Here is a 72089-nt window from a genome sequence, read left to right on the forward strand (position 1 = left end):
CGAGAATTTAAATTTTAAATACACGTCGCATTCGGAGCGGGACAGATAGCGGGCGGGCGCGGTGGCGTTAGTATTACCTACCTACCTACCTACCTACCCGCTATTCAAAAGATGAGCCCGCTGCTGCACGGTAGCGAACTCTCGGACTCTCTGTCTCTCATCCACAGAGAGATCGGGAGACATAAATCTCGCGGCGCGCTTAAAATATGTTGCAAGGTGAGGCGATTTTTTTTCCACGACCGGGATATAGTAGCCAACCAGCGACGGAGTCGTCGCTCCCGGAGAGTCATCGGTGCTGCATCCGATCTGTGACAATAAAATAGATAGCTGCCGGTTATTTGTGATCTACCCTATATGAGGTCCGCTCTTCATCCGTTTATACAGAGCTAACAAGATGTTTCACGGATCACCGTATAGTGGCGAGGGATCGGACACACTTTGGAGGTCTCTTGGACGGATTTCAACTCGCTCGGACTCTGATGAGCGAGGCAGACTGGAACTCCGCATACATTAAACGTTACATTTCGATGTTCTCTTGGACCGCGCAGCGGGAACCATGGAAAAGTCGCGTTTCTGCTTCTTAACGTGTCGTTTTGCGGCGAAGGTTGCTGTCTTAGTATTCAGACGCTCGGTAGATTGCTAATGTAGATAAAAACGGCTAACGATTGCCGTGTGTGACTCGGTTATTGAAATATTAATATTCATACTTTTGTTTTCTTCGCTTGAACGTCAATTCAAAAACAGATTTAAGAATTTTTATGTGTTGTAGACACAAAAACATCTTTTAAATTAAATTAAAGAATTATTATATTCTATAAAAAAAAAATGAGAGAAAAATATATAAAATGCAAGTGTTTTTGAAGACACGCTTCTGATCGTTGCTGAAGTGCTAACAAATTGGTCGATCGTTCTTCGCTATTGTACGGCTCGGGACGCTTGAGAAAAAATTACATCCTTTCATGGCGAAAGAGGTGACTGCTTTTTTGTTGAACGAAGAGGATGCGTCGCGTCATCGTTTGTCAGCGATCTGGCGAAGAAGCGGCCGTTCGTCGAGTGGTTGCGGACGCTAATGTTGTTTTCGGCGCTACCGTGTAATCGTCGCCGGCCATTGTCGCGTTCACGAAATGTGTTTTCCGGCCACGCCGAGGGTCAAGGGTGTTCTCGATGTATAAAGAGGAGATGGAGGCGGCCGTTGGTAAGTCGAGTGGATCCGAAAACACTCGCGCCTCAGCCTTGCGTTGGAGCGAGAGCGGCTTCTCGAGTGGCTGCCGCAATGAAAACACTAATTCGGAACCCCTCGACTATCCCGACGGCCTCCTTGGAATCATCCTGAATAAGATTAGGCGATTCGACTCTGCAACACGAGCGTCGTGGTAGGCGGTAAGAGCGGTGGAGAAATTAATCCGTTGGACGAAAAATGATGGCAGTCGTTCTGGAAAAACTTGCTTGATGTATTCAACATGACGGGTATTTATGTTTCGTGTCTTTTTTTTTTTTCAGAAACGTTGGAGAGAATTGAACAAAAAAGAATTTCCGATGTGCAGTGAATGCACGAGTGCATGCAAAAAGAATATGTATTTAATGTAAATAAGATACGTATTTACAATTAATGCAAATCATTACTTTTAGCGTGCTGTAAGGCAAATATATAGTTTTTGTCACTTTTAATTTTTTAAATATTTTATATTTTGAGATATATCGAAATTTTTTATCTCTCCTTTTCTTATTTAGATTTTAAACAATCAATAATATTTTATATCTTTTCAAAAAAGTTTTTTAAGAACATTTTTTATTTTGTCTTTTGGCAAATAATTTTTAAATAAAGTGTGACGCGCTTGATGGTAACGAAAGCGATGATTGTCCAAGCGAAAACACTAATACGACTGACAATGAGTGGAAGCACATAAGCGTGGCCGTTGAAACCTCGTGAAAAAGAATGGTCGAATTCGTCGTTCTTAAGAACGGGAGGAATCCGTTCAGGCATGATTTGTGTCTCGAGAATGGCCGAGAGGAGCAAAACGACTTCCTCTCGGAGGCCCGGCGAGGTCGTTTTAAAAGGGTTGCCAACGCGAGTAACGTAGGTGTGTGCCGGATCGTAACAAAACGCTCGTGATGTCCGACAAATCTCTTCGAGGAAATTATCGAGCGAAAGTTTCGTTTCGGGTGTAAATATGAAACAGGAATGAATTTTGTGAAGAAGGCTTGACAGCGGAGCGTCGGATTTGACGGCGAGCGATTTGACGTCGGTCGACTTGGGGACGTTGGAGCGTGTCGTTTACTAATTTTAGAACTCGAACAGTGACGCAACATGAATATTCATTTCTGTTTCTTGCCTCTCGACGACAGCTATTATAACCACTTAGGCCTATAATCGAAACGTTCCGACATGTTTGCTTCTAAATACGGAAAGAATGAATAACAGAAAATTTACCTAGAAGTGAAATAGCAGAATAACTTTGAGACTATTTCCCGATTCACATATAGGTTTTTTTTCTTTGAAGATTATCACTTTTATTAAAATTAGTGTTTTATTTACATGGTTTTTGGAATATTCTAATATTTTATCGTCTATAAACGTTTATTATAGCTACACAGTATATAACTACAGTTTCTTTATATGTCTTCCGTGCGACTCAACTCAACTCGCAAATTGAATCGAGGGCAAGCTGCAGTTCCGAAGCCGCGTTTAATCCGTTTGTCTTCCTATCGGATCGCGAAGCGTCGCAATTTCTGATACGTTACGTGGCGGCGCGTACGTGATGGTTCACCCGGTATGCAAGCAATAATTCTGGCGTTATATCACCTATCGGCCTAAGTATTAGGCGGCGGCCGATATAATAACGTATCTAAGGCGAAATGGGAGGTTACAGAGACGCCGCGGGAACCCACGTTATTACATGCTATTGGGAACTAATTTGAATCAATTTACTTTAGGTGGCCTCTCAGCGCGTTTTCTTAACTCGGGCCGCGCGTTTAGCGCGGACGTGCTGGCGGTACCGCGATCCGCTTCAAAGGCCGGCCCGCAAATCGACCTGTAAATCGTGACGCGCGAGAAAGTCGCCGGCATCCGGATGCGCGGAAAAATAAAAGAAAAGTCTCACTGAATGTGTATGCATATACTGTGTCGCTATGTGTATGGATTACGCACGAGAGAAGAAAAGTGAGTTACTGAAATTAAATCTTTTGTATCTGTGTACAAAGTAAATTAAATATTTCTTAATATTAACTTTTATTGATTTTAAAGATAAGCGCGAGTGTGTTTACAATTCCAATGCTAAATATAACAATTAAAGAATTTTAATCTCGTAAAATACTTTTGAAATAGAGAGAATTTAAAAATTTAAATTTACTTTCTATAAGTTTACATTACTGCAATTGTCTGACAAGATCTAAATTTCTACTCAGACATAGAATTTAATTCTCGATTTAAAATTGCTGTAAATTTCATTTATATAAGGGGTGACTACGATCGGAACAATCGTAAGATAGCGCGCGCTTAGGAGCGTGCTTCAGGAACGAATGGAGTGGACGGAGCATCATAAAGTCTCGATTCTGCACGCTCGTCGATCCGAACTCTAATCCATGGATTAGAGCGACGCTGTGTGTGCTCGAGAAAAAAATCGCGATTTCATTAAATTCGTTACGACTGTCCCTTCGTATACTCTCTCCCACCAAATCGTAAATCCCACGATCGGGAGATTTACTGCCGTTAAATTGGGTTTTCTATTGCGTCACTCGACTTATCGCGCGCTCACCCGGTATGCATCTATCGATATGCACACGACCGAGTTCTGTCCTTTCATATAATTTATCAGAGATATATCTCGGCAAGTACGATAAAAGTATCAGACACTTTTCAAATGGTGTGATATATCTCTGGCATTTTGCAATTTTTAAAATAACACCCTCTTAAGATCTCGAATCTCGACATAAATATTTTAGATTTCCTCATTTATCATTGAATCTTCAAATTTAGAAAATATTCAATTCTCATATCACTTACGGGTTCTCAATCTTCAAGTACTAAAATATTTCATTCTAAATTCAAATTTTGAATTTATTGCATTTTTCACTGTGAAATATGTAATTTTGAGATTTTTTTTTTAGTTCTTTGAGTGCATTTCAAAATGTTACTTTGTATACTTCTGATGGTTATACAAAAAAGTAGGGTACGTTTTGTAGAATGTAATACGATCTTAAAATACAATCAAGCGATCTGGGATGCGTCAAGGGGTGCGCGCGTGCGAGAGTTGCCCTTCGTTCACAGTTAAATTTTCTACGGAGATTGGGATCAGGAACAAATTCACCCCTCTTGTGAACTCTACAATCGTAAATCACGGATTAAACGGACGCGTGTAATTCGCAGCAGTTTTAACCGTAAACAGTTTAATCTCAGCCGCGAGTTTAAATCAACCACGTCAAAACAAGAGATTCTTCACGCTTCTTTTTAAACCCCCCGCTGTAGAAAGATATGCTCTTCACATAACATAAGCTGCGAGATCTGTGTTAAGAATCTTCTATACGAAAAGAAACTCTTATTTTTTTTTTACAAAAGAATTTTCAATTTTTTCTACAGAATAAGTACATTTACCTGAAAAATTTGTACTTTTCAAAAGTCGATTATAGTTTTTATTTCACAATTTTGTTAACCAATATGTATCAGCAGATTTTGATTTTTTTTCTCCGATTGCTCTTTACTTGTATCCATTGGTTTCGTTATCCTCAGTATGATCGTTCATATTGTCGTAAACTTCGCGAAATTGAGCCACGTGTTTCGCGCTTGACAGAGCGCGTCTTGGAACGTGGCGCGCAATCGCGAAGATCGTCGAAGAAACAGCCGTTTTACTTCGGCCACACTTCAATTTCGATACGTCGACGCGATTTGCTCGCGAGTAAAAAAAGCGTCTCGTGGCCTCGTTGAGGGCTTTAAGGGCACGGAATAAAATTGACGAAATTTTTATGGCATGCGTCACCTGGCGCGGAGTCGGAGCCATCTACAAGCGGTCGGATATGTCTCATAAAGTAACTCGTAAGTTTATTACGATCGTTATTAGGCCGATACAAAATACTCCGGCCATTTATTGGCGCGATATTGGATCCGATATTGCCACCGCGGAAACATGTTCTCTACCATATGACAGTTTGAGAACACCACGAGTCGCGATAACGTTGCGGAATCTTGAAAATAGTGTCATAAACTCTTATTTGCAATTTTGAATATATCTCTGTGCACGTGAGTTGCACTTATTGCACTCTCTCTTTTTAATTATCTTCTAATACATTAAACTAATATAAAAAATATATTTGAATGATACACATAAATAATAATACATGTGTGTGTGTGTATTTATTTTAATTAAATTGGAATTTTAACTTTAAAATATTACTGCTAAAAGAATATTGTCGCGTAAGATATTTGTTCAGGATACGCCGCGGGCCAAGCATGTTCGCTGTCTTCCGAGGACAAAGGGCGGTTCTAAGTACAGGGTAAGGGTAGCCTCGCCTTTCCCATAAAGGCGTGCGCCAACCATTTCGTATGCCGCACAACATGACAACATGCTGCGTTATCAGAATTATTGCTCACCCCGCGTTTCTAACCAATACCGGGCTAATGCGGCGCGTTAACATTCGTGGGGTGCGCCTCGGGCTCGCATCCCCACAAGCTGTGGCCGGACTATATCGCCATGCTGCCGCCTTAAGGCCCATTCGCACTTACGACACTGTAACTACTGTGACATTTAAATTTTTCTGAATTTCTTCTCATTTATACGTTTATTAGTTGTAATCGCATTACACAAAACTAAGGGCTTCTAGAATTTTTACATGATACGTTAAAATAGAACTTGAATAAGATAATATGTTTGTGTATTTTGATAAAGTAAGTTGTTTAATAGAAATATTTTATCTTTTGATCAAGTTCTCTCTCTTTCTTCTCTTCTAAACGATCATTTATTAATAAAAATAAACGGCGACGTTTTTCTATGGCACTTACATCGCAAGTGTGAATTGAGCTTTACTCTATTCCACGTACCTTTTGGTATGTTTCGTGTTCTCGTTTCTCTCTGCATATTGCCTCTCCGTGCACATACACATATGTCGCCGAATATCCCACGATATACCGGATATTCCGCGACGCGGGTGAAAAGGGATGTCAGGTTTAAGAAGGAGGTGGTCTGAGTAGCTTTCTCGCGCGCAGTCCTTTCAATTTATTATTCCACCGGCTAGATTCATATGCCATTCTAAAGTATACATCTTTGACTTTCCGAATCTGTTTTTCATGATATTTGAATTATGAAATGCACGAAGTCGTCAGATTTCACGATTTTATTTTTTACTTGTTGAAAAATAAGTTTCTTTACACATGTCTCACAAACTTTTGAAATTTACAATTTTGACATTTATCTATCTTCTGTTAAAATGGTTTAACAATTTCAGAAATGTTATTATACTTTGGTGTTTTAATTCGGGATTATACTTCAAACACATCTTGAATTTTCAATCCATTTGCCGACATCGCTTCTTGCTCAGCGAAACTCTTCGAGTACATCAGAGGGCTCGTTCAGCTATTATCATCATCCACCTCTTATACCGTCCGCCCTCTCGCTCCTTGGACGATCGTAAACGCGGCGCATCGCTTCGGGCCCTCCTCTGGAAATTTCCCCACGGGTGTATTCCGGCCACAAAAGCGCGCCGCTTTATTTATACCGGTGGCCTACATCGCGCACCTAAATTTGCATAAAAATTTCATACACCATTCTGCAGGTGCAGTCACTTAGCCCGGCAATTTCAGATCAAAGTCGGCGTAGCCTCTCGGAAACCGTAACGCGCCTTTTACCCCCCTCGAATAAGACGCTCTTAAACAACTTCCCTTCGGTGGAAAGCCGCGGAGTTATTTCGCGGGGCACCGTAAAAATTTGTAAGGATACTTTTCCGGAAAAGCGGCACGTCAGGACGCAGGACGATCCCCTGCAGGACGCTCCTCCAGGTTGCCATAAACGTTATGGAGAACGGCTGACAATAAATTAGGTACATCGCGGAGTCGACCTCCGAGTCTCTTTTAGCTTAATCGATCCTCTCGCGACCATCAGACTTTCTTTTCTTTCTCTTCCTTACGATAATGACTGCCAGCGATTCTGATAAGATTCTCGACGAGGGTGCGGATCCCTCCCTAGCTTTAATTTTACTTTCTCTTTTAATCCTACGTGATGCGGAACGCTTTTTTCTTACAACTGGCATTATCTACGTCATTATTCTGACGTAACGAATTTCTGTTTATTGACGTTATGAACCTTTGAACTAAAATATTTTGCTATCAAAATATAATCTTTTATTTTATCTCCTTCGGCGGTTCACATTATAATTAAATTACAGTAGAGACAGCTTCAATCACGTTCTTCCATCAGGATGACAAGTTTTGATCTACTCTGACAAGAAGAAAACGAAGGACTCAGTCGCGTACTCGTTCGTTTTCAACGGTCGATCATTAAACCCGTAAAAAGATCGAGGATCCGCCCACCTACCGACCCGACACACCGGCTCATAGAGCATCGGTACCAATTACTATACCCGACGACCATTAAGCTCACGTACATACGTACGTATGTACACACCATGCGACCGCGCAATGGCGTAGTCCGCGTATTTTCTGTAGAATATTCTCGCGGAATTGAAAAAGCAGACGCGTGTCTTTATAGTAACGTAAATAATTTTGAGATAGTTGAAGTATAATTGAACGTCTAGACGCGTTTGACTGATTGCGATTGATAATCGCAAATAGGGCTATTGTTAAAATCTAATAATCGACAGATTATATAATGTAACTTTTGGTCAGGATTGGGTCAATATAATATATTTATAAAGACTGAGAGAGATATCGTATAAGAAGAATATCGATAGAATTCGAGACTTTATTAGATGTCCAGACAGATAAGATTAATGATTAAGGTTGCAAATGACAAATTTCGCAACTATCTTAGACTCTTTACTGTCAAACAATTTCAGTTAGGGGTATTGCAAGGATAAAATTAGAAGATATAATTAAAAAGAAAGCGCAAGATATAAAACAAAATTATTCTTGCAGATCTAACTGATTTGCGGAATCAAAAAGTATTCTATTAAAAAATCGACAAAATTACACGTTTAAAGCAAAACCTTTTTTCAAATTTCTTTCGGTTTGCGTACAATATTTCAGTATTATTTTACGGAGGGTAATGCAAAAAAGCGTTTAAGTCGAAATACCGTTTACTATTGAAGTCAACGAGTCGAATGTTTGAAACAGAAAATAAAACGCGAAGGAATCTTAAAAATAACCGTCTTTCAAGAGTTGCGAATTATTCCGGCGCCAGTGGTTAAGCCAACACACAAACGGCCGACGTGTTTCACGTGCAAATCCGCGCGTGTATATACATGTGTATACGGGTGCATGCGCTGCGATATTCCCTCACGTGGGTGTAAAGTTTTGTATGCATGTGTCGGCTGCGGCTGTTCGCTCTCGCGCAGCAAGAGAGAAGGCAAGAAGGTAGCAGCTCTCTCGTAGCCCAGGAAACCTATCCCGGCTCCCTCTCTTCGACGCCATCGCGCGCCATACGACTTTCGCTTCACCGCCCTGTAATCATCGCGAGTCAGTGGCGGCGGCCGCTAATTATGTTTCATAACACTTCTTACCCCCACTCTTATATCCACTTCCTTAAGGGCAGCTCGTCATTTATTTACATCATATTCATCCCGGGGGATAACGCTCCTTCGGACCTTGGTTCTCTTTCTCTTTTCCCTCTTTCTCTATTTCTCTTCTCTCCGCTCTTTCTTTCGTCCATCGTTCTCTTTGCTTGTCCGCGCCGAAACCGGGACAAAAAGCGACCAATTTCGTAGCGAAATAATACGCGGAACGCAGCGCGAGATTACTCAGCCAACGAGATTCGAAAAACTCGCTCGTCGCTGTCGGTGTGCATATGTATCTCGGAAAAACGACGCGGCTTCTCCTTCACTCTTCGTGATGGAATTTTGATTGTGAGAGCGCTATTCTGATCTAAATTTGATAATAATAACGAATATTGTGAAAAAAATTGTTAAAAAGAAATATAAACGATTACCGGTAAACTTAAAAAAAAAAAAAATAATTGAATTGACGGTAGAAACGTTTACACGTGAATGTTCTTGTGCGGTTTTTATCGGACAGTTAATTAACTGAAACGATAGTAAATTCGCTAATAAAGAAGCTTTGTGCAAAAAGTTTGGGAAGTTTGGTAGCTGGAAGGACTTAGGCAACCGCGATTTGATGAATGTTCGTGCTCTTCTGGATTGATATCGGAATTACCTTGAAGGCTCTGAGTGCCAACTGCTATCTTTTCGTTTCTTTCGGCTCTTTCCTTCTTTTCTTCCCGCCTATCCTTCCCTACAGTCTTCCATCCCTCGAGAATCTTCGAACAGACGCGCTATATACCCGGCAAATTGGTGGCACTTCTGCGGTCGGGCGATTAAGTGGTTTCAAGCGCTAAGAAAATTGGCAAGGTGGAGAACGAATCAGCTTTTAATTAAGCCGCTGTCTTTTCGAGATGGTCGCCATGACGACCGAGGGGGCAACGAGGCGTGCGTCTGTCTGCCGACACAAAGAAAATCAAATTACACTCAAATCTCGGTACAACGAGCCTCAAAATAGCGAACAAACAGAAGAAATTGTCTCTCACTATTATGTGCCACAATCAAAAAAGTATTCTCGAATCTACAAAGTTATGAATGTTCGACTTGTTGATCCGCGCGTAAATTGTTCTATACTTGATTTCTTAAAATAGTTTTTATATTTTTATTATTGAACTCTATTTTCGAATTTTATATATTTTTTCAAAAAATCTCTTATTGTTTAGAATTAGCTTTTTCACTGTCACATTGGACACTTGCATTATTGATTTCACGAGAGTGATCACTAGAATTCGTCATCTGATAACAAAGATATATTCACATTGGCCATGTCACATTACCACCTTCTCCTTTATATATTTTCGTCTGTTTGCAGCAAAGTCGGCAGCCGTCAAAGGTTTCGTTGTTTGGCACGTTGCGAGCCGTCACGTGATCTTGTTTGGTTCTCAGTCCCGACTCCGATCGTTGTTCTCTCGTTTTGTGATATTAAATATCGCGCTACGACTGCCACGTGGTCGGCGTTATAAGCCGACATAAACGGGTACGACTGCGCTCGCCAAAACCGCAAGCCTAACCGAGCTACTTTCGGAGTCGTCCGAGTTTCGTTGTACAACAGATGTCAATCATGCTTGGAGGATATGGACAATGGTCCTTTGTCACGACACGTTCTCTCTCTCTCTCTTTGCTTCTCTTTTAAGAAATTGCTTTACAATCCTTAAACGCGCTATTTTACTGATTGCTGTCATTTTCAACTCAACTGAACTGATTTTACATCAGTAATTTTTACAAGATATTTTGTATCGAGAATCATAAGAAATATAAGATCTAATATATTGCTAATCTTATTACTTAACAGTTTTTATTCATTTTTTTCCTTATAAAATTTAAAAAAATAACTTTTTACTTCAAGCAAATTTATTGAAATGTGAAACTTTTTTTATTTTAGTTACGAAAAATGTGCATAAAAGCGTACGCAATTAAAATAAGAAAAGGTCATATTATTTCGCCGCGAAAATTCTCGATTAGCAAAGTATTTCACTGAAAAGCCAATGTTTTTTGCGAAGGTGATGTGTTATCTTGAGAGATAATATTGCGAAGATATACTCGCAAAACCGTGGTTACTTTGTGCGTCACGGTTGATGAGAATAAAAATGGTAAGGAAAGGTAAAGAGTACTTACCTTAATGACACGGACGGTACTTAATAGCACCATCATTATTACCGTGCGAGCATCGCCGTCCTTATCGCGCACTGATATTTCTAAAATACACCTTAAAAGAAAAGCATCAACCGCTCGTAGTTGCCAAGACAGTTGACATTTTGTTTAAGTTTATTTCGTGCTTATTAACGAAGTAAATAAAAAAAATTTTGCATTTGGAGAATACATAACATCAAATTAACATTTGTTCGCGCATAACGTATAGTGGGTGATTTCTTTGAAAGTCTATTACAATCGGCGCGTCTACCGCAGCGTTATAAGATCGACGTGATGCATTTTTTATCAGACTCAGTGGTCGTGACTCTCATCGATCGGATTCGTACGGGGTTCGAAATGCACGGACAGGCTCGTAACAGAGGACGAGAGAGCAAAGTAGCAACGAAAGACGGGAATAAGTGCCGCGTAACCGCGCAGCGATTTGTCCGGATCAGCGTCAGAGCTAAGCAGATTACATGGGCTTCCCCAAACGAAGCAGCAACCCCGTCGATTGCCCGTGGCAATCCCGAAAGTTCATTGGGAAGTTCATCGGCGGATGAGCCGAGAGAAAGAAACGCCTATCCTTGTGTGATTGACCGATTTGAGACACTTTTTATTGACAGGACCTCCTGTTAAGAGATTAGTACTTTGACGTGATCGAATCGCTTTCGAATCTTTTGTTCGAGATCGCGTAATCAATAAACACTTGTGTGTTTGTGTGTAGATATACGATATAATATGTATAATTATACACATATATAAGTATATATACAATTTAATAAAATCATTCTCTCTCTCTCTCTCTCTCTCTCTCTTTTGCGTAAATTAATAAATTTTTATTAAAATTTACAAACTCGTACATAGTGGAACGGATTATTCTTATTCTTAAGTATCAATTCTTCAGAATTAGCGATAAAGATTGACTTATTGATAACTCGTTAAATAAAACTGTTTTATTCAATTCAATTGAAAAAATAAAATATTAATCCATCACGTCAAAGTGTGTAATAATTATAACATAGGTAAGATGTTCATTTCTTAAATAATATAATCTATGATATTTTTGATCTAAATATACAGCCTAAGTATACCGAACACAGTCTAGATGTCTAAACCCACAATTTTTTTTCTTTCGGCTGTAGATAATAAAGTCCGAGGAAATCAAAGTGTACATATGATCTGTTCATGTTTAAACGTCAGGCAGACAATTGCATACTCAAAATTACACGAGATTTTTATACAGTCTACAGCAGAGACACGTTTTATACGCACGAATATAATACCGTCGTGTATGTAGATTAATGTTTCGCGAGTCTACATATCGTATCTAGACGTGTAGCGCGATTTATATTCGCACGAACATGCCGTGAAACGAGCAATTATTGTTATAGCCATTTTGTGCTGCACCGATTAATACCGCGTTTCACGATCATATCGATCTCGCAAAATTGATTCGCGCTCAGCAATCGTCGTTAGGAAATAACTTTTCGCTATTATACGATCTGCTGAGTCCTCGCTTGATTTATGCGCCACTCATTTATTTTACATGTATATGTGCAATTTTGAGCAATTTCTACATCTACGTACGACATATTAAGATTTTTGCCATTTTTTTAAACACATCACATATTTTATTCTTCAATCTAAGTATGTTATATACCAAAATAAATTAACACATTTGTTATTTCTTAAATATTCTCTCGAGGAAAAACTCGAGGATATTGTAAACTGAATTTTCACTATCCAATCGTCGACAAGATTTACCGCTTGCTTATGGCATCGTGCCGAGGTCGAGGAGGATCTTTTTTATTCTTTGCATGAGCGTTGAAGATACATAAAGTCACAAAGGTCGTGTCGAGCCACGTCTGTTCCGACGCGGTTCTTTGAAGTGGTTTTCGCTGGTCTACGAGTATTAAACGGGTTCACCTGATCGTAATGCAGGCAATAACCGTCGTTGTGGTGGCGGTAGATTATTCCGGACGAAAAAGCCGCGTGGCGGTGGGCGGAAGAGCCGAACGACCGGAAGCGGCGCGGTACATTCTCTTTGATACAAGCCGAGGCGTAACTTTTTAGAAGCTCGCAAGACGCCGCGTTTATGCACCCGGCCTACATGGTAGCGTAAACGTTTGACGGACAAGCGTACATGAAATTATAACTTGCCGAAAAGTTAGACGCGCGCGTGAGAATATAGTATAAACATACAAAAATATACGAAAGAAAAGAAATTTGTAGGTAACAATGTTTTTGTGAATTTTTATGAATAATTTTACAAGCTCATCAATTTAAAATGACGACCCCGATTACAGGCGTTAATCGCCGATGCAAAGAAAATACAGTAGTTGCGTCACGAAAGGCTGGGAATTACGTGAATAATTAATTAAAGTCCAATCTTGATCATGGCGCGGATCGCGTTTGGCGGACGTAAAAGTACATACCTCGCATGTAATATGTAATTAGTTAACCGCTCACGTCGTTACCATCGCTAATTGACACCGGTCGCGCGTTTGCCTCTCGGAGGCATCTCTAATTACCGGCGTTCGCGAAGATCGGATCGCGGAATCGGCGTGGCAGGCTTTGGTTTGCGTCGATTTGACCCGGCACGTGTTCCATAGCATGGCATACTAAGTATGCTAATTGCGAGTCGAGTAACGCTATATTCTTTGTTGCGGTTTGGCAATAATTAAATCGAAAGACTTTGTTAAAGAAAACATGGCGTAGAGTGTGGTCTCTCTACTGTGTGCTAAACAGAAAACGAATCCTATTGCGTTTAATTACATTCGCAATTTTACTTTAATTTATATTTGACGTTTAAATTTGGAGAAATTTAGTCGAATTAATTTAAAAGTATATACAAATAATGGGATACATATATTTTTTTATATAATTAATTAGTGTTAATCTTTCTGTAAAGTTTATTCAATTTAATTGTCAATAAAAGTCTAATATTCATAGAAACTTTTATTGTCAGATTGTTAACAAACAGTTTTAAAGTTTTATTCTCGCGCTTTTGCGTGCAATAAAATTAGCAATTCTCCCGTCCGCCGTGTGCGTTGAATCGATTAATTGAATTAACTCGATCGGGCCACAGACGTGACCGCGCGCGTGAATTGAGCGCAGTTTTGCCGAAAGTCAGGCCCGATAACACGATAACCGAGAGCGCTTCCGGAACGCAAACGGGGATAAATGCGGGGATCGATATCCGATCGCGCGCATAAATATATCGCGCCGCCGAATCGCGTCACGCCTCGATTAACTGTTTCGCACACGGCTCGCAATTTGTGCGCGAACGATTACGCTTACCACCCGCGGGATAATAATACAACGCGCCGCGCGAATCGCGAGATTTTCAACCCTCCCTCTCTTTTACTGCAGCGGCGTTGTCGGTAACGACAACAACACGGCGGCATTGCGCGATGTTTCTCAACGCGATATATGCTGCGCTGTGTAATTACGATAATCCGCTGATGATATAATTTACGAGGCCGCATCGCTACCCGCGCGTTTATCACACGAGCAAGAGGGAGAGGGGGAGGGTAATTTCCTGCTTTATTATAATAATATCCGGGGTAATATGCCTTCTCCTGCGTGCCGAAACCTTTTTATTTTTGAACACGCCGCTTCTCTTCGTTAACCGCCTCGTATCGTCATAGCGCGACGTTAATTATTTCGCGCACTCGTCGCGATCAGCGTTCTCGCACCGTTTTCTTTTTACCGATTCTATTATTGTAACTAATAATTCACTCGCAATAGGAAGAAATGCAATCGCGTTGCTTTTTGTGTAAGAATTCAGCGAATTTAGAGAGTTGCTTTTTTTTTTTTATAGAAATCCGAACCAGTTAAAGTGAGACTTATCTCCAGCAAAATGCTGGCGTTCGAAACGACTCGCGAGATATTCGACGAAATAATATCTCGGAGAGAAAAAGAGAAAGAGAAAAAAAGGAGAGAGAGAGAGAGAAAGAGAGAGAGAAAAAGAAAGAGAAAGAGACGAAAAAGCGCCGGTGATGCAGGGTAAGCGGACTTCAACCCCCATTCATCTTCAACGCTCGTTCCGGCCGAGGATAACGCTATTTCGACCGTAATACTTCTGTCGGAGAATCGCCCAGCGGAAAAAGTAGTTCGGTATTGCAGCTGCTGGCGCACGCGTACTTTCCGGTTCCTCGACAAATGGCAATAACGATGATAATAGCTCGCCGAATCGTAAAGAAACGGAATAAAAGAAGATTTTGAGGATTTTCTCGTTGATTTAGACGTAAATCCTCCATGGATCAACGGTTCAAAGATCAGCAAAAATTTTATTTCTAATAATCGACTTCCTTCTCTTATATACAAATAGAATATAAAAATTAATACACTGATTATTGCGAAATTTTCAAGTGCAGTGCGACATTTACGAGAAAAAATATTCATAAATATTGAAAGGCGTCGATCAGATCAAGCGAGAAAGATTCGAAAGATAGAAAATATGAAAAGACGGGATCGAGAGAATAATAAGAGCGTGATCAGCGAAGTGTAGCATATCCGCGATAGTAGACGTTGACGGGATTTCCCAGAGAAATGTACGACGATGTACTCCCACGCCCCCTCTCGACAGCGAACGAACCTAGCCAAACCCAACCAACACCCACCCGCCCAGCCAGCAGCAAGCTAACCACCCACCTGCGTTAGCCGCGGCCGTCGCTGACTCTGACGCCGCCACCGACACTGCCGCCGTCGCTCGGCCGTGTTTAAAGCTCCGCCAGTAAAACAATAAATTGCGCTCGAGAGAACAGCAAAGTGTAAGAGAGAGATCGAACAGGAGAACGAACAGAGAGAGCGCAAAGGAGGAAGAGAGACGAGAATCGTAGCGTATACTAGCGCGGAGGAAAGCGGTTTCTGTCAGCAATTGCCCCCCTCTCGTAAGAAAAAATGGCAGCTGCCGTGGCTGGATGGCGCGTACGAGACCATAATACCACCCTACTTCGATCCCGTGTACGTGTGGACGTCGAGCGCGCGAGCGCGACAGGCGGAGCGGGGTGGGCAGGCAGATCTGGGAGGGGTGGCAGGAGAGGAGGGCAAAAGGAAGTAGGCGTGAGGAGGAAGGGACAAGGACGCGCAGGAGAAAAGAAGAGGATAAACGGCGTGAAAAAAGCTCCGATGTGCGACGAAGAGGGACAACTGGCTCTGAGCAGAGACAACTACAATGACGACGACGATGATGACGAAGACGACGAGGACGAGGACGACGACGGCGACGACCACCACCGGCTGACCGGGAGAAACTCCTCCTGTGGACGTGCGAGCAATGTTTGTATGTATCGTCGGCTCCCGGTTGGCAGTTTCGGTCTGACATAGACGCGAGAGAGACAAACGCAGAAGGTGAGAGAAAGAACAGCTGCGGTAATAATGTTCGGCCGAACCTCGAAGTGAGGGAATACGCGGGCGGAGCTGGGTGCTGATTCCGTAGGAGGAGCGTGTGGTTGAACCGCCTACCGACACCCGTGGATGCTCGGCCCGATATCCTATCCTCTCGCTCTCACTCATGTTCCACCGTTCCTCTGGCTCGTCTATGTTGCCGAGCCCGAAGCCCGAGATCGCGTGGGGGATGGGGGCCGAAACGAAGAGGCGACCGGCGGTGGCGCGGGTCAGTCTGTCGGGCAACCGGTCGGTTGGTTGTACCTTGGCACTACCCGCGCTGCGTTCCGTTCGTGCGACCCAAACGATACATCAAGCGACTCACCTTTTCGCGCGCGAAGACAGTAAAGCAACTGTATTTCCGCGCGCCTTCAAGTTTGTTGAGTGTCTATTCGATGTGTCTATTCGATCATTTTTTGGCGAGTGTTCGCAACCTTAATTAATAACCCTGATGATCAAACGTCAGAAATAGCCAATTTAATTTATTTTAGTGTTGTGCTCCATATATATCACGTTGCACACTTTAACAAGACCCAATTTAGTTTCGATTGTCCGACTATGTTCTATTGGTCACGTGACACACACGGTCGACCAATCCGTTTGAAGAACTCCGCTTGAATTCGTTTACACGCGCACGTGAGCGCACGCACACAGCCTTGTTCTCTCGTGTACGCATGTTGACGACGAAAAATCGAAGTTGACTCTCGCGAACGGTGGCGAGAATGCACATGTTGTTTTATAGGTACTGGCATATCCGGGTTAAAGACCGGTATTGTTTTCTGGACAACGATTATCAATATCAGGATCATTTATATTTTTGCAACGCACGACGTCTGTAGCGACGTGACGACAAAGAAAAGCTCTCGATCGGTTTCGAGACTCGCCTCGACTAGTTGTTCTTCAATAGAATCCACGTGGCCCAGGAAGAAGCAGCGAACGAGGTGATGTTGCTGGAGTCGCGAGGCCTCGCCGGTCGGAAGAGAAACGGACTGACACTGACCTCGTTCGGCGGCAGTGGCGGTGGCGGTGGCGGAGGTGGTGGCGGTGGTGCCGGAGGAGCCGGCAGCGAGGAGGACGACGAGGAATCTCGACATCACCTCTACCTGGGCAGAAAGATGCAAAGCGACGGCACCGCCGCCCCTGCGGTGCCACCGGGACTGTCGGGATGTGCTGGCGATGACGGCGACGAGAGCTCGAGCCCGTCGCCGAACAGCAGTCTTCTCAATAATATCAATAATAACTGTAACTCGAATCGACAATGCGCGACCGACTTTAGCATCGCCGCGATTATGGCGCGTGATTCGCGTCAACAGCAGATGCAACAACAACAACAACAACAACAGCAGCAACCACAAGCACAGCAACATGTTCACAGACATCCGCAGCAGCAGGCCGTCGGCGGTGGCAAGTTGCATCAGCATGGTGAGTAAAGAAACTTTCTAAAAAAATCTTAACAATCCAGACAATGCTTGTCTAAAGACGAAACGTCATCCTTGAGTCTCTCTTTCTTTTTTATGCTGTATATTTCTTTTGTATTATTTTATATTATGTTTTCATTTATATAGATATGTATATATTCAATGGAGATGATATCAGTATTCTCTTAAATTTCGTGTATATTTTATTATGTCTTTCGTTTAATTAATTAAACAGCTTGATTGTCTTATTTTGATTTACGAGACGCCTAACAAAATATGAGTCAGTAACTCTTCATGTAAAATGAAACGAGCAATTTGTTCTTTCAGTATCCAACATGTATTAAATATTATCACGCACGTTACAATTTTAGCGTCGTTTGTTCTAAATTCGATCTCATTTGTTTCTCTGACAATGTTGTAGTTTGGTACTATAAATTCACGTCGTTCTCTTGGCTCGCAAGGACAGTAGCGTAATTGACATTTTACGTCAGTTGTATCAACGGTCAATTACCTGCTTATTATGTTGCTTCAACTCTATCTTATTGCTAGAAAGTGCTTTAAAGAGAAATGCAGATCATTAGACAAAGCTTCCCCGAAAATTTGAACATCAAAAATCAAAATCTCAAAATGTGTATTATATGTAATTAATTTTAATATTTATTTTTTTAGCGCAAATTGTTTTACACGTGTTCTAAACATTAATATGCGCAATCATTTTCTCAATTATCTATCAATTCATCGCATTTTGTGACAGTTGTGAAATTTCGTTTCTCTACTTTGGTCACATTGTTTTTCTAAAATACTTCGGTACTCATTAATAGCGATCTGCAATAGCTTCGTTACACTATTATCTTTATTGTTATCGTTTTTCTCGTGAGCGCTTCATTGTCGCGCTCCAGTATGATATTGCGCGAGTCATAATTCTCTTCATGTGCGGCGCACCTCTTGCCGTGGCACATTAACTCGAAGAAAAATCGCTCACCCCTTTCGGTACGGCCATCCATAACGTTTAATGCGGCTATTTCCGACGAAAATGGAGCGGCCAGTCTATCGCGCGCGATTCTTGCGTCCTCCCATCTTCGTGTTCGTCGTCATGGCACATTATTTTTATTGTCCCGTTAAAAACTTGCCAATTATTTTTTGGTCATTAACGATCACCGCGCGTTTTGATACTTTGATATTGTATATAAATATATTGTATATTAAATATATATATATATATATATATTTAATATTCAAACTGTCGCTATATACGTATATCAACACACGCGATCAAAGTTTTTGAACAGATGATTCGTAGACTACTCCTTGAAAAAAAAAAAAAAATGAATTAAACGTGTATCAATGTCGAGAAACAAAATTACAAGTTTCTTCGACGAGGCGTGAATTGCGCGGGAAGTTTCTCAGTCTTGACGTTTTCCTCGCGATTAAATATTAATTCCGGAAGCTGCTCTCGATGACGCACGTCGAAACTTGGACTATAATTATCTGTCCGCCGTCGATTGTCAACTGTGTAAAGCTCCCTATTTCACTCGATGTTATCGCAAAAATTTTAACATGAATAATATCGCGCCGATAGCATCTCTTTGAAATGCCACATCAATAATTAGCGCGAAATCGATGATAAAATAATTATGTAACAATTGTTGCGATACACTGTTTTTCTACGTGTTACGCATACACTCTTTATATTAAAATATACATTTATAAATTCATCAATTTCCATAAACACTATAATATTACATCATTAAGTTATTACCGATAGAAAAAAATTTACGAGAATTTACAATTTGAAACAATTAACCGCAATATAATAAATACAACAGAAATTATCACTTTCAAAAAAAAATTGCTTTACTACTTTATTATGTGCTCGAGGTACATCTGCCGGTATTCGCGTAGGATATTTGCTTATTAAAAAAGATATTCCCGCAATGAAAAAAGGGTTTTGAGGCGCGACGAACTCGCCGTTGCGTTTTAATTCACGCATTTGCCGATGTAAAAATGTCGACGAAGAAAATTACAAGCTGGCACGGCGCTCTAATGAGGCCCTCTAATATAGAAATTGTTCCGAACTGTCATTATCGAGATAAATGGTCGACCAAGTCCTCAGCGCGGTACTGGGAACGAAAGAGAATCGTTTTTGCGGAGAAACGGAATAATGACCCGTCACTTTCGTTTCTTTTAACGACCGAAAAAGGCGTCCAAAGCGAGAATTTGCTTAAGGAAGTCACTCTTCGTAATCTTTGTCGCACACATTTGGATAGTTCTATCTCGTAAATTGAGGATAAATCGATTTAACATAATATACATATTAGAATTATTCAATATACACAGCAATTACTACATAGTAAGCAGATTATTATCATTATTTAAAAAAAATGTACATTATGTGTAATTGTACACTATATTTTGAAAGAATTTAATAGGTATTTAAAATAAATTTTTCTCTCGCTCTCTTTCTTTTGTATAAAACCAGGATTATAAAAACCGAAAGAATATAAAATACATATACTATATGTGCGTACAAGCTTCGAATATGATTTTTAAATTAAAGATAAGAAAAGTTGTTTCATATAACAGTTATAGTGAGATTTTTTTTTCTCAGCAGTTCTGCTTTCTATATGTACCTCCAGCACATGTTACCTTATCGAAATGATCGATTCAGAAATGTGAGCAAAGTATACGTTTCTATTCTAACAATTTGTATTCACACGTATTTGTTGGCTTTTACATCGCGATAGTTGAATGATAATCTCGACACAGTTTTGTCCGTAATTTACTATAGAAATAGACTTCATTGGGTATTGATCAAGAAAACTCAAGCGAGATTTATCACTGCGATAAGGAAACGTTGCATTATTCAGGAGCACATGTCGCGCTTAATTGAAAATGTTATATGTCACGCGCGTATTTTACTTAGAATCACAAATTTCGATTAACCGCGGCCAGCGTCGAGATTTGAGCGGATCCATTAAACGAAACGGCGAGTGAAACAACTCGTGCTTCGAGCTCGATGCTTGACGCTGACTATCATAAATTGTTACCGTCACGCTAATGAATTATTTAACGCTCGTCTCACGCCTGTAAGATCCGAGTCGTGACTAGAAACGCTCAAATTTAGGTTTATCAATACTCAATCTTCAGAGAGTGATCCTATTCACTATGCGTATCAGTCAATAATAGAGAATAATCTAAGAAAAATACATATAATACATATTTATGTTATGTATAAAAACAATACATTCTTAAAGGTGAAGAAACTGATAAAACAAACAGATAAAGCAAACAACATACCGAGGTTATAAACGAAAGAAAATTGTTACTACGACATTTTGAATACTTTATCGTCAAACATGCGTGTTTGAGTATACTAATTACTGTAATATAAATAATTATATAACACTGCTAAAAACAATTACTTTTTAATATTGTCTACTTGCGGCAAAATGTTTAGAGAAAAATGTTTCGTGCTATTCATTACGAAGCATTAGAGATTTGATAATAAATTATCCTATTCGTCTCGTTGGTACGGTAATGGCTACCGGAAGGACATAATTGACACCTTGACGGTGTCTAGTAAAATACACAGCTGTAATTATGGGCCCAGCGCTGAGAGGTGAGGCCCGAAAAACCCGCTCTCAGACGTGTATGCTCTCGGTCCTGCCAGGTGAGGTGTCCCTATCGGAATTCTGGAAACGACCGTGGCTCTCCAAGCTCAGCCAGACGTCCGAACGAGACTCGATGGTGTTCGGTTTCATCATCGCGTATCTTGGACGCCCGCGGCGAATAATCGCCCACGAAGATCCTATGCGGCGCGAAATTTACGGTCGGACTCGCTGCAATTCACCCACGGAAACGGGCCGCCATTCCCAAATAAACTCCGGCAAACGGCGGCATGAATCGGGCACTTTCCGCGCGCGCGCACACACACAGACACACATGTACACGCACGCACGCACGCACGCACTTACATATGCACGTGCGAGTGAGTAAAGTAAATCCGTGATCCCGCGAAATTTGTCATAACGCAAAATCTTGTCGAAAACTTTTCTGTACCGCAATCAATTTTCATTGAACAAAAGTCGAACAAAATGGACTTTGACAAGTAAAGTTTTTAAACGCACAAAAAGTTGTTAAAAACACAAAAGAATCTTAGGCAACAAATACTCTAGTTCAATTGTTAACATATTGTGATTGTAAATTCTGTCCTAAGTTATCGACTACAATTTAACACAAACGTCTCTTTCCTATTGTAAGAGACTATACTCTGGACACATTTCCCGTGTCAAATTCATACTTTAAAACATAGATGAAACCATGTGGGAATAAATTTGTAAAATATATGTTTGCAATTATTCACAATCAATCGAACTCACCAGTCACTGTAAATTTTGTGAGAAACAATGTAACGTGTCATTCCTAGACAAGACTTGTGGAGCATGGCTGTATATTGTCATGCAAATCTACGGTGTTGAACCTTGACGCCACATTTGTTCGTCGACGATTTCCTTCGCACCTTGATTCTCTTCCGTTCGGGCGAGAAATTTAAATAAGATATTAAAACGAGAAAAGAGAAAGAGAGTGTCACGCTGCGTCATCGAACGACGAAATCGACGGCCGTTAGGCGAGATTTATTTTTACTATCGGCCGTCGAGCACACATTTGCGTTAAATTCGACGTGTTACGCTGTTACCAAAGGTAAACCGGTATTCACACCGGACATAACTTGAAAATTAAGCGTGGCGCGCTATCGGACGCGCTTAACATTGTTATCTCAGCATGTTCGAAGTTTGTTTGAGTTTGCTCGAGGTCGACGAGTGCGCGATACAAACCGAGAGGCCGGCGGCAAATAATCACCGAATTCAGATCTGGGACGTCGCCATACTTTTTCCGTTGTTGTTGAGAAACCGCGTACGGATGGTATATTCAGAAGCGAATTTATAGTTGCGAACGTCCTTGGGGCAGTCGCAATGCGGCGGCCATGATAATCGAGTAAATCGTAAGACGCAGATCTGGGAGTTTTTTCGAATAATTATTCGCGAAAACAAAACAATCTGATGAGAACACAAGTACAAATTATTTCTCATATCCGGCTCTAAAAAATAAAAATACAATATTAATTAACGTGTCGAACGCGCTGCTAAAAGTAGAGATGAGAAACTACAAGAATGAGTATTCCGCGAAAGATTTTAATAAAACTGACGTTGTCGAGTTTCTTCGAATCGATTTTGTCGACGATCGCGAATAACGCTCGCGGAACCAGAAAGACCCGATTTGAGTAATCGCAGGTCCTCAAGCCCTCTCTTTCCTCCCGGTCTTTTATTTTTTCACGTGCAGGTGCCTTGCGAATTCTCGATTGAAACTCAGCGGGTTCGCGAACGACGCGAACAAAGCGAGTCCAGGCAGCGCGTTAATTCCCAAACCGTCCCCGAGGACCCCAGGATACGCGGGAATAAACGGTAGCTCGTTTTCGCGAGCCGGTCGCGCGCTGCGACTCGGCAAAATAAAAAAAAAAAGCTTCACGGGGAACATATTGGGTTTCGTCGGAGTGTCAACCGTAATAAATAGCCAATGACTTAGTTAACCGGCAAGCTACTTTGCCGAGCGCGAAGTTACGGCCGGTCGTATTGGTCGGGTTGAGCGGAGAACAGGTGGCAGGGCAAATTGTTGTGAAATAAAAATGTTGTTAAAGAAAGAACAAAGATACATTGATATATATTTTGAGATCTGAAAAATCAACAAAATTAATGCATAAATATTTAAAATTGTTGTTTTAAATATATGTTTTTAATTCTATTTTTCAAATATATTTTTTATTATCATATTTCTGAATTGTAATCAATTTTTTAAAGTTCTCACGCTATTCTTAATTGTATATAGATATTTTGATGAAGCGACAAATAACAAAGAGAGAGTTTACATATTTACTAATTAATTAATTCTTTACCATTTTAGATCTATTTGTTAACCGTAGTTTAAGATGTAAAAAGACAAGATGTTGACTGCTACAAAAAACGCATACCATGTATCTAGTTTCATCTTTATCAGTCTTTTATTCATGTTGTCCCACTTTCGACGCCGTGGTTTACTCACCTTGTCCACGATGTTGGACACTTAAACGATCGTTGACACGGACGAGTATCGGTTTCGATGACACTCACAATCAGAGGCACTCCTTTCGTTCGGGGTGTGGGTAACATTGATTCTATAATTCCGGTTGTTTATATACTTTTATTTCGTGGTGGTCCCAACAATCTGCTTCTCCTTGTTGACGTCAACGCACATTTCATTGTATAAGATTTACACTTATCTCATTGCAAACTGTCATGGATACGTTCGATCTTTGTCCGAGCTATATTTCAATTTAAATGTGAAACGTGAACAGAATAATCTCGCAGTTATATTTTTTTCGCGTACAAAATGCCGTGCAAATGTCGTGGAAATGTCGCGAAACGATTCTCAATCAACAGCTACGCGAGATACTTTTGATATTTCTTAATCTCTGATCACTGTTATATATTGTAGCTTGGCCAAGAATTGAAAATTATTTTGTAAGATGTATGAATATGTGCAAGGCGTGTTAGGTTCTTCGCATAATCATTCTCAAACAACATCCGTGTAAAATAATTATGTAAATAAGTAAAATAACGATACAGACGTTTTCCAAAAATAGATTATCAAGAGTTTCGAAAGCATATATAAAACTATACAGCTCGTATTGTGTTCAGTTTGTTAGAAAAAAAAAGTTTGCAATTGATATTACACTTATTACAGACGTTTACGCAGTGATGGACGAGCGACAACGTTGTTCTCGAGAGGCGAAACGCAACGTAAGAACGCGCTTATTAGAGAGGCGTGGATGGAGCTCGAGATTACATTCGCATTCCTACGTTCCGATAGTTTTGCAAATTGCCGGTAATGACAGACAATCGGTCGATTTTCCAGGCTACGGAAACCGTTTGTGGAAAGCACCGGCGAGCATTGAACGATATGCTTCGTTCGGTCACGATTACATACCGCGGTTTTTATTCGAATAAAACTGATCGGTTTGTGCGCTCGAAAATCATAGAGTACTTTTTTTTTTTTTTATCTTTGATACTGTGCTTGTTGTAATAAAGAGAGTCTATGAATTATTTAAAAGATAAAAGAAATGGGAGTGATATAACGTAATCGGATTTGTGTCATATAGCGATCTTCGTGGCGTGGATAAATAAGGACGAACAAATACAAAAACAAAACAAATAGACAAACAAATAACGCACAATTTTATGAAAATTTGCAAATGGGAGTGCCAACTTCGCACAGTTTTCTGACACACGTGATATATACGCGCGATGCTCGAATTGACTCGACGATTGCGACAAACAATCCGCGGAAAGGAGCGGTTCAATTTTATAATAGCGAGAGGCGGGCAGGAAGAGAAAACGAAGGAATTGTCGAAGTCATCGTCACTTCGTTACTTCTGTCAAGAGCGCGGCGCAGCGTACAAATGACAGTGGTTGAAATACGAGGCGCGAACGACATTTGTTAGCGCCTTCCTGCCATGCTGACGCTCGTTTCGCGCTGATATCGAGAAGATATACGTGCATAAATGCGCGAGAGGAATACAGCGTGTTTCTCAATCGCGTTTCCTTTTGTGTTTTCACGTTGGCGGCTTCGTTCGCCTCGACTGACGGCGTTTTATCTATTGACCATTGTCAATTTCCATATTTAAAGCAAAGAAGTTTCGTAACCGCGGTCGAATATTTCAAGCAGATCGTCAAAGATAAAATACAGATTGTATATAATTTAAAAAAGTCTGAATTCAAAGTCCTTTCTCTCTCTCTCTCTCTCTCTCTCTCTCTCTCTCTCTCTCTTTTATGAAAGTTTTTATAAGATTTGTATTTTTATATACAAAGCACTCTCAAGAATTTTATAATTACTTTATATATACTTTGATGATTAATGTAATGACTGATATAATGGGACTATAGTGGGAATTATTTAAATAATATAATAGGCTGAATGGAAAAGCAATTTTATTTGCTACAATAGATTTTTTTTTTTATAGTAGCTCCATTGTAGTTATTTGCATTGACTCTATTCTTTTCGCAAAATCGTTTAGCGAGCGAAGTGAGATGTCGAATCGCGTCGAATGGCGTAATCAATTTTTTGTGTACCTATATCCTCGGACGCAAAAGAAGAACCATCATCTTTGGCGAACCGGGAAAGAAACGCACCGCGTCACGCTCAGATTAATTTACGTTTCACGAAACAAACAAGGTGCCGGTTTTAATTACCCGTCGACAGATTGATTGATCGATCCGAAGACGTTTCGCCTATCGCGATCAGATGCGGCGCGTCAATACCCGATTTACCTCGTTGCACAGAGCAGAACGCGCCACACTTCCGCAACTGTCCTTGTTCTGCACGCGCGGCGTGGCGCGCGATATGCAACGCCTGGCTAATTTACTTTTCATTAATGACGAATCGATGAGTCGGCGTAATTCTTCCCCAATAATATCTAGCAGATCGTTTTTAATTTATTTTTCGCTATCTTAATTAGATATTTAGACCCGGAGATGAGAAAAAGGTCCCACAGGACTGTTTCGCGTTATTAGAGCGGACGACCCGTTAACGCGGACGCTAAATTAAAACCGTGCGACTCGGAAGGTTGTCATGTTACACGGACTCATAAGATGTTAAACGCGCGTTTCTGTCAACCGCGAGAATATTTCGGATTTTCGGTGACGATCATAATTCATTCGCGAACGTCGCGTTCGCTCGTAAACTTGTTTTAGCGAGAGCAGACGTCGACTTCCGTTGGGAGGTATTTACAATCATTTGTTCTGTTAAACGCTGCATTGGTGATTCCTAATTGCATTAATTTATATTTCTCGGCGATAAAATCGATTCTTAAAATATCTTGTAGAATTTTAATAATAAATTTTTTAATATTTTTTAATATATTTAATATTTTAATTTTTGAATATATCCTGCGACATTTCTGGCTGAATCATTAATTTACAGTCAGCATAATTTACAAAGTCACAGTTTACAAAGCAGCGTGTGTTGACGCTGCTCAAAGTGAAGACATCAATTTGGCGATTCTAATGAATTCGTTCGCGCGAGTTTGCGCGTCGCTCGACTCGCGATTGTCGAGCTGTTCAAACGGGACGGCGTTTGTTCTCTTCGTAGAGAGCGGAGCCTCGTAGATCGTCCGCGTGCACCGGCCGCTTCACGATCCGTTTCAATCTGTCCCGCGAGCGCTTTGATCCGCGTTGGCCCGCTCGCTCGCTCGCAACCGTAACTCATTCTACGTGCCGCAAAGACGGGCGAGACTTGTCAGACGAGAGTCGGCCAGTTTCAGTCGCCGCAGCGCGGCTCGTCATCCGTTTCGTCAGTCGTTTAACACGGCCGTAGATCGTGTCGAATAAAAATACGCGGATGACGGACCACACATCGCGAGAAATTCTCGCTCGCGCACTTGTTTCTCTCTAATTACGCGAGCCGCCAGCTGCAACGATATCTCTCGCTCCGGTGAGAGCAATTTTCTTGCCGATTTGAACATCTACCTTGAGTACTACGTCGTCTCGGTGAATTATTCAGGTATCAGGCAGTTTGTAACTTTTTTTAAAATTGATCTTTGGTTTCTTATCTTAATTTTTTTTTTATATATAAGTATAAAATTCTATCAAAAAAAAAAAAAAAAAGTAAAACTGTCGTGTAGAGAAAATGACTGAGATAGATTGACACGTGGAAATTGACAGCTTCGCGACGTATTGAACCGTCACGTCGCCTACGGTGCGTCACTTTTATATAACGCGCGGTTTACGCCGGTCGCTTATTAGGTACTTGTGTCGGCGATGTCTCGAAAAACCCGCGGGTTCGCGTACATATGTTTGCGATCGACGTGACGCAGCAGGTATACCGTCTGATGGCGGGGCTCTTATCGCGTCAAGACGCGCGACCCTCGCTGGCAACTTAATCACGGATATCCGAGAGGACGCCGATTCTCTCTTTCCCTTCGTTGTCGTTCCTCTCCGTAATTAAGCGAAGAAACATATTCGATTTCCAGACCACGCGATGTTCTCGGGAAGTAATGTGTCGCGATGCACGTCGCGTCGTCGGTGATTATCGTTTCTAAACTACGAGTGACGCGTGCACGCGATATTGTCTGAACTATTCTTGATGTTTCTAATAAATCATTAATTCCGGCATCGCACAATGTTACTAAAAAACAAATTAATTCAATTAATTGATAATATTATGAGTAAATTGATAATATTATTAATATTTCTGATAAGACATTCTAGATTTCTTATTAATTTCTGATAAAAAAATCTGATAAGAAGAGAAACAAAAAGAAAAGATTAGAGAGAGAGAGAGAGAGAGAAAGAATTTTAAAAAATGATCTTTATTTACTTGTACCCTATAATTAAAATGAACAAAAGATTAAAATCGAAACACTATACGATTCTGAAGAATAACCTTACGTAAAAGGAAAAATTCCGCGCGAAAACATCTTCACGTTACCGCAGGTGTAACTATAATTCCGGCTACGCCCATCGCGTTGTATTAATGAAGCGATATTGATCGGCCGTTTCGGGATTTATATACTCGATCTCGCGACCGTTAAATAACTTCTTCGCGGAGTGTTAAACGCCGCGCGCGCGCGCAACTCGGCTCTCGGTGCAGGTGTATAGGCCTCTCTCTCGCCGGGTAATAATCGCCGATAAATCGGCGTATCGGTGCCGACGGTAATTAATTATTGCTTTGTGGTTATCGAGCCCTCTCCACGGTGAAAACGACGAGTTGCGTGCGGATAATCCCCGTCGACGAAGATCCTCCTATATTGAAAGGTTCGCAGCCGCGAGAGAGCTCAGAGCGCAACGTAAATACAGAGCTCGGCGACCACAAGGGACTCTCCGCTGCGTTTTACGGCTAAAAGCCGGCCGACGAATGAAGATTACTGTTATTGCAAGTGGTAATTCGTACCTAATATTCCGCTATACGCTGCGGCCGCCGAGTAGTTTACTATTGCGCAAACAGTCGCGCCCGATATCTCGGATCAAACTCCCCTTAACCTCCGCCAAAGCAGTTCAGTTGTCAAAACGAGCAAAATGAAATTAGAGTAAAGTGTTGGTTATTATTAAAAAATTAGAACTAAATAAAAGATATAAAACTATATAAAATATTTGAAAAATGCATTTAGAATATTATCTATATTTATGTATATTGAAACGTTTTGTTGCGTATTTATTGCTGATTTAAATTGAGATTTTATTTCGCCAATGCAAAAAAAAAAACCGGATTCACGGTGCTCGTGAGCGGAGGAACAAATAGCCGCATTTACCGCGAAATGTGTGTGTGCGTGGTGTAAATGCGAGGTGAAGTAACGATCGAATGACGTGATGCTAATTTACATATCGAGTTGGACGATAATTCGTGACACGTATTTGCCGGTAATCGTTTTTGATCAATAATATCGCACGTCTTTCGAGCTTTGCGGGAATTCTTTTCTCATCTCTTTTAGTCGTAATTAAATGCAAAATGATTGATTCCGTCGATTACGGCACAACGGTCATACACGCCGGCGAGCGACATAATGAGCGCGCCTGGAAAAAAGGATAATTATCCACTTACGACGGAGCTTGCTTTAGTTTAGCGTTATTAGCATGATGTCGGCCGTAAGGAGCGGCGGTTCGTGAAATTATAACCTCCCGTAACTTAAGGTAAACCAAGAGACTTTACTTACCACCGCGTTACTTCCTCGTTTGTGCGCGCGTATCAGTTAAGCTCCGCAAAAGATTAAAAATGTCGCAGCGGATCTGCTTCAATCAGATTTTCATTTCAAGCTCGTGGAATTATAATATCGAACAACAACACAATATCAAAATCAGTACGGCGTTATTAGAAGCGGAGAAAACAAGCAAATCCAGTGAAATTAAAAATATCATAAAGTTAATCAAAGAATTTTAGTTTCCAATTGTCTCGCGTCACTTGTAGCAGTGGCGCTACAAGTTCGTTGCTTTTGTTTTTTTTTTTTTTTTTTTGCGTTCTCGTTTCCGGTAAGAGAAAAATACACGGTAATGCGCGGTGATCAACCGTGGATTCTTGCTGAGAGAAAACCGGGAAAACGAAGTCGTATAAACACCGACGCCGGATTTCGCCTTATGTCGAATGGACAATTAATTTCTCGCGCGCGGCATCAACGCGCGAAATTGATAGCCGGCACCTGACATACCGGCCAAGTCGGTACTTCGTAACTGCCCATTACGAAGTTTATTACGGTTTCCTCGAGTACAACAGCGCGGCGGCTCTTATATCTATGGAAACGCGCGAAGGCGCACGTGGTAAATATGTGCCCGCGAATTACGCCCAGGAGAAGAGACCTGTTAAAATGGCGATTTCTCTCTCTCTCCCGTTAGATGTATAAATAAGTCTGATCTCAGTTCCGCAAGCAGAGGTTGCCCTTATCGGAACGTTGGGTTTGAAAAATTGCGTCTGAATTCAACAAAGAACACATACATCGCAATATACTTTCACATGACGACTAACGTGGCAGATAAATCGCGAGTTTACTCGTATCGTAAAACCATCAAGATAAATAATAATCACTTTAGCTATATAACTTTTCATTTAAATTATCTTCATTCATTTTTTTTTTTTTTTTTTTTTTCATCTCTCTTTACGATTAGTTTTATCTCAACAACGCGGATAAAAGTCATTCAAACGAAATTGAGTCTGTGATTCTCACGTCAACAATTACAACACGTTGAAAAGTTAATCTTGATGGGACGCGTAATCAACGTTCCGCTAGAAATTCGCGTGTATCTCGAAGTGGAAAGCTCGTCTTCCTGCGGTCGAGCCGCGCGTCGTGGCGTAAGAATTAATCACCGCTGACGGCAATATGTCGGCTTTATCAGCCGATTACTTTTCTCTTGCGTCATTAAAATCGGAAGTAATCTGCGTAATATAATTGTAAGGCCAGGCGTGTTTCCCCGCGCCTGTGTGTATACGCGTTCGCGTTCGCGTTTATTTATAATCGGCCGCGATGCCGAACCGTCGGAAAGAACGCGCGCTTATCGCGCAGCCGTCATTTATTTCGCTGACGATATATTATCATCGATAACTGGATACCTATAACCACCGTCAAATGGATTACGCTTAGATTTACGTTGCAACGTGATTGAACGCCGTAGAATTGTACACAACATTACATTACATCGGTGCGCATGTAACCGAGACATTTACGCTTATAAACGCGAGAGATTAGCGCAAATCTACGCGAAATAAAACGCCTCAATGCCGCGGTGTCTTCGAGTTAATTCGAGGCATTAATCAAGTGAGTCATTCTAATCAACTGTAAGTTTCTCAAAACCTTTACATCTCTGTTATCACATCTTTCAACTGCTTTTGACACATTCGCGATACTATCTCGCTTCCGCACTTTACACAGTAAAAATCATTCGATCCTATCTCGATGTGATTAAAAACAAAAACGTATACACAGAGTTTTTAATACATTAACTTTTAATGAATAAAGAAAAGATACGTCGCATGCGTATCGTTAATTAAATGTTTAATATGGATTAATGTAAGGTTTTATTATCTTTCGAGACGGTAGAGTTCAGGGAAAAAAGCATTACTTTGATATATCGATCGGCATTTTTAACTTCTTAACATTCATTTAATTTACGATTAAAATCTTCATTTCGACGAAACACTCCCTTCGTTACGTACCGCTAATAGAGTCGTCGAATGTAAGCGGTAAATAATTGCGCGTCACGAAAACGATTTTTCATTAACGTCTATGCATACGTAAACAGCGAACTTCTTTCGCGCAAAAAATCGCGAAACTTTTCGCGCGAGGTTGACGATGCACGTAGAACGCGGCGCGGCGTAAAAGCGCTTACGGGAAAAGATATTAATCGATGCCGAGGCCTGTCGTACGTAATTTAGAATCGAGTTATCGCAATGCGTCCGCGTCGGCTCCTTCGGACAAAATTAATAACAATTTGCGGTAATGGGAGGCCTCCCGTAAATTACGAATCGACGAGCGAACGTTGTTTTTAAATTTCGCTCGCCGCGCGCAACCGCGCGGCGAAAGTGCGACGCGACTCTCGCAAGAGGAGAGAATATCATCGTCGTGCGAAACACAGCGGCGAGATATACCTGTAATTGAACGACTCTTAAATATTCATCAGGCGCGGTTCATTCACGTTTAACTTTCGTTCGCTGATGTCGCTATTTTAGTAGCTGCGGCTTGAATGGATAAAAACGAGCGTCAATGACACGGGCGATGATAAATGTCGGTTCTTAAGCTCGACTGTCTCTTCTCTCGAGGTGAAGTTTTACTACGCGTTCCGCCAATTTTTATATCGCATTTCGTGCCGGAAGCGGTTTCCCTTTCGTGATCGTTTCCGCTCGAAACGGCGACGCGCTGATGACGGAATAAAAAAGCACGGCGCTGCAAGGTGGCTAATAACTCATAGTAAAGACATAGCGACGAATAATATTCTTCAGAATAATTTAGTATCAACGTATCGCGGCGAGAGTTTTAAATGTTAATCAATATCAAAAGAGACGCACAAGTGTTGTTGCAATTGCAAAAATTGTGATTTTGCAGAAAGGGAAGCCAGCGGTTCTGGGGTCGCTCGCGGTGCACCGCCGATTCCCGAGACGATCAATGCGGAGGACGAGCCGGAAACGGACGACACCGGCAGCACGAGCGGCAACACCGTCTCGCCGGTAGTGAATCCTCTGCTCCAGGAACGCTCAAACTGCGAGGAACTTAGACACGTAGTCTGTCACCTGGAGACCAAAGATCTGTGGGACAAATTCAACGAGCTCGGCACGGAGATGATCATCACAAAGACCGGCAGGTGAGTCAAACATGTTTCGAGTTATCGATTTCCGCTGTTTGAGAGGAATGATCGATGTCCAGATTGATCTACGCTGATTTCGTTATCACAGATAAAACCGGAGTCACTCCGGAGATATTCGGTTCGATAAATTTCACTTTTTCAACCACACGAATGGTGATTGCTGGATTTTTCACTCGACGATGTTTTAAAATTTATTAATTATTACTGATGTGTTATAAATCATATCTTGTTTATATACACACGTAATATGCATCGCGTATCGTGATTTGTCACTTGTTAAGCCTGTGTTTCCAGTTTGCGATACAATTTTTATCGTTTTCTTTCGAGATAATATCAAAGTGGGTAGATAGGTGTTGCGCGCATGTTTCGCAATCAATCGAAAGATTGCCTTGTGGAAACAATTCCAGTCTTGTTCCTTGGGGGACAGCGCTATCCCCGAGTCAGCCAGCTGACGTCCGGAGAATTCCCTCGGGACGTTGTACCACTAATGCATTGTAGGCCGGGTTTCTCTTGGACAACGTCGAGGCGATTGACTCTTTCTCATTACTCGCGGCCGCTCGCCCTTTCGTTCCGAAACCGCCACCGTCGCCCCGGGGCGATGTCGCTGCAAACTCAATCACGTCCTGCCATGGGTCACGACACGGCACCCACGAAAATTCCCTTAGGGGACACCGACGATAACAACGGGCTAAGGTTAGGGCGCGAGAGGTGTCGTTACTCTGAGCAAGCTGTCACTTTTCTGACACGTTACACCGAAACATAAGCACAAACGTTCTAATCGCATTAAAATTACGATTCTTCAATCACAAAAATCGAACAAGATAAAATTTTGAAAAAAGAAAAAACAACAATATCTTTGTTTCTGAGAAAGAATTTTATACCTCAAACACAATTGAAATTTAGTTTTTTCACAATTTGATAAACAAATAAAAATTCCCAACATTTATCTCTCATATACATCTGTCGCGATAAAAAAAAAAAAAGTTATTTTAGATAAAGAGAGAAGAAAGAGAAAAAATTAACGATCGGCGAGATTGTGTTTGTGCGACGTTATTATTGCGACAAGTATCGCTGGTGAATAAAAAAAACTCTGCAGCTGCAGCGAACAGATCACGAGCCTCGAAAAAACGACGGGAGAGAGAAAAAGAATATTAAGATTTTCAAACGTAAACTTTCAATTCGTTTAAGAATGTAAAACCGCAAGAAGGCAATCGACTGAGTGAAACGTGAGCTTAGTTGTGCGTACGCGCATTATTTCCGTTTTATAAAGGACATCCTTTTTAGGAACAAACAAATTCAACGGCGCATCACAAGAAAGTAACATAATGCAGCGCAAATAAAAGAATAAGAATATACAAATATCGTGTGTGTGTGTGTGTGTGTGTGTGTGTGTGTGTGTGTGTCTAGTAATACAAAACTGTGAAAGAGTTAAAACTACCTGGGCAGCAGAAATGGTGGTTTAGAGGGGCAGGGGGAGGGAGGGCAGGAGAGGAGAGAGTGAGGATAAAAAGCGGGGGAACGAGCTGGTGGCAAGCGGTGGGTTAAATTGCTATATTGACCGTCAGTCAATTAGTCGGGCCGGTGTAGAAACCGGGCGAGCTTATGCCAGGTTTATAAGGGTCCTTGGAACGAGCGGTGGCGACCGGAGGCGTGAGGATTCGAGTGGGATCACACTGTGAGGGGAGAAGTCCTGGAGGGATCTCGGGACTGCCTCCTACCTCTTCGCGGAAGGCGGCCGAGAAGTTTTATGTTCGCGTTCGTCTCGACTCTCACGATATACCACCTCAAACATATATCTCCGACTTAACGACGGAAATGCTAACATCGGACGCGAAGGTAACTATTTGACGGAAAATAGTCCTTTATATCAATGTGTCGGATCGAGATGACTTGATCGTGGAATATGAAATGCATCTTTGAGATAATCAAAAAATGCGCGTTATTCACAGAAAGAAAGGATTTACAGTGACGTGGCTGTAGTCGTGCGAAAGATATTTACTCGTCTCAGGTGTGCTACCAGATGTTACACTAAAGCAATTGTGAAATATATACACAATCACCTTGTATATCTCGGATTATTTAATATTATAATCGACTTTATAATACATATATGTTTCCACATTTTTTTCCGAGATGTTTTTGCATAATGTTTTTATCACACAAAAGGCGTTAAAAAAATATTACTTTCAAATCAAAAAGTTCTCAGTGAATCGAAGAAAAATATTAGGCTTTTATGCGGGAAGGGTCGCGAGAACCGGCCCAGAAGGGCGATTTGAGGTGGAGTGGTCGCGCGCAACGAATACCATCAGGATTCCCGAAGAAGCGGGAAACTCCGGAAGCGAAGAGAAAGGAGGCGGAAAAGATGGTAAGGGACGACGCGGCCGACGCGCGCCTAATTGCCCGCCACGAAGCCAACATCCCTCGCTCTTTATTCTCGTCGCAGATATCCTTCCTTCTCCTTTCTCTAAAGGGTGTGTTCCTCCAGCTGGATGCGCGCCTACTCGTGCGTCGGTAATTAGATCTGCGTCTTAGCGACACTGTGGTCGTCGCTTCCTTCAGCCGTCAACTTACCGCCCCTTATCGTTCTCGAGACTTTCCGCCAAATCCTAAGCAATCTTGCGAGACTCCCCTCTTTCTCTTTAACCTTCTTGTCTCTTCTTCTTTTTTTTACGCTCGTTCTTCTTGCTCTCATGTTTCACTTATCTTCGATGTTCTTGAGCCATTTTTTGAAAAAATCTACGTTACAAAATTAATGTGTTAAAAATTAGGAAGATAGTTTATGTCCTTTTATTTTCGAAGATTCTTATTCCTTTAGCAAGCGCAGACTGAATTTTCAGACACATCCTTACGACTGGGAATTTGGCGGATAATCCGCTGGAAGAAAGTCGCAGGCGTCTTCGAGGTCTTGGTGTGTCGCGAGAGAAATGGTCGCGTAAAAGAGGGGAAGAGTCGAAAATCAGGCAAAACGAACGAGGGCAGAGGACAGTAGGATTCACCTTCTCCCTCGTTCAATTCATTAACAAAAGACGGTTTGATAAATAAAAGCATTACTCACACTCGTGGCGCTGGCGGGATGAATGCATACCGAGTCGACAAGGACCGAGGAGAAGACGTAGATAAGATCGGCGGGTGTCCCCGCGTTTTAGTGGTCGAGCAGCGGGAGGCCCGACACGGTATTAATGTTTGGCCTCCGAGGCAAAACATTCACGCCAGACTTCCCTTGTCCTCGCGACCCCCCTGGCCCATAATCGCTAGTTTGGACCCGTTGCTCTCTCTCTCTCCCTCTCTCTCTCTCTTCATCGCGTCATTCTCTTTCCCGTACATCTTCGATGACCGTGAACAGGTCAACCTTTAAAATTATCCGCGAATCATCCCGGAGAATTGATTATTGAAACAGCAGTTTGCTCTATTTTTTGTCGAATTTCAGAGAAACGTTCCAGTTTTGTCTCTATGCGAGCGACCTCTATTGAGCTTTAGTTAATTTTAAATTTTGAATTTAAAAGCTTGATTTTGGAAGTTTTAGACTTGTTTTTTTTTTTTGACCGAAGATTTTCTTGTATTTGCTGTAGGCGGATGTTTCCGACGTGCCGCGTGTCCTTCAACGGGCTAAAGGCTGATAGTCGGTATGCGGTCCTGATGGACATTGTACCGGTCGACAACAAGAGGTATCGGTACGCATATCACAGAAGCTGTTGGCTGGTAGCCGGGAAGGCGGACCCTCCGGCGCCACCCCGGCTGTACGTTCATCCGGATTCACCGTTCACAGGCGAACAGCTCCGAAAGCAGGTCGTATCCTTTGAGAAAGTCAAGCTCACCAATAACGACATGGATCGACACGGACACGTGAGTATAAAAATTTTTTCTAAGCGACAACAAACTTATTTCTTCTCAACTTTTTTCATTAAGATACAATCGCACAGATTAATGTAAATAAATGAAGTTTTATTATTTCCGTCAAGTTTTAAAAGATGTTTTAAAAAAGAGATAAGAAACGTACCGGAGAGAAGCATATTAGTTTTGTATCGCTGATTGAATTATTTGCGTTCAAACTCAATGAACATGTGAATAAAACCTCAGCAGTTGAGCGCTGTTCATTTTCGCATGAATAATCTCTGCACTTCCGGCCTCGGTTTGCTATAAAAAGTCAACTTCGACGAAATGCAGTTTCCCAATTCGTGTTACGACGGATGTGTTAAGTTTCTTATTGAATTAATTAATTTATAAGATCTCATCCGTCTATTTCTCGCGCGGAGGTATCTCTGGTTAATTTCTCGTGACACTTGTCAGATCTCCGCCGCGAAGATCGACCTCTATTATTAAGCTGTTATAACGACAGAATGAGTAACTTAATCGCGCGATTTGCGACGCTATGTGAAATGTCTTGCCATCGTTCTTCTGAATGATACGCGCGAACCGGCGAAAAGCGAATGAAATAAAATTGGTAGAGACGCTTCTCTGTTTCCTCCATCTCAACACTTACCACTGTAAAAATTATTCTTGTCGTAAGATGTAATATATTACTAATCAAATTTATTATCTATATTCTCCTTTCTGTTAGCGTATTCAATTGTTTATTATTTTTTATTGGATATTTTATTTTATTTTTGTTCTTGTGTAAACGTAGAGGTTTTATAGCAGCAGTTTCGCTGACAACTGTCTCTTGGTGTGTATGCTGCACATTTATTTCTACATCTTTTATTTATACATATATTTTATTTATTAACTTGTATACTAGTTATGCCAATGAGACATACTAGATATGCTAATAATTATTATTGAAATTAAAAAAAAAAACAAGATTATAATTTATCAAAAAAGATGAAGAAGCAATAGTGTGTGTTTTTTTTCCGACACATCTCTTAGTTCAGTTTGTAATCGTTATCTCGCGCGAACATTCTATCGAGTCGTCGACATTTTTCTACAGACTGTTTCACAGAGACTTTTCCACGTTTTCTCGCGATGGCAGACGTGGCCGATCTACGACAGCTCGCGCATTAAATTTTTACACGTTACTCGGCGCAGCTGCGGCTAAAAGTACGACATCGCCGGCGTCGAAGACAGCGAGTGCACGCCTACCGCGTCCGCCAGTTGTTGCATTAATAAATCGACCGGCATCGATTGTTAGGTTCAACAAAGTTCAGCAAAGTGGAACGCAATACGATGTGATGTTTTGCTATATTTTGTTGCGAAGAGGTTTTACACAGCGTTTATATCTTACCTTCCTCTATGTTGTATTCAGACTCACATTTTACTCTCCGCGTAAGTTTATTTCCCGTAACCATAACATGACACAGTTGCTTCAACCGATTCGCATTTAGCGGAATTCAACGGCGATGACATTGTGAAAATAAAATTTTATTTAAAAAATAAGATAATAAAAACTGTTGTGAAAGTAACACTTGCGTTTCACAATGAATATTAGTGTATTTAACGATTAATTTCGAGTCATTTTTTATTTGACCTTCAACTCAAACATATCATCGAATTAAGAATTCGACTAATTGCGAACTTTTGGTCGCGCGCGAAAAGGAGAAAAATAAAGCCGACAAAACGAATTTCATTGTAGCGTGATTTAGTCGCTCCGCGGGATAATTTGACAGTCCGTTGTCTCGTTTGTCATAAGACACGAGAATCTCAGCCGCATCTTCACCCTCCTCGCCCTTCTTCTGGCCCCCTCTCTTTGCCCGTTTCATTGTCAGCCCGAGCTCCTCTTTCTCGCCGGCGCATCGGGCCCTCCCCCTCCCTTAATTCATCGGATGACTGACGTAAATAGGAACTCCGATTGGGGCAGCGCGCTTCTTCACGGTACTCATTTTGTATTCAGGGTGTTACACGCTGCCAGACGCGAGCAAAGTGATTCTTTTGAACGGTAACGGGGAGCTCCGAAGTGCTCCTAATTCATATACACTTTTTCTTCACGCGGCCGATCTCTTTTCTGTTGTTGTTGCCGCTGTTAATACCATCGAGCGTCTTCGTCGCCGATTCACATCTCTTGAACTGACGAAAGTCAACGTGAAATTCGATGTAATCTCGCCGTCTACGTCTTCGGGAGAAAGATGAGCCGTTAGCGATCCGAGGATCCCTAATGGGGTCTCTTCAAAATAAGGTCTGGATGGGAAAGAACGAAGCACGCGAGGAGAAATGAAAAAACGCGCGTGTGTGACGATGTCCGATATCGTCGTCCATTCGAATTGTTCAGTTACTTCGTTTCGGCCTTAATTGGACGAAATCGGACACCCGCAAATCTCGCGTTGAGAGAGTCTTCGGATTGCAATATACGTATTTATGTCTCTGAATTATGACATGAGACGAACGTACGGATAGAATTTCACATGCGCGAAAATAACAATTTATTAACTGTACGCGTCATGTGAAGAAAAATAAATCGATACAAAAAAAAAGAAAAAAAAATAAATCGACACACGTATTCATTTTGTTGTAGTAAGGTTTTTGAATATTTAAAGGAAACAACTGATATTAACTACGTATCACATATTTGAGATACGCATACAATATTAAACATATGTCAGATGTGTCTGAAAAAAAAATAAAAATACCCACTGAATTGAATGTTTGAAATGTTTTCCCGCGCGGCAACCTTGTGCTAATATTGGGAAGGGAGAGGCGTCTATTTGGAAAATCGAGCGTTCACCGGGTCCGCGCGTTTATTTGCGAACGTGTATCCCTCCATTATGCGAATGTCTACACGACTGGTGTTGTAAGTTGGGACAATTTGCAGCTGGTGCTGAACTCGATGCACAAGTATCAACCGAGGATCCACCTGGTGAAGCGGCCGGACTCGGGCACGGCGAAGCCGATCGTGGACCTCGAGAAGGAGCCGCACAAGACCTTTATATTCCCGGAGGCCATATTCACCGCTGTCACCGCCTATCAGAATCAGCTCGTAAGTTTCACTTTGTTTCTCGCTACCGTTAACGCTCCCGCCTTTTCTTTTGTTCACTCGCTCTCTTTCTCCTCCATCTTTCATCCCGCGCGGCGGGTTAGTACGTCTGTCCGATCGTCCGTCCGGTCGCCTCCGGTCCTCCGTGTCTCGGCCACGTCCACACGGGACTGGTTCCTCCATTTCGCTCGCCACGGCTCTCTTTCATCCCCGATAATCGTTTCTGTCGAGAGCGAGCGATCGCGCTAAGACACTGGCGTAACATCTTGCGTATACATTGGCGTTAACAAGTACTGCGAATACGCTGCGTATAAAGAGAATTTGTTTATCTTTTTTTTTTTTGCAATTATACAAAATATTTAATAGATTTTTGTACAAGATAGTTTTGCTTTATGATGTATTAATTACTTTTATTTTTCAATCATGTTTTAAATCTCAAATTAATTCAAATTAATTAAGTTGAGTATATTTTGTAAACTTATAGTGTGAAGTAAGTATGGTGGTCTTTGGTGTTTTACTAAAAAAAGCAAAAGAGTTATATTTTACATTATACGTGGGCTGTGATTAACTTGTTAATTTTTATTTCAATTTATTATTGTAGTTTGTACAGTGAAAAAGATTCAAATAAAAAAAATTTTTTGTTTTATACTGAATGAAAATGAGACACAAGTACATCTTGTGATTTGGCTCGTCTTAATACTCTGTTTAATCAAATTAATAATATTTTTTTGAAATATAAATTGTACAAGGCTCTATTATTATTTTCTAAAAGTTTGGATTTTATATAATAAATAAATATTACATATATAACGGTTTGAGACAATATTTCTGTTATAATGAAACATTGTAATTCGAACATATTAATCGCTCGAAAGTCATTAGATGTGTGACGCGTCACACAAAGAAGTTGGCAAATATAGACGCGTTAAAAACGCGAAGATCCCCAAGTAGATTCGCCACTATTATAGCGCGGTATGCGAACTATCAAAAGGCGCACAAAACAGCCGAGTTATTCGTAAGGAGAACGCGGAGTCTGCTAGTCTCGACCTCTCGTCTTCCGTGTCCAAGTTCAGATTCCGTGTTCAACGTCGCGGGAACGACGGGCATTATCGTATTTCACGATAGTCGTTTAGAACCGACCGCGGGCGTCATGTGTGGTCCAGGTCAGCGTCGTTCGCATTCCACGGGCGTCGCGGCGCGTCTCGTTCCACCATCTCGTTGCCGTCGAGAGGAACTCAATTTCGTCGTCCCTTCTGCGCAAGGCAGCGACGCTGGAATTTCGGATCTCGACGCAGTAGGTAAGATCTACGATCGCCTCCACAGAGGCGACAACGGACAACTATCTGGCTGTGTTTCCGATGTTTATCCCGGTCTCGTTTAATCGATCTTCTTCTTTTTGGACCGCGAGATCAGCAATATGTTTTGCTGTTCGTTCTCCTTGAGAAATAACGGGTTTTTTTTTCACAGGGAGAAAGCACGCTTTAATTCGGACGAAATTCTTTGCTCTGATTCTTGAAGAATAAAAAAAAAACTTTCGGCTTGAACACTGTTAAGGCACGTAAAATATAATGACAGTGCGATTCTCTAATTGCAATCACGTGACCGGATGATCCGCTTTTGATTCACGTATATTTTAGCGTGACACTCGATCTCGTTAAGCATCTCGCGGAAATACTGGGTGTTCTTCATCATCCGCTTTATTTGTCCGTTGCAAAGTGTTTCGCTCGGGATTGTCGTAATTTCGACAAAGTTTTTCAAAAAGACAACGCCGGTGCAGACGAAAATCGACGGAATCGGCGACTCTAACGGGTGGTCCCACGAACCCTCGACGACTACAACAACGACGACGACGACGACGACGACGACGACGACGACGACGACGACGACGAGAGCGACGCGGTTGTTGATGATGATGATGAGGTGCGAAGAGACGCCCCGGCAATTACCTCAGGCCAGTTTCTCTTCCACGCCGTCCTCTCTTTTGTGCCTGTCGCTTTCTGCGTCCTCTCGTCTCGTCATTATCGTTCTTTGCGGTTTCCTTGTCGCCTCCGAGTTTCTTCCGTTCTCCTGTCGTCGTTTTTTTTTCTCTCAAATTTTTTCCGCGTCTTCCCGAAGAGGAATGTCGAATGTCATCGGCCGATCGTTATTTCGATTGTCAAAGCTTCTTCGAGACAACATCCACATTGTTGATATTCACATTCGTCCTGATCGAAAAGAGCAACATAGCTTAAATCTTCTCGCGGTAATAATCCCGATCCGATCGGGGATAAAGTGTTCGCGAACATGGCGAGCGAGCGCGAACGTCGCTGTGGCTTTTCAACAAGCTCGAAAATAGACGGAATAGAGTGGCGGGGATCGAAGAAAAGAAGAGGCGGACGATTATCGCGAACGTCAGCGGTGGGCGCCGCGGTCAAATGAGAGCTAGAAGACGAAGAAGAATAAAGGTGCATCGTGGAATGCACGTTAGTGACGTAGAAATGCAGCGAAGTGCGCGACCGACGGCGGATGCCGCGAGGTAGATGAATAGATCAGATACGGCTTGTTCAGAATGTGAGACAAGCCTCCCAAGATTTGGTAAAAAAAAAAAAAAAAAAAAGAGGCTACAGCTGTTGACAAGATCGGGATCGGCAATATATTAAAAAGACTGCACGGCGAGATGAACGCAAGAGATACTGCGAGTCTGAAATAGTTGCGGGCAAAAAAACTACACGGCAAAACTATTAACAATAACATTAACATAAAGGAGATAAAGATAACGATAAAAAACTTTCCGTGGTAATGACAAAATGCTAATTTTGGAAATAGTAATGCAGAGAATCTTTTTTTTTTCGTTAGTTTTGCATACCCATTAAATTCGAGAGATTTGGTTTAAAATACTCGTTAGTGTGTGAAATGTATTCGATTACCACGTACGGCAATGCGCAACTCAAGAAATTTCTCTGACACATGCTGAGTTTAACAAAAGATAAAGGATGAAAAGTGTGAAACGCGAGTCGGCACCATCAGCGCCGGCGAGTCGCGGTTGGTTGCCTGATGGCAAACGATCTCAGCGGAATGATTCGGACTCCCCATCGGCGAACAAATTCGTATGTACAACCGATTTTTGGCACAGATTCCCCGAGTTCGCTCACTGTGCGCCGTTTCGAAACCCATTCGTCGCGGTTTGCGCGTTTCTCATCGCTCGTCGTCATCGTCGGGGGTGTGCGCTCGTTTAAAGAAGACTGCCGTCTTTCCTCGCGATGCCGCGTATCGTTGCGCACGCTTTTTGCCGTCTCCAGTACCCGGCGGGCTTCCCGTTTCCCTTCCCGAGACTCATAACGACCTACGCGACCGATTCGATTCGTCTTTCTCGCTCGCACCACGTCATAATTCATAACCTAACTGCCGTTTCTCTTCCTTCCCTCCGGCTGCTGCTTGCCGTAGTTCTCCATCCGTTCTGCCGGCTCCTTATCGCCCCCTGATGTCGCCTCCTCTCTGGTGCTCTTCGTCATACTTTCCCGGTCGCGTCGTTGTGGACATTCATTATGCGAACACTTCCACGAGCATTTACGTCCAAGATTTCCATTTCTTTTGATCTTTCTTTAATGAGAGAGAGATGTGAAGATATCAGTAACTTTGGAATTAATAAAAACAGGAAAGGCTCTAAATAAAATAAAATATTTTTCATTATTTATAATCTTGAATAGGCTTATTTTTAATAAATTTTTAATTGATAAAAATAGAATTCAAGATCTAAAGAAATATACAAAATAGATAAATAAAATAAGTATCTTGTAAATTTTACAATAAAAAAATTAAAAATGAAATTCAAATTGATGAAATACAATACAATCGTATTGAATTTCTTTGAAAATAATTGTTTTCACTGTGTCAAATCAACAACGTTCTTTGTTGATTTTAGATAGAATCAGTTTCCACTCCTCTCCGAGAGGAGTTTGTCTGTCAGTATGAAAACTGCTGTCGCAACCGTCTTTCAGTCGTTGCTCCTTATTTGCAATTGCGTCTGTACTATATCTACGCTCGAATTGTTTTCGTTGCTTTGTATTTATTTATCGACTACACAATGTCACAGTCGACGCCTTCGTCGTCGTCTATTATCCACGACTTGTCCACTTTGTGCGCGCTTTCGTTTCTCATGCCGACCGAGATAGATGCCTCGCGCCTCTCCTACTTTTAGAAATTTATTTGTCAACAAGATGGCAGTCTCCGCTTTGTAGTATTTCCAGTGGTCGTGCTGGAAATTCGGCGTGCCCGAAACTTGGCTGCACGCGATGTCGCAATTCATTTTCATCTATTCTGCTTTTAATTGTCGTCTTTATTAAGCTCAAATCTCTCTTTGATCGCTCGCGAGTTGTCTACAATATACAATTTATTTTATGAAGCTGTGTGAAACTGTTCCAGTTGGTTAGGTCGACACACATGAGTTACACGTCGGAATGAGATAATTACATAAAACCATATCTTAGCAGACGCGGTTTCAAAAAAATGAGATATAATTAAATAACATTTTTTTTTCGGTAATTTATGTGCGACGAGATTAAAGAGAAGAAAAAATGCACGCACAATGACCGCGCGTTTCAGTTCCGAGTACTTAATTACGCAGAGACATGAGATACAAAGAAAATCTCGTGATAATTATGCGATTATGAATAATTATTGTGCGTCGCCGCGTCCTGCGAATGCACAATGCGCGCTATACTCGATACACCTGGTGACGTAATTGCGACGCACATTTAACGATGTGTTTGCACACGTATGCGATTGCACGTCATCGTGTCGCAGGATGCACATCTATTCTCCCGTCTCGCGAAATTGCGGTAAATTAGGTGCGTAAGCGTGCATTAACAGTAATAAGCGCGGCTTGCTTTGCAATCGGCGTTGATGCGGAAGTTACATTCAAGGTTGTGAAGCGTCGTAATTTTTTTCTCACTATTGTAATTATACAAATGTTCCATGCAAAATTTCAGGGAGAATGTCTAATCAACAATTTTCTTATGGAAATACTTTATGGTAGGCTCTGGGGATAATTGGATACAAAATCATCGCAATGAATTGTTCGCGCATCAGAATAAAAATCATGTCGGAGATACATATATGTATACACGTCGGTTAAATTCACGCAAAGTCCCCGATGTTACGACAAGCCAGGAATAATCGTTCGACACAAGCGCCACAAACTCGTCCCTAGTCTATGTAGGGCAATGCTCAAAAATATGAACGACCATGCTCCTTAACAATCGCCATATGTGTCGAGCAATAATTCAGACACTTGTCACGGCACTCGAACATTACCAAATGAGCCGGCTAAAGAAAGAAATCTGGTAAGGGAGAGAGAATTGAAAGCACAAAGAAAATTTTAAGGAAAAGAAAACAAAAGAAACAAAAGAAGGAAAACAAAGAACACCAGAAAACTAAAACAGCAAACATTTCCGCAGTTAAAAAACAAAGAATCTTTTTTTCTCGTAGTTTTTCAATTTTTTAAAGTTTGAAATTTAAGAAGACAAGCGCTTTGTTTGAATTCTAAAATAGAGTGTTTTAGATCTTTATTCTTAGGACAACAATTATCAAATTTTCGCGTATCCCATTGTGAAATTGAATGTGAAATTGTAGAATTTTGTAAAACCTTTTCAAGATTTTCTGTGTTTTCAAGATTTTTGTTTGTGATTCTCTCTGTTTTTTCACTTGTCGACAATTTTGAAAGCGAAGATCGACGTTTAAGAAAGAAAGGAAGAGGTGAGAGAGGCAGAAGAGGCCGAAAAGGAGGCAGGCAATGGTTTTAGTGGCTGCAGGCGTCGTCGGCGCGGGCGCGAACGAAAGAAAACATAAATAATCGCGTTCAAATGAGACAGGAAGGAGGAGAAGAAGGAAGAAGAAGACGAAGAAGAAGAAGAAGAAGGGCTGGGCCCCTCTCTTGGAGCCACACACGGCGACTCGGCGCTTGTGCGTTTCGACCTCGTCGAACTTCATGCTTGGCTGCGAGCTATGCTGCTCCACCCTCTCTTGTCGCCCTCCCAACGACGCTGAGGAGGAAGCTGACACGACTTTGATTGTCAAAGCCGCTTCGTACCAAATCCTTTTGCGTTCGTAAATGACGTATCTCGCGTACCCAACGTTGTCTATTTGATATCTCGAACGAGTTATCTCGCTATATCGAATATACATCGCTCGTTAGACTTCGCGATTCGATGTCTTTCAAGGTTTCAGATTGTATTGCGACGCGAGATGCAACACGCATGCGTGAGGGTTAATTAATTCGCCGTTCGGGACGAAGCAACACGCGCGTCGCGTGAGCAGAGATTAAAATTAACGCGCTTCCGCTCGTCGACGTCGAAGCGACGTTAATGATCATGTTATGATATCACACTTTTCTTCTCATCGAGACCCCTGACACCGACGGACGGCTGCGTGTCGCCGCTCGCACTGCCGGGAATTAACGCTCAAGTGGTTGCGTGAATTTTCATGAGTCTCTGATGCGCGCGTCTACTATCTAGGATAAACAAAAAAAAAAAAAACCTTGTCGTTAGGTAGCAGTAACACATTTCTTCCTCGGTATATTGCGATGCATCATAGATCTTCGCGATTGCAATTCCAACGAGGTGGCAATCTCCCTCAATAGTAGTTTCTTTCAGATCTTGAACGTTGAATATGTATATGAATATCATCGGAAGTGTCAAGTGAACATGAAAAGCTTGCAAATAAGTAATAGTTTATTTAGAAATAAACGTAATTTTTCTAGTTATAATTGATATCTTTTGAAAAGAAATTACACCGAAATTGTAAGTATGTCCTAATTTTCAGGACAAAAAAGACCTGGAATTCTCTGATTTCTCGCGTGGACAGATATTCTTTCGGGTCCATTTCGTTGACAAAGGCGCGTCGCGTTTGAATTAAAACGTCGCTAGCGACGTTACGTCGCGACGTATTTATAAATCAGTCGGCGTATGATAATTTAATTTTATCGCTAGTCGTCACCATAACGGCAGAGCGGCGTTTCGGCGGCAAAGGGCGAAAAAAAGGCGGCGGAGATGGGCGTGCGAGCGTGGCGGAGAGCGAGCGCGCACAAGCGGCACTAAATAGCGCGCCGAGGCGAGAGAAACGTCGGGACCCCTTCCTCAATGAGCGTGTCTCTATTAAATCTATTATTAGAGACTCGGGACTCTACGGGTGCGAAAGCATCCCTTTCAATTACCTACGGCTTCATTTCGCGCCGTCTCTACCGGGTGTGTGCGACTTCGGGATGTGCGCGTAAGTAAGGGGACGATAGCGTTCGCATAAGCTCCTCGAAAGGAGTTTCGTAAAGATCGCACGGAGCCGAGGATATTATTCGAGGATCCGACCGATCTGGATTGGAGCATCCGGAAAGATCCGGAGGGTTTAAGGATGCAATAGGATTAAAGTATCAAGGGATCCGTAAAGTCAGAGACCTAAAATTCTGAGATGTAAATACTGGAAGATTTGAAAACTCAAGAATCCTCAAGAATATGAAGATCTAAGTGAGAGAGAATCCAAGAGAATACCGGAGATGGATTCACATATATTTTCCGGAGATTCGAGAACGTGAGGAATATATTTTAGAAGGTGAAAGTCACAGAGTTGGGGATATTTCAAACATTTCGAAAAAGTTGTTGATGTTCAGAAATTGATCCCGCAGAGTTTATTCGAGATGATATGAACTTCCGACAAAATCTCCGAACACATACGAGGAATCTAAATCAGAAGATTCGAGAATGTGATAAACTTTCTACAATTTCAAGGTTGCGAAAATTTTTTCGACAAAATATGAGGTTTGAAGAAAAGAGAAGGGAAAGCGAGTAGTCATCATTATTTATCGGCAAACGTCAATATCGTAGCACTGTATAAATCCGTTGTAAAATATTGCGACAACGTTCAGACTCTCTTCATTTCGCAAAGACAAGTATAGATTTCCGTGTTGTTTGCAACACGCCGATCAAAAACGCCCGTCAAGCTGTCCATTACCGAAGCTGATTTACTGTTGTGTTAAGGTCGCTACCGCAATTAAACGCCGTGCGTGGCAACGATCGACGTGCATAATGTCGCCGTAATGAGGAAACACGCGTTTCCCGATAAACTGAATATTATCGTTGCGTGAAATAATGTTCGACTTTATTCCGCGCTAAGCTGAAGTTTACGATGCTTATCCACCGCGTCGCCTCTCGCGCAATTAGTCTTGCAAATTCGATTACGAGCGCGCGCCGGAACAATACGCGAAGCGTTATCGAGAGTTTATTAGAGGTGCCTTTTAATCATCGAGCTCGCGCCGGCGATTTTAATTTTAAATTGGTTCCGAACACACACACACTTCCTCGGAATATTTTCATAATAACTGTCTTGCGCGCAATTAACGACTTTAGCCTATCAAAAATCTACGGCGCTAAAAATTATTTCCTTCGGGGAGAAATCGAGTCTTGGCAATTATTCAATTATGACGATCTTGATCGTTGATCACGAAGAGAGGAGTTACAACAATTTAAATAATAATCTTTGTGTCGTTAGAAAAATATTTTTTTTTTTTTTTTTTTGAATAGCAGTCTTTACATTTTTCACTTTTGTAAATAATGCGATTTGAAATCAATCAACTTACATCACATAATGTCCTGGAACAATTTAGGTACATAATTGCAGACGTATCAAAGAGAAGACACATTGCGAGAAAGCAACATCTTATTTTGTTCTTCGTTTATATAAAAAAAAAAAAAAACTTACACGCAGATGTGGGTCGCTAATGGACACTCCGGAGCGTCCAGTTTTTGTTACACAAAGTGTGATTTAGATCTGTATCATTCTCGAAGCCTCAATTATCCAAATTTGCGTAAAAGGAAAAAAGTGAATGAGTTTGGGGTTTTCGACCTCTTCCTGCTCTTCGCGTAATTTCTCTTGTAAAAAGGCTTGCACTTCCTGGTTATATGGACCTGTGCACGCGAGGCGCGAGTAAGTTGGCGTCCGGAGACCGTCGTGTCTTCTCTGTCCGCTCCGCCCACTGTGTTCGCAAATTCTCTCTCAATTTTCATCAGCCCAGCGCTTCGCAGCTGGACGTAATTGGCTATCTGTCTTTCGATCGGTCGCGCCGATCTGTCCTCAGACCGTCGATCGGTGACGAGTCCTGATGTAGGGTTCTTCGTGTACTGCTGACAGAAAATTGCTTTCCGCCGGTCTTGAAAATGCGCAAATTTCGCATTGAAATTTTTGTCGCGTGACACGCTGTGGAACTCGAAGTTACGCGGCATTTATATGCACTGGGTGTATATATTTATATGAGTGTTTCATCATATTCCATGTAAAACTAGAATTTGCAAAAGAGAACAAAACACAAAATGTTTTTATATATTAAATTATCTTTGACAATTTGGAGATTATTAATAAACGAAAAGACAAAATTTTTAATCACATAAAACAATTATTTTAAAAGTCGAAATATTACTTTTACAACGGCGAGACACCCTATAGATGCGGCGTTTTTGTTCACGACGATTAACTGACTAATAACGACCGAAATCTTCTTGTATGACGAAGAAGATTTTCGAAAATTGCGAGCAGGTACATACGTCGGTGACCATTTAAAGACGAAATCGAGTCTTTCTCTGGCAAAACACGATATACCGTCAAAAAAGATCTACAAAGGATACAAAAGGATTCGTGCGTGATAGCAACAAACGGTCGACACATTGTTGCGAATAACGAGACGAATTCACAAAACTTCTATTCTCGACTTTACCTGATACATATTCAAATTTCAGAAATTAAAAACTCTTCTTACTGACACGTACTTGCGATATGTTTTGTTTTACAAATCGGCTCACTTCGTTGTATTATTTCTTATTTGATATAAAAAAAAAAATTGCTCCCTTTCTTCACGCTCAAAAGATTTTTTATTATTTATTACACATTTTGGTTGCTCTTTCGATGATACCTTCGTCTAGTTAATCTCGTGCTCTTCAATAACTCGCGAACGCGAAAAATCACCGGATGTCTCGTTCGCGCTTTGCACACGTCATGGCATGCGTTCTCATGCGTGGCGGAGCGTCATCTCACGGGATGCATCTCCCGCGAGGATTTATTCGCACGCGGCGGACTCGATAGCTACCGAGCCGAGCAGAACGGCGAGCATGCGGGGCGAATTTATCACGCGGTATACCTCTCGCTGCGCGCTACCACGACCGACATCGTAAATCGGTCTGGGAAGTGGTCCAAACGTTTGGCCGAGCCGTGTCAGCGAAATCGTATAACTTCGACGGACCGACCGCGTTTGTCGGAAAGCCCGCTTCAGTGGCGCCGAGGCATCAACGCTATCGCTGAGCAGTTTTTATTCGACAATGTGTGATAAAAACCTTTCTGTAATGCAAAATTTTATCTAATCAAGTTTCGGAAACATTTGTTTCTTTAAATTAATAATGTAAATATAATTATTTTATATCATATCTGTGAAGGGGGAAGGGAAGAAAGAATTGAAAAATCACAAATCACATTATTCAAAACATAGAAGTATAATAGAATTATTGATCAAAAAAAATATTTTCATCGCGTGAATTCTAAAGAAAGAAATATTGAAATTTCTATGAAATATAACGCCGCACGCCAATGCGAACCTCCCGTAAAGTAAAGAGCTTGACAGGGAATGTTAGTCGGTAAAGCGTCGATATCAAAGACCAGAAGTCATTCTGACCTCGCGAAACTCAAAGAACGGCGGCGTCGGAATATCGCCGGCGATTCGCTCGTAAAGTGACGACGACGACTACGACGACCACGACGACGATGCGTATCGTCAGGCAGACCGGCAGACGACCGATGACGAGAAGCGAATGAAGCGAAAAGGAGACGGACGACGGAGGTGGCAATGTTGTCGAGAGGGCGACGATGCTGACGGCGGGTGGTGGTGGTGGCGGGCCAGATGTTTGGCTAATGATGTCAGCGGAATCGTAACTAAAACCGAGGCGGCCCCGAGCTTAGCACCGGCTTAGCCTCAGCTTTGAAGGAAAGAGTCTTATTACTAGCGGCCTGCACGTGCTGCTCGTGAGCGCGAAACTGTAGGGTAATTGGACCACCCACTCGACACACACCAACACCACTCACGCTCCCTCGCCTTCCTTCTTTGTTTTTTTCATTCTCTCTTTCTCTCTCTCTCTCTCTTTCTCTCTCTCATTCTCTATTTCTTTTTGCTCCCGGCCTCCGTCGCCGAGGACGCGAAAACGGCGGCGAGCTTTCGACAAGCAGATAAACTGGAAGTCGCGCGACGACTTCCAGTTCTGCTGTCGTTGATGTAGCTAAGCGACGGACACGCGGAAGGAAATGCTGACGTGTGTCTGTGGGCTTATCGAGAAACACCAGTTTTGTGCGATTCGTGAAATCATTATACGACTACTGGATAAACGGGGAATAAACGTGTGACAGAAACGGATGTGACTTGTTGCCTCGTAAATGCGCATTGATTATAGATTACAGATGTTGCTACAAGATCCATCATTATTGTCTTTCTCTCTCTCTCTCTCTTTCTTTCTTTCTTTCTTTCTAGTAATTAAATTATATTTGAAATTATATTTGAAATATTAGTCTTGAATATTGTTAAAAAGATTAAATATAATCTTAAAAATTTTGTATTTCTATAAATTAAAAATGTTTTTTATTAATTATAGTTCAAAAATTAATTGTAAAACCAGAGTGTGATATCGAAGTGTCTGTTAATTTTATTAAATTGGATTTTTATCGTGGAAACCGAACGCCTTGTTTGTTTCTGACTTTGAGTGCGAATTAATTGGACCACCTACGGACAACTGAGCGTTGCGACAAGCGGTTCTCTTTTCCAAATAAATAACGCGCGTGTTGCGTCTCGTTTTGAGTAACCAAAAGACCCCAAATCGAAGCAGCAGGAGCGTGTCGTTCGAGCGAACCGCACATCTCGTATGTGACACTCGACCCGGAAGACAGCTGATTTATGTTTTCTGGAACGCTCGCCGGACGGAAATTGGATAGGTCCGTGTCGTGGGATATCACTGCGTTTGTTTGACATTTTTATGTGGTACCGCTCGATGTTTTCCTTTATTCGGGTGCCAGCGAGAAGACGCTAATTAACGCGCCTAATCACCCAATTACCGAACCTAAATTCTGTTTCAACCAACTAACACCTTATTAACACGTTCGCTGCCACTCCGGTTTTGCGTTGCGCTATTCTGGAGTATTCGCGCGTGTGTGTGTGTATTGATTTTAATTTTAATAATTAATAACCTTAATGGAAAGCTCATGGAACAATTACGGTTATGCAAATTTTCTAACAATAACATCTGCGATGCTCAGTTGCTCAAATGACATGCTGGGGCTGGCACAGATTAAAATCTACCTCTGCATATACGTTGTCAACGTCAAACATGTTAAAGAATTGTGCTGTATCTTTATGCTCGCGTGTATTCTTTTACAATACTCGGAAAAATTTACATTTGACATTAAAAGGTAGGTTAGGTTAGATTATTAAATAATAAGAGCGTCACAAATAATATTTGAAAAATTAATGAGATTTATACGTCGGAAAACGTAAGTTGAATAGATAAAATATGAGAAATTTCACGGGTTTGTATTCGGACCGTTGGAGCTTTGTTCGAGACGTACTGTCAGCTAAACATGTTCTTTCATGGTCGTGAGAAAAATTTTGTCAATATGTTTGTCTATGTTACGTTCAAACGCGAAAAATTTTGTCAATTCAACACGTGTTTTCAAAACTTAGCAACGGTCTGAGCGGTCAGGTAAACTCTGAGTCAGAAATTTATTCTCAGACGAGTTTGCGGAAAATGTAGGGCAAAAGTCAAAGAGGACAAGAGCTAGGTTTAAGGCGATGGGAACGATATCGAAAAACGGGGCCACCTGTATATCTATCACGTCGTGGGTGGGCTTGTAGGGTAATGCGAAACATCCAACTTAGGGCACAGATCCGACTTAGGGTACATTTCCTTAAGGGTAGCTCGCATAAGAAAAAGATAGGGAACGGGAAGGAGTGAGAGTGAGAGAAAAAACAGTCTGACCACTTAAGAGGCTACTACAAACGTGACGATGTGTAGTCCAACACGTAGACAAACTTTCTCGGATTTCCTCGTGCGGACCACCGTGTCGGTCGATGATTCTTTGTGGGCCGAGTCTGAACAAGCATTCTTTGCAGCGAGAGTTAAAAGTTAACTTTGGCGATGAATGATCCAAGTTATGAAAAAATGATGAATTGCAAAACGAAAAGGAAATTATTGGATTGTGAGCGACCAACAATCTGTAATGCGTATCAAAGGCAACAGTGGAAAGCGTTGCAAATACAAATCTGTAATTTCTCAAAAGATTTGCGCACAATATGCATACAGTAGTTTCTCTTTTGTGTGCCGCGGAAATAGAAACATAAGTAGCTCGAATATTTGTCACGTTTCTTTCATATTTCATATTTTTTTCACATCTACATCTTTTTCAAATTGTAAATCATTTTTGTGCTTTTGTGAACTAGTCCTTTTAACCGTTTCTCTTTCCTTTTTTTTCTGAAGGATTAACTTCTGTATTCAAATAAAGCTGCTTATTTTGTTTGATTGAAAACAAAATGATTTGGTTCAAAACGACAAATGAGACATCGATACAACTTTTCTATTTTCGGAAAAAAAAACAAACAGAATAGAAAATGCGCGTTCCATGATTTAGGATTTTTTTTTTCTCATGGCGCCCCCGAAGGATACCCGTGTATCAACGACGCTTACCGTATCTCTTCCCTTCAATCCCCTCCCGATTGTCTATCTCCCGCCCTTGTGATGGTAGGTACGTCGCTTCGCCGCCTTCTTCTAATTTTACGAGCCGTTGACTCCCGATCGATGGAACGAACCGTTTCGAAACAGCCGACCGTTTTCCGCCACGCGCCGTTGCTCGTCGCGCTGGTGACGTAATTTTCCCGAAGCGAAGTCGGGAGAGAGCTCACGCTACGCGAGCGGGTAATAAGATCGGGGAATTTGCGAGAGATCGCCTCGATGTTAATGCGAGTCCGAGGGCGACCGAATCTCCGATTCTGCCGATCTCTCTCTCGTCCGTCGCAGCGACTAACCATCGCTTTTCCGTCTGTTACAGATCACGAAGCTCAAGATCGACAGTAATCCCTTTGCTAAGGGCTTTCGGGATTCTTCTCGTCTTACCGACTTCGAAAGGTGAGTTACTTGATAACTTATGTTAACTATGCAACAGCAAAATAACAAGAGTAGTGTACTTTATATAACATCTTTATAGAAAAAAAACCACAAATCACACGTAGAGCTATACAAAGTCTCTTGTACTTTGTTAAATATTGCAAGTACAAGGGTAAAAGATTTTTTGTGTGAAAAACGCAAAAAAATATATATATTTCTAGCTATGTCATATAGTATCCTTAAAAACTTTTTGGCTTTTGTTCCGAAAAAAATTTCACAACATTTCACGGACTTTAGAAAACGAAATATATAATGGAGCAGTTTTCCTTTCAGGGAGACGATGGAGTCGATGCTGGCGGAACAGCAATCGCTGAGGTTTCCGCATCGACTGCCATTCGAAATGGAACAGCTCCAGGCGGGTGCAGTCAGCAATCTCAGCCTGGAGGAGAAGGCCCTCTGGGCTGCTCGTTCTCAAATGCTGCTGAGGGCGGCTGCGGCCGTAGCCGTCAGCAGTCCTTACGCTCAACTGGTCAACCCCACTCTGGTCTATCCAGGTGTATCGGCGGCGGGAACTAGCCATCAGCAGCAGCAGCAGCATCAGCAGCAACAGCAACAGCAGCAACTGGGCCATCTGTGGTGGGCGGCGTCGTCGATCGGACCCATCTTCGCAGCGGCGCACCATCAGCAGCAGATCGCATCTGGGTCCAGCACCCAGCAGAATCCGACGGGACCCGCAGCACCGCGACCACTCTATCCCTCACCCCTCGTGCTAGCTCACCACCGATTTTCGCCGTATCACACCACAGCGACTGTTCCCAAGTCCTCAACACCTGCTGCGCCATCACCGTCACCGTCCAGAAGAGCCACGCCATCGCCTACGGACAGTCTCAGCAGGGAGGCTCAGGACCTCTCGCCTTCGTAGTCGTTGGCTTATAAGTGACTTTTCTAGGAAAATATCAGTCACTATTTCAGTGTGAACAAAATTATGAGTGAGGTTGGCAGACTTTCTGTTTACAGCGAGACGAAAGCCAATTTCTCTCCTTAGGAAACAAAAAAATTCCAGATATAGTAGCGGTCCTTTTACAGGCAAGTGTTCAGAAACTTTTTTTTTATGTACTAAAAGATTTTTCTAGAGTAACACACCCTGAAGGATAGTTTAATTATTCATGGATACGTTCACAAACCGTGCGACGAAATATGTAGTGAGACAACAATCGTGCTTTACGATATTTATTCTTCACAAAAATGCAAAAAATTAGTGCGTGATAAAAGTTGATTTTCTCTGCGCGCCGTTTTTGTATTTAAATCGCATTTGTTATAGACAAGTTCTGTACTTTTTACTTTTCTCTTTGTTAAAGCCGATAATGATCGAAAATTAAAGACGTAAAGTGCTTAAACAAATACTGTTGATTATTTGTTATTACCCACGTTTACTATTAATCATTTTTGTTAGGTTTCAGATTAAGTTATTTTGTTTTATATTTATAAAAAAAATTATTTTTTTGTGATAAAAGAAAAAGAGACAATTTTCTTTTTTAGCAAAATATACGTGCAATACATTATGTGGTAGTAAATTATAATCGTGTTTCTAAAATTCGAAAAAGGAGCCGGTCTCCTCTTTTTATCGGATGATAAATGCAATACGGTTATAAAAAAAAAAAAATAAAACTTATATATATAAACTTGCGGATAACGTGACGATATGTTATAAAAAGTCTTCGCACCGAAGATCAACTTTCATCGCGTGTGTCAGAACATCCATACAGTGAGCATCGGGTGTAACGCCGAAATCGACTCGGAACTCTAAATAACGACGATAATTGTGGTGTCAAAAGTTTTAAGACAGCGCGAGTCGTCGTTGCTTCGACGCGCTCATCGATGTGAGAGCGGGAAAGAAATACACGCTTTACGCTCGCCGGTCTCGGCTGAACTCTCGACCTTTGACGAGCGAGGTAGCGAGCGGACACAGAAAACTCCCAGAGTCCTCACGTGACTCAACGATTTCTGTTGTCTCTTGACTGGATCCTGGGATCGCGAGAGGATTCGAATCTATAAGTGTATATCTCGTTTTGGAAACCAATAGATCCAACCGTGATCATGATAAGGATGTATTTAGCGATACACTTCGGAGAGGAATCGCTACGATGAAATATTGTTACGCAGAAATTTGTTACGCATGAAGACTTCAGAGCTATTCTAAGGTATTTCGTACCTCTAAGTTCACATTTTTACATTTGCAAAAATTTGTTATACCTAAATATGTACATATATATACAGCGAAACTAAAGTATTCGTATTTTTAAGTGTATATAGTTTTATATATTTGCAGAAATTTGTTACATATGCACGTTTAGTCAAAAATTTAATTATTAGTCGTGTCTTATCTTTAAGTTTTATTATTTTCATGCAGTATATTTGTTCTTATTTCTTCTTTTATTTTTATTCAAAATAAAACTCTCGACGACGCTACGTTAATTTTGTGTGGTAATTTTTCAAAAAGACAAGCTTTACAAAGAGATTTATGCAGTTTTGTAGTAATTTGACAGTATAGCAACAAAATTGTTGATTTCACATTTTTACATTTCATTAAAGCTTGAAAATTTTTTTTTTTACGCATTATGTATCGTTTAATTATATTGCGAAGAAAATTGTAACTTAATTTAACTTATTTGAAAGTTGTGAGCGAGCGATAGCAAAGATCACGGCAAACTTTAGCACAAAGTTGCACGAATGAAAAGAAATACGAATGCAATGTAAATATATATAACGATCTTGGTTCTCAAGGTGGCGTAATTGCCGTACATAATACCGTGCATATATGCATCTTTAAAGGTAACTAAGTTGTGCGGACTAAAGTCTCTAATTGTATATAGATATAGATATAAATATATATATATATATATATGTGTGTGTATATATATATATATATATATTATATATACACTTGCGATGTAAGGTAACTACGCCTTTATCTCCTGTAATATAAGCTGTATATTTCGTATCACGAGCTATTGTTATCGTTATTTATGTTCCATATTTCGAACGCGGAGAAACGTCAAGCGCGGAGCGCGTTCTTTTCGATTAACGAACAAATCTGGTATCTTGACGAGAATCAGAAATTTCAAAGTTCTGTGGATTTTCAGATAAATCGAGATACAAATTTAATGGGCGACAATTTTTGCGCGTTCTCCGCGAGAACCTGAAAAATTATTATCCGGCATCTAATAGTAGTGTAGAGTGTTATATTGTTAATGCTTGTGTTGTGCAAAACGCATACGCCTATTGCTATGCAAGCTCAGAGAAAAAACGAGAGAGAGCGAGAGAGAGCGAGAGAGAGAGAGAGAGAGAGAGAGAGAGAAAGAGAGAAAAAGAGAGATATTATTATCCCTCCCTTGTAAATATACCCTAATAAAACTCTTGTACCGAGCGCACCGTTCCAAATGTTTCCTCCTCGTCGTAACACATGTTTTTATCCCGTTTTACATTTATTTAAAAACTATTTCTTAAAAACGCGCGTATATAACAAATAAAATAAAAAATCTACAAATTCATTTATATTTTCCACACATTGTTAGTTCACTAATAAAAAATTCAGGATAAGAGTTACAACAAAACTGCATTATTGTTAATCGTAGCGTTCATCAAAAGAAATAGCAAAACCACTTTCTTTCATATTATTCATCATCGTGTGAGAACGCGTTTCAAATCAATCATTCAATAGGATTCATTTTCTCATTCTTAGGACGACTGAATCTGACTGATCGTGAGGCAAGAAATTCCGGATACACAGAAAGAAAGGAATTCCGCTTGTAGAGGTTGGCGTGTGTACGTTCAAGCAAATGTTGGCAGTTTTGTATAGTTAATCAGGATACCCTATTTATATATAAAGACATCATCACGCAATCCTCAAGCCGGTTGTGTGTGATTAGGGGTTACCTACGTCTGCTAGAAAAGCGAGAACTGATCGTCGAACACGGCACGAAGTTGTTCTCACAAAAGTGCTCGTCTCGGTTTCTGCTGAGTATTTTTTATCAGCGGACATAAATTTTGCAAAACACATATCGTTCAATACAGTAGTAAAGTGTGAAGTTTCAAACAGATCGTTTTGAGAGGTTTTAAAAATTTAATATATTCTTAATGAAGAAATTTTTTTATACTGAGTTTTTATAAAATTTTTTATATATATAGTATGAAAAAAAATACAAACTCTGCAGAATATCTTATTTAGAATTTACGATATGTCGAGTATCATATATATATATGTTTATTTTTCTCGTGAGTTAAGAGGTTATATATTATTTTTTTAGCTTTGTTAATTTATCGTTTCTTATGAGAGTATATATTAGTAGTTCGTCGAGCAATCATCGCGTCGTTAAGCGAGAGCAGGATGAATACATTTCCGTCGTTATGGTCATATCAGACGGCCATTAGGTGAACAGTCGTGCAGCCGGTCATGCGTTCGGTCGGTCGATCTATCCTTCGCTCGTAAATCACGCGTGCGTTTGGCACGAAGAAAGAGAGCGATGGGAGTCGCTCGTATTATGCGCAGGCGTCGAGAAAAGTGACACGTTGAGAGAACGTTACGACAAAAAAAGGGAAAAACCGGACTGCAATGTCGCGCCGGTATAAACATCGAGGATGTCCGCTGCTTGATTAGGGCTCCTTCCTCGTCGCGAGGTCGTAAAGCAACGATTACGATCTCGCCTTCAAGAAAAAAGCAAGGGAAAGCGTGAGTCTTCTTAGCTCATTAAAGTAGAACACATTAAGCTAACTTCAAATAAAAGCGTAATTTATGAAAAATTCTTTCTCTTCTGTTGCGTCTAAAAAGACATTTAAAAGACGTTATAATCCATTCAGATGTATCCATCGGATACATTTTACACTCATATACATTGTCTTTAAAACTCTCGTATATTCTTAACTTTTAGATTATCCTATTTTACACAAAGCATAAATTGCAAAGTTAAAGGTATGAAAAAAATTCAGGTAAATCTAATAACAGAAAATTATATCCTTGGAATGGTTATTTTTCTATCATTGACTCCTGGGAAAATATTCAGATATCGCGCTTCTAACGTGAATCCTGTATAATTTCGCACAGAGCGAGCGTTACCTGTTATCCCTGTGAGCAGCGGTTCCGGCGAGCTTACTCTCCGGAGCCTGTCCCGCAGGACACGACGCGAGTCGCCGCGGTGAGACGGTGCGGTGGCGTTTTAATGCGAAATGAAGGCATTATAAACTCATTAGCTGGTGAGCGAGCCCGGCTTGCGTGTAAATATGCGCGCATCGGCTACTCTTTATTTGAATATACACGAAACATTAACGGCTCCATTCGCCGAGTCTTCCTTCGTTCTTTGTTACGTATATACATCTTCGGCGCCGATTCGCCATCTCGTCTGTTATCTTATTTTTTTTTTTTTTTTTTTTTTGTTAGCACATACTGAGTTCTCTTTTAAAAAAACTCTCGATATATAAATATAATATAACAGATTGTTGCAACGCGATAAAGAATGTAAAGGTGCTTGAAAATGTTTTATCTTACTGATACACACATGCGTTCAGGTTTTGTTATTTTGTTTGACACATAACTTACGTCTTACACTACTCATTAAATTAATACGCCGCTTTGTATATCCACGACGTTTCACGTACAATCTTGTTTTGCGCTTGCAAGTTTTCGTGTTTTGGTCGCACATTCTTCTTCGCCTGGATGCATTCGTCTTCATATCTTATTATGCTAATTTGTACTGCACAATTTTTGATTCCCTGTGTGTGGAATGCCTTGAGGAGGATTTATATCTTAAGATATGTAATGAACTTTACCTCTTCTCCTTTCTCTCGCTCTCTTATGACGAATATCCGTTCGAGGGAAAAAGAAAGACAGACTCTTCTTCCTTCTCTCCCTCGCCTCTTTTTCTTACTTCGTCTTTGAAGAGATACTGCGTCAACCTTAATAACAACTTGCTTAACCGACTCAGGGCTTCGCTCATCCAGCGTGTCTGTTAAATCGTTAATTACCCCCGCGAGAAGATCTCAAAAAAGCAATGTCGGAGAATGGAGAGAGAGAGAGAGAGAGAGAGAGAGAGAGAGAGAGAGAGAGAGAGATCAAACTAAAAAGAGCAGAATCTGAACGAACAAACGCTGAGAGAACTAACTTGTGAAGTATGAAGAAAAGCTACAACAAGAAGAGGGGGAGGAGAACGAAGAATGACGATCGAGTCGTCTCGTCCTTTTTTTCCTCGTTCCTTCTTCTTTCCATCTTTCTCTCCTCTTGCATTTTGCATCTCTTGGAACTGGAAGCTGCGCCAATGCGAAACGCCCACTTCCTCTGTCCGATCTTCGGCCACTTTATTCTGCATTTGATAATGTAAAGGAACACAAAAAGGTGAGTTAAGAAGAAAGAGTTACAAAAGGTAGGAGAGTGCGGAGAGAGAAAAAAGAGAAAGATTAGGTAGTTGGTTTGCCTAATTTGCTCAGTAATGTCCAGTCGAGAAATAACGAGTTGGGAAGAGAGAGACAGAGGAAAAAGAAGGAGGAGGAGAAGAGGAAGGGGAATGCTTAACACCTAACTACGACATTAATTATGTCGGTTGCCACAGGTGCCAACAACCTGATTATCAGAGCTCGATCGTTCGTTTCGATTACGTTGACTTCTCTCAAGCGCGCGAGCGAGACATCAACCCTCTGTAGTCCTCTCGAATTATATTGTCCTTTAGGGGACATATTAATAAATGCGTTAATTAAACAAATTAAACTTAAAACTTAATAGTATATTTATTAGAAAAATTATATTTTATAGAAATTGTTTGGGAAAAAGATTCTATCGTTTGTTAATTGTGTTGTTATCGAATTTACAATCACAAATAAGAAAAGATAAACAAGATAAACGTCTCGTAAGAAAGCGTGAAAAAGTATGGAAAGACCATGTAGTTATATTCGTGAGATTCTCGCAATCGAGTTTGCGCTTTGAGGTGTGGTGGAGAAAAGGGATCGCCGCGAAATAAAATGGCGGTCCGGCGATGCCACCGGTATCGATTGGGTGGTACCAGCGACACACCGTACGTGCACGTAGTATACACACATACTCGCGCGCGTGTACACAGTCGCCGCCGTTTGCTCTCACAATCGCGTCGCATAGTTGCAAACCGCAGTACGGGGTGCCGTTTGGCACGAGGGTTGATGGCACTCGAGGCACGAGATGGCACTCGATCGGCCGGTTATTAACCAATGCGCGTTCGCTTAAGCACGTATTAATTGATCTGAATTAATTTGCCAACACCACGGCCGGCGCCGTGAAATTCCGCAGGGAGGTTTCTGAAATTTGAACAGAAAGCGCTTGTCGTCGACGAATTTATCAGAATTTTACGCAGTCACGTGTCAAACACTCGTGCTCTAATGCGTATATGATCGCGTCGAAATAATAAGCGCCTGAAACATGGCGTAAGTTATAATACACGGTTTCTAGTTCAGTAATGGCACAATACAAACGGAGATAAAACAAAAGTAATAATACATTATCGCTCTCACCGAAGTGCTACTCTTATGCGAGAGCAACACACGACATTTGCTGCTCCGTAACAGAGTACTCTAAATTGACGAATAGTATTACAAACGCACACGCGAGTAACTTACTAGGCACGTGGAAGTATTCGTCGTAGTTTAAAAATCAGACTGCGTAATTTGAAGTTAATCACTTATTAAACACAAAAGTAATTATAAGCTAAAGCGATAAATCAATTGTTGAAGTTGCGCGCAAGATAATTAAAACTTAAGACGTTTGTCGCCAAATGACACGAATGCGTTTTCATTGAGATACGCATCGGTAGTTTCGCGGTCACTTCTAACGCAATAAAGGAACTCATTATTAGGGTGATTCTCCTTTCCTTCTCTGTAAAGAGTCGACGAATCACAGCCTTTGTATAATGACGCGCTTCAGACTCTCTCCGAGAGTCTGGTCCTCGTTAGATCGGGCTTACGCGACACCCGAGCTAGGTAAGTTAAGAAACGAGCCGGGTAGTCTGGATGACTACCGAGAGGTCAAAAGAGACGGAAGGAGAGAAAAGAGAAGGACAGAGAAAGAAGTCCTCGAAGGGCGAAACCCGAGACCCCGGACTCACTCCCCTTCTCGCCTCTTTCCGCCCCTCTTTTCCATCTCCGCCAGATAGAGGTACTTCTATTCATTCATTCGCTCGTTCTCGAGCGCGCGCATGCACGACCTACCGCGCGTCGTCGCTAATCTCGATTTACAGCTGGAAGGAAAATCGACTGCATTCGACATCCAATCGGCTGTTGGAATTGGGTTCCGATACTTCGGCCTATTGCAAACTGGTCGGCCGATCGGTCGGTCGGTGGCTTTCTTCTTTCCGTGCGGTTTTTTTTTTGTTCCCTCGGTTTTTTTTCGGCAAAAATCGAGAGAAGTGACAGTTTTTTTCTGTTGCTTCTTTTAAATCAAAAAAGGAAATGGATTGTGAAAAGGTGACATTTTTACAGCGACAATATGTATGATAAAATTGTCGTTTTATTTTCTAGAAAAATTGTAGAGTTTCTCTCGATTCTTTTCGCTCTAAAAGCGTACATGACGTTTGCACTCAATGCGCTATTTAACGTTGCTCGCAACGCGGTCATTAAAATTTGGCCGACGTGGCGAATGATTTACATTTGTTTGACACGCGGGAAGTTTGCGACGGCGACGCGGAGACCAAATAAGCGCTCGGAAATCCGTCACGGATTCGACGCCTCGGTCTTTTGAAAAATTCAAACAGCACCGCCGATGGATTTTGCATTGGATAGCGAGCGCCATTACGATCGTAAACGTCGATAACCAGAACACACGATAAATTAGGCACAATGGTTTCGCGAATAAATAATAAATCTCGGTCGCGCGATTAAGCGGTACGCTTTTAGCTGCGGCGACTACTTACGAAACGGAAAACGCGAGCACATTGGAATATCCTCATCAAATCTATACGGGCGAGAAAAAAATGTTCTGCGGGCTCGCTACCTGCTGAGAGTATTCTGTATGTTCTTTTATAGAATAGAACGCAATCCGAATGTCGTGATGATCGATCATGCTCTTGACTTGAAAAGAAACTTGGTCAGCAGTCTATCGTTATCTGTTTTGTTACTGCGCCACCCAAGAAATGTCACATTTTTTCGTAAATAGAACATTATTCGATAAAATTGAAGAAGAAATTTCAGAATTTGCAAATGTTACAAAAATCATAAGTTTAAAGAATACAATACAGAAGTCACGAGTATTCAAAAATTATCTTCTATTGAAATTGATTCATATTTTGTTTTGTATACAAAATAACATTTAAAGCAACTTAGACAAAAATACATAATAATACAAAAAATATATAATTGTGTGATTTACAATTTGTTCTAATTTTACATAGATTTTTTTTTTTTTTTAAAGAAGAGTAGTAACAATTGTTTAATTGTAAAATATCTAATTTTTTTTGATTGATTAATTTTATTGCAAATTCTTTCGCGACTAGCAAATCGATCAGTTTTGCAGCGTAAAGTAAAGGCTACGCTTCTCGAAATAATCTTGTGTTCGACAATAGATTGCCATGAAGCTGTGAAAATATTTCGAGTTCTATAACAGACATTCTGGGATTGTAAGAATCACCAGGTGTGTGACGTTTCTCGCCTTTTTAGAAAAATTACCAAACGACGGCAGAATAGCAACAAGGAATAAACGAAGTCCTTGTGGCTTTTGACTAGCCGCGTAATTCTCTGTTCGAGGCTGTCACCGGATTTATGATCGATCGATTCTCCACTGAGGGATTTCTTAAGGTTTTCGATAATAAAATCACATCCATCACAACCGGTCGCACGAATAAAATTTGGCTATGAATGAACTGTTGCGTATTCACACGACAATAATGAACCAACAAATAGACCAAACGATGTGTCTATTAAATAAAATAAGAATATTCTAAAAAATACTCAACTAAATATCTCAAAAAAACAAAACTTTATTCGTGTAATACAGTTCGGTAGATTCTAAATGTTCCAGTCATCTCAACTCTTGATTGACATATTACTGGACTTATTGCTGGAAAAACTTGTCAAATATAATTACTGAAAAATCGTGGGATTAACGGCTTTGCGCTTTTACAAAGTCGCGAAGTCAGGGATTAGAAAGTCAGTTGTTAAGCTTTGATCAGACGGATCATGAAGAATCTCCGAAATCGATCGACAATGGAGATCGGTCTGGGGATCTTGTCCAAATATTTGGAATCACCTCGCGCGGCTGTGTGACACCGAGGAAAACGCGCGGTTAACCCGTGACGAAACGCTCGACTGCAGGTGGCCCACAGATGCCGGGGGATTATGGGGTTTATTCCCCAGCGGGATATTGATCCCCCATTGTACCGCGACTAAGCGAGCGAACTCTCTCTCTTTCTCTTTCTCTCTCTCTCTCTCTTTCTCTCCTCTCTTGTCCTCTTCTCTTCTCTTTTCTCTCGTCGAGCCTCTCGTTGCTCTCGGTCTCTTCCGAGATGAACTCGAAGACGGGAGAAGCGTGTTCACTCTCATCTCCATGATAGATCTTGTAATTTATGAATGCAACACAGTGTTCCGCGTTTCTTTACAGAACAGTCGTTTATATTTATATTTATTACAGCTACTACGAAGGGAGAAAAACCATGTTTTTTTTCTCTTTATTATAGAATAACGTCATATATTTGTGTTTATGTGCTTTATTCAATCGCTTTTCAATTTTAATTTCTTTTTTAACGAGACCCAGCTCGATTTGAATGAAGCACGTTTCACATTAAAAATTCGGAAAGATGTAATGTTACGAATGGGATATCGTGAGTTCTCCCGGAAAATTATGTAACGACCTCGACGCTAAATCTACATCGCCACTGCGCGGGAAATGTAATGCTTTTTATTTATTCGGCAGAGAAACGCGCTACTTTATTTATGCGTCTATATCCGATTACACACCCACACACATATCTTTCATTCTTGACGTTCTAATATTATTCGTTAACGTGACTCGTCCCGCGGTTGTTTTTCAACAACAGCGTTCGTCAACAATTTCTGCGACAAATCGAATCAAGGATCTTGAGAAATATATTTTGCGATCCAACAGAAGAATCGATCAATCTCTTTCCTTTTGCTAATTTATTTACGTAGCTATTCTTGGCAGATTGCAGAATCACTATTTGCAAAGTCGGTTGTTGTTTAGCAATACAATAGCATCCGCTCGAGGGATTCTCAAGATTGGCGATCGCGTGAGCCCGATTCTCTCACAAATCGCAGCCGAGGCGATCCGTGATCGAGGTAACCGCTTGCGATTTCGATCTCGACGCTCGAGCGATTTCGATGGTGGCGAATCAAGCGTCGGCAGGAAGGAAGCTGCCAATTTGCACCGCGCACGCCACGTCAGGACACGGCTAACGGGGATGTCCTTCGGCTCCTCCTACTTCACGCTCCTTCGAACAACGATGATTGGCTTGAGCGCGCTGGCTCCCCTCACAGGCAAGAATTACGAGAACTGCACTCGTCGATGCGAATCCAAAGTCAGACGACTCGTTGAATTTCTAGTTACTATTTTTGTTATTGCACGTTATATTGAAAAGAAAATACCTGAAAAGAATAAAAAACCTTTGATAGAAGTTTATATTTATATTTTATATTTAATTATCCCCTATATATACATATACCTATAAATACATATGTATATAATACATATATATTTACATATATGATATTGTTATAATTTTTCTGATTTTTACATATATATATATGTATATAAACACGTCAAATATATTGATTCAATTTTTTATTAATTGTATAATTTTTTCAATTTATATTTAATGCATAACTTGTAAATAACTGATTTCCATTTTGAGTGCTGAAATCGCGTACTGCAGTTTTCTGAATTTTATTGGCCTGGAATGAAACAAGCAAATTTATATCCGCAAACAAACATTCGCGTAAGGTTATTTCGTTATGTAGATTGATTTCGGAGAGCAACGTGAGAGACAGACGAGATAAACTATGATCGTTCGATTATATTTGTGAAGCGTATCGATCCTATTAGGGATCGTCAGGTTGCCTTTTGGAAATAAGCTGTCATATATCGCCGCTAAACGTGCAAAGGGGAGTCTTGGATAGAAATAAAGGGGACTTGTGGATTAGGTTCTAGATTATTCCCCGCGTATCGAGATGTTATTTCCCCACGATATCCTCCGTATTACCGTGGCCATCGTGTGTATTTGGGGAAACAGAGTAGAGCGCGCATTTAAAAAGCGTCGCTCATTTTTCATGTCTCCTCTTTTGTGTGTGCGCATATATTTCGCTCCAATTTTTGCGAGATCGTGACTATTTGCTTTTTTATTCACCGCTCTCGTCCCTGCCTTTATGCAATCACATATCCAACTACAATAACATGTTCAAGGAGTACATTATTTGTATATTCTTGTATACACGAGTTCAGGATTTTCATAAATTTAATGATTAAAAAACAAAAATAAAAATAAAAATGATTACAAGCCAGAAGCAAAGTTAAAATTTTTAATAAAATTTTATAATATACCAATTTGTATGAAATAAATCAAATTTGCGCGTTGTTATATAACTGTTTGAACCGTAAAAGTTTCGCAACGCATCGCCGTCGGCGTTCCATCGATTAGGCGAATTATGGAACTGCGAAATTATCGGGATTGCGCAAAGAATCGGAGAGAAAATCTTGCGAGATACCTTTCGCGGTAGAGCGACGTCCAATCGCGGATTTTCTGTCCGTTACACTTGGAAGGGCGCAAACTATATCAGGAAACGCGGCAATTGTCCTGTCGTGAGGAGAAGAGCCGTTTGGGCCAGGGCGCGCAACACTCGGCACGCAACTAACAGGAACCCGATAATTCGTGTGATCCGCCACGATCGGTTCGTGAAATCACCCGGAATCAGTTTTTTTTTTTTTTTGTACAAACCTCTCCTGCGAATTCGACCCAGCGTCAACAAAAATGATATTAACTGTTAATTCGATTATTTCGCGGAAACAAAAAACGAATTCGTACACGAGTTCAGAGTTTTATTGCGGAAGACATTGCGTGTTGAAAAATGCTCGAAATTGGATAAATTTCCAACATCATCGAATTATTGTTAAAACTTAAATATTTCTCTTATGTAATGTTTAATTTAAAAGATAATTTGTATTCTTGGCTCTCTCATGGAGATTTCTTTTTATGCATCGTATTCTCAAAGATGCGTCCTTTCCGCGAAGTAAAACAGCTTCCATCTGCTTTTGAAAGTGCTTACGAAGAAATCGCCTTAATTCCTAACAACTGCATGCGCGGATGCTCGCTGATTGTTTGTCGCGAGCGACACACGCGATGCGAAATCCTGTTATCCAGCAGGCTGATTTTCAGTCGGACGAGAATGCGCTCCTCCGCGCGTCTCAGCAGCTACACGCGGAGTTTAATTAAGCGTTGTACCTGAAGTGAAATGCAACAGTGGAACACAACAACGGCGGATATCTAAAGCTCGGCACGTAAATTACAGGTAAAGGCACAAGACGCTCGAGAGAGGTTCGAGTTCACGCCGGTTCGCTGCTAGTAATTAACTCGGAGGGACGTTACAGTTCCTTCCGCCAAACGCGTCCTTTCGCTCGTCCCTTTGCCATGGGATTGTTTAATCCATGTTTCATCCTATCTATTGCTCCTTGCCGTTACATTCTTTCATCGCGCGATGTGAAACGATCATTGAAGAAACTTTTTTGAAACGATTAAAACTGTCTGCATGTTAAAAAATCGAATTTTCGAGTAGATTAAAATATTTGAATTTTTTTTTGAACTTTTAAGTAACAAAGAAAAACTTTTTTTTTTGCACGAAAAAAGGCGGCTTTTATGAAAGCATTATGCCAACTGGCATTACGTCAGCTGTCTTACTACGTATATGTTTTCTGTTGAACGCGTTGCCGAGTGACAGCCCGGGATTGTCGAAGAAGGAAGTACTCGTCGAACAACAGGTGCGCGAAAACATAGAGTGAGGCGTGTAAGTACAAGAAGTCCGCGGAACCGGCAACTCAACATCATTCGATCGATACACGCGAAACGATTTTCAATATTCAATTTTGTTCGAAGCGAGACAACTTCAATAACGCGTTCATCTTTTTTTTTTTTTATACTCGTTTTTGTCTATTCAACGTGCACATGTTCATTGTAAAATATTTACATCATAAATTTTCGTAATACGTTTAATTTTTCTTTCGTAATAACACAAGCGATATATGTATCGCGATCAAAGGCTGATGTTCTGAGTGCGCACGCGTTCACAGACGAGGCCCGCGGCTGTGTATCGTCAATCGAGTGTATACGTAACCGTTGTTTCGCTATCGAAGAGAATCAACGCGCATCACGCAACGCTAATTTGTCTTCGATTTGCCCGGCCACATCGAGCTCCGTGCGCGTGGGAGATTGTTTGTCTCTCGCTCTCATTGTTATCTTCGAAAACACAGCGGCAATTTTTGCAGATTACTTTACGATCAATTTAAAAAAAAAAAAAAACAGATTTCAATAATTGTACAAAATTTATATTTTAACAAAACATTGCAATTACTAGCGTTTGCTAATAATATTGTTTCATCTGAAGATACTCTCATTCGTTCCTATAGTCTTCCGTAAAGGGATCCTAGTGTTTCCTTTTTCTGCGACTTCCTTCAAGAGACTTCTCATCCCTTCTCACTCCCTCTTTCTCATCTCTCTTTCTTTTCTTCAAAGAGAAAACGCGAAGCCAGCGGGATCCGATGCACGATGTCGGCGCGGAATATCGTAGGTCATCACACCGGGGCCTGTTTCGCAGTGATACCGCGCGTCATAAATAACGTTTGTTTCAATGTTAATCTGCGGCTCGGATCAAATCTAATAAGTACAGAGGCGACGCGGAGCAATGCCGATGGCGATTGGCTCGGCGGTACCGGCCGTACTCGTACGAACCGGAGAACGTAAGAGGCGAACGTTGGAGAACGGATGGTAGAGGAGAAGAGGAGCCCTCGGGGAAGGAAGAAGAAGACGACGGGAGAAGAAGGAAGAAGAAGGACAGACGAGAAGGGAGGGGAAGAAGGAAGAAGAAGATGAACAAGAAGAGCCGCTCGGCATTGTTCGCGGCCGCTCGCTCGTGACTCGTGACTCTTGCGACCCGGATGACCCCTAGCCTCAATTACCTCAGACACATCCGCCCGCTCGCTCTCTTCCTCCACCTCTCACTCACCCTTATCCTCTCTTCAACGAACTCTGCCCCCCTTCGAAGTCCATCCGCGGCCCGTGACTTCGTGCCAACGCGAGCGGAGTAGCGGCATCGATATTGGACTCTCTTCCTCGCAAAATTCACTTGGTACATGTAATAGAGCTCATTCTATTTGGAAATTTTACTCCAAAAAAAGACGAGAAGTAATATTTGCGATAAAACTTGTCGAATAAATTAGTAAGATAGAATTGGTGAAAATTAAGCGGGATGATTCCTGAACGCGTCCTTTATAAAATATGTGGCTATCAGATACGTGCAGTTACAAAAGAAACACCGACACGTATTCAAATCTTTAATCAGCAAACGTTGGAATCGACGCGGGATCCACGAGGCGTACGTATCGGATGTTCGAACGCGAGTAAATATCGTCCTCACTCGCCTGAGGAAACTAAATGGCAACTGGTCAGAACTGGCTGTAGATCCTGTCCCGATAAAGCGCGGACGATCCGACGTCTCAGTTAGCACCGTTTCGGTGCTTAAGGGAATCGGCGGCTAAGTCGTGTCAGCTGTTTCCTCGACTTCCGGTAGTTTCGAAATCGGAGCAGTTTATTTATCTTTCAAAATATTTTTCTTTCTTTTGAGATATATTAAAAAGTTCTTTCTTCAAGTTTTCTTTATAGAAAAATTGTCAATTTTTAATAATCTAAAAACTTAAAAAAAAACTTTGTGAAAAAAAATTGTACAATCTTGAGAATGTACAAAATTATTTAAAAAAAAACAGACATATGTGCAAAGGCATTTCTAAGACAACTGATATATTCAAGACTAGGGAATAAAAAGGAGACGAAACAAGAGGCGCCAGTGTCGAAGAGAGTTTAAAGAGCCAAGCGTGCCTAGATCAGCGCGCGCGTCGATCGTATCGCGGGAGAACTTACAAACACGTTTCGAGAGGTCCGTAGTTAATCTCTCGAGGTTCGGGAAGAGGCAGAAGAAGAAGAAGAGACTGGTAAAAAAGGGACCCGTTCTCGCGGCTAATAAATTGAGCGCCCTTGTGTAAAAGTATCTACCGAAATTCCAGCGCGCAGTCTCCCGACACCCCGAAGTATCGTGTGCGACTTCAACGGTCCCGATAATTAGTCGAGTTATCGTCCGGCTTGACACTATCCCGCACCGATCTACAAGTGTTTGGAATCCGAACTTGTTCGTACCGGTTTTCGTTGCGTCGTAAAAATTCGTCCCTCGCGAACGGTGACTAATGAAAACGCGCGCGTGTCCTCGGGTTTTATCACCGGCCGGATAACGATCTCGAAGAGGCCGCACGCGGATCAGGAGACGAGCGTCGCGCTAAATAATCCGAGTTATCGGCACTGGGCGGCGCGAATTTACAAACCGACCGGCAATCATTAACAGCGGTGAAGAATGTTAATCGTCGTCGAAAAACGTTTTTCAGCAACCGGACTCGGTCTGAAATCGACGTTATTGCTCTGATCTCTCCATCAATTAGCGGACAACCTAATTGAATCTATTGGATAAAAAACAGAAGTCCCAAAAAGTAATCTCTCGCGTTAGTTACCTTATTTGGAAAGTGCGGAGTGGAATTCACGTAGAAAAATAATTAACAATAATATTACATGGGGAAAGAAATAAAAAATTTTCGATACAGACGTGCCAGATATTCAAAGATTAGAGATTTACAAGTCCGAATTCTCATCAGCTACCTTTGAAATATTCATTTGTAGAACGCATTTACCTCAACAAAGATCAGATCGACGTACCTACCTACATCGACGCAGTCTTCGTTCCGATCGGAGCAGCATCGTCGTGTCTGTCGACAAAAGCGAGGGACGTGGACTCGATGATAATTACGGATAATGGTAATGGCGGATCTACCATTGTGTGCGTGTGCGTGTGTGTGTGTGTGTGTGTGCGTCGAACCGAGCAGGCAAACTCGAAGACAAGATCGACAAAGAAGACGAGAGGCGATCCGAACTGATCTCTCGACGCACGCAGACCCGCCCACAACGAACCGAGGAATCAATGTGTCCAACGATAGGAACGACGGGGGTTTAAGGTATAAGTAACAAGTATCTCCGGAATTCCGAGGTCAGAGGGCAAAGACACGCTCGAGTCTTGAGATCCCGCTGAAATTAGTGTCCCGAGGATAATTGTTTCGAGCAGAGTCATTTCCATACCGTGAGCGCCAACTTCCACATTGCATCACGTGTTGCAACATATAAGTATATACATTACAACATTTATACCGCGTCGTTTATTTTAGAAACTTCGAGCTCTTAATTGAAGTTTAAGAAATACAATAAATCGCGTTTCCCGTTCAATCGATTTAATCAATCCTTCAGAAGATACTCTACAAGCGATAGATATATAGGTCATCGAATGATATTTTATCGAGAGCTAATCACGAAAAGTCGAGATCAAAGCGCGCTTTATATACAAGCGTCGTATAATTGAGTCATGAAAGCGTGACGAAATCACCTCGCGATTTAACTTCGTCCGACTCGGATTCGACGTCGCGTTCGCACGACGACTTTGCAGCTTGTTTAAAAACTATAGCACATCAGGACTCGGCAATTTGCTCGCGGGCAGGACACGCGACCGTCACGTTATAAAACGTAGGAGCGACGTTGATGGATTTCACGCGGACCGTGCGTTATGAAGACATTAGAGGGACGGAAAGGTGCACGAAATTGCGACGTGAAAATGATCGTTAAATTGCGTCCCGACTACAACAACATGCTAACGACGACGATCAGTCCGGGCGTGTCCTCGGAACTAGAGAATAAGAATAAGAATAAGAGAAAAAGAAAGAGAGAAGGGGGAAAAAAGAGAAAAGCGGAATGAAACTCAAACTTTCGACTGACTTCGCAGGTTCTTTATTTGTACCCCGTCCTCGTCGCGATCATCGACTCCGCGGATCATCCTAAACGAATTATAATTGAGCTCGTTAAAGACCAGGAGGCACTCGGCGTAATGGCGGAATTTGTGCGACGCCAGGCAGACAGGTAGACAGGCGGGCAAACAGGCAGACTGCACCTGCTCGTGCAGTTAACTCGGCCGACTTCTTAATCCGACAATGAGCTTTCTTCATGATATCTCGCTGTAGTCATAAATTCAAGAATTAAAGTTTCCGTTCTGACAACCGTGATCTTTAAATCTATATTCGTATATAAAAGACACCAATCTAAAATTTTACTGATTTTGCTGTGAATTAAATCCTAAAAAGAATTTAGTATAACGTCGAAGAAAGATCACAGATCTTCAAAGGATCTGAAGAAGAAACGCGCGCAACTTTTTTTTTTTAGGACATCTT

At 41.3% G+C, this 72089-nt stretch overlaps 1 protein-coding gene across 2 annotated transcripts; it reads left to right on the forward strand.

Annotated features, from left to right (window-relative positions):
• Positions 1-16465: 16465 nt before the first annotated feature.
• On the forward strand, positions 16466-56984 carry LOC109855125 (T-box transcription factor TBX20-like). 2 transcript variants are annotated; one of them, XM_020428985.1, is made up of 6 exons: positions 16466-17640; positions 32251-32506; positions 36079-36352; positions 39249-39413; positions 53502-53578; positions 53879-56984. In XM_020428985.1, exons 1-6 carry the CDS (start codon positions 17163-17165, stop codon positions 54477-54479), a joined length of 1851 nt encoding a protein of 616 aa, XP_020284574.1. In that variant the 5' UTR covers positions 16466-17162; the 3' UTR covers positions 54480-56984. The 2 variants fall into 2 exon arrangements, with proteins under 2 accessions (XP_020284574.1, XP_020284575.1); XM_020428986.1 differs by having other exon boundaries at positions 17427-17640; positions 53891-56984.
• The last annotated feature ends 15105 nt before the right edge of the window (positions 56985-72089 follow it).

This window comes from Pseudomyrmex gracilis, unplaced genomic scaffold, assembly GCF_002006095.1.
Source record: "Pseudomyrmex gracilis isolate BER0280 unplaced genomic scaffold, ASM200609v1 scaffold_81, whole genome shotgun sequence".
NCBI lineage: Eukaryota > Metazoa > Arthropoda > Insecta > Hymenoptera > Formicidae > Pseudomyrmex > Pseudomyrmex gracilis.

Excerpts from the sequence above, each read along its gene's own strand:
- LOC109855125 (XM_020428985.1), top strand. The coding sequence starts at position 17,163 with ATGTTGCTGGAGTCGCGAGGCCTCGCCGGTCGGAAGAGAAACGGACTG. Across the intron at positions 17,641-32,250 it reads TGGCAAGTTGCATCAGCATG|AAAGGGAAGCCAGCGGTTCT; the intron begins GTGAGTAAAGAA and ends GTGATTTTGCAG. Across the intron at positions 53,579-53,878 it reads CGTCTTACCGACTTCGAAAG|TTTTCCTTTCAGGGAGACGA; the intron begins GTGAGTTACTTG and ends ATAATGGAGCAG.